The sequence below is a fragment of the Myotis myotis genome, unplaced genomic scaffold (genome assembly GCF_014108235.1).
Source record: "Myotis myotis isolate mMyoMyo1 unplaced genomic scaffold, mMyoMyo1.p scaffold_m19_p_15, whole genome shotgun sequence".
In the NCBI taxonomy this organism is placed as follows: domain Eukaryota; kingdom Metazoa; phylum Chordata; class Mammalia; order Chiroptera; family Vespertilionidae; genus Myotis; species Myotis myotis.
This window is the reverse complement of record NW_023416319.1, coordinates 280,001-348,577: the sequence shown is the minus strand read 5'-3', so window position 1 is coordinate 348,577 and position 68,577 is coordinate 280,001. Positions and strand designations below refer to the sequence as shown.

General features: G+C 61.6%; 2 protein-coding genes across 3 annotated transcripts in view; one reads left to right on the top strand and one right to left on the bottom strand.

Moving 5' to 3' along the window:
* Nucleotides 1-10,950: 10,950 nt before the first annotated feature.
* CPXM2 (carboxypeptidase X, M14 family member 2) lies at nucleotides 10,951-55,271 on the top strand. Its single transcript, XM_036335599.1, has 14 exons — nucleotides 10,951-11,406; nucleotides 20,359-20,457; nucleotides 21,239-21,348; nucleotides 25,436-25,575; nucleotides 35,383-35,467; nucleotides 36,580-36,730; nucleotides 39,381-39,469; nucleotides 42,525-42,648; nucleotides 44,470-44,666; nucleotides 45,990-46,169; nucleotides 48,041-48,338; nucleotides 50,196-50,335; nucleotides 51,423-51,522; nucleotides 54,035-55,271. The coding sequence occupies exons 1-14, from the start codon at nucleotides 11,100-11,102 to the stop codon at nucleotides 54,286-54,288; spliced, it is 2,274 nt and encodes a 757-aa protein (XP_036191492.1). The 5' UTR covers nucleotides 10,951-11,099; the 3' UTR covers nucleotides 54,289-55,271.
* Nucleotides 55,272-60,251: 4,980 nt separating this feature from the next.
* The window catches only part of GPR26 (G protein-coupled receptor 26), a 9,534-nt gene continuing 1,208 nt past the window's right edge, over nucleotides 60,252-68,577 (bottom strand). For both annotated transcript variants that reach the window (XM_036335597.1, XM_036335598.1), the window contains 2 exons: nucleotides 65,166-65,279; nucleotides 60,252-62,305 (listed from right to left, as the gene is read on the bottom strand). In XM_036335597.1, coding sequence (XP_036191490.1) covers nucleotides 62,074-62,305; nucleotides 65,166-65,279 — 346 coding nt within the window. In that variant the 3' untranslated portion in view covers nucleotides 60,252-62,073. The remainder of the gene's footprint in view (nucleotides 62,306-65,165; nucleotides 65,280-68,577) is intronic.

Below are 68,577 nucleotides of genomic sequence, written 5' to 3'. Positions count from 1 at the left end.
GGTTTCGGAGGCCACAGCCGGGACCTGAATGGCCTGCTCTTCCCTCTAACGGGGAGGAGCACATGAGCCAACAGAAATGGGGTGCAGGGAACTCAGAGTTGAAAGGTTTCTGGGTGTCAGGTCAGGAAGGCACCCCAGCATCCAGGTAAGGCCCCCCCCGCCCCCCGCCAGCGCAGGAGGGAAGCCCGGGCTCTGAGGCACCGGCTGCCAAGAGCCCCGCTGGCCAGTGGGGGAGTCGGGACCCACTCAGGTGCCTTTCTCCGCAGGCGAGCGCCCCCCACAGGCTGCGTTCTCAGGAGAGGGACGTCGGGGTCACCTGGATCCCCTCACGCTGCCAGGGAGGCTGCGGTCCAGGGGTGTCGCTGGTGCTCAGAATTGGGCACAGGTCCTCGCTTTGCCTCCTCCTCACAGAGGTGCCTTTGAGCCTCAGTTTCCCTTTGCCGACTGAGCTGGAGATGGCGCTCGATGCTGGTGGTCCCCGGTGAGTGAGGCGAAGGTCCAGGAGCAGGAGGCGGAGGCAGGGCGGGGAGTGGACTCCCAACCAGAGGCGGAGGGAAGAGCAGGCGGCCGGAGGCCAGGGCCCTGAGAACAGGCGGGGGGTGGGGGTGAGGGGGTGAGAGGCGGGTAAATGCCTGAGCAGAGAACGGGTGAAGAAATGTCAGGTTTCTCTGGTGGGAGTCCCTCTTCAGTCAAACCTTCATCCCTGTCCCAGGCTTTCGGCAGAGCCTCCGTTCTTTTTGGTGGCATCGTGCTTGGTGCTGGGCTGGGGCTCAGGTGCCTTCATTTACCTGGAAAACCTGGAACCTGCAGGCCCACCTCTTCTGGTGGCCGTCGCCCAGGCCTGGGCAGAGGCGGCGGGAGCACAGACCGGAGGAGAGCACGGGGCCGCACAGCTGGCGCCCAGATTGCGTGAGTTCCCTTGGATTTCTGGAGCACAAAACGGCGACATCATCCTTGGTTTCCTGCGTGGTCCCTGCAGTGGCTCGTTTGTCCGGAGGCAACCCCGCCCCTCGCAGGACCCGCACACCTGGGACTACTTACCCAGGGGCCCCGGTCCTGGGCGGGCGCTGGCAGTGTCAGCGTCAGTGGTCAGTGTGGGGCTGCCGCTGCCTCTGGCCGGCCCAGGGTGTCCCTCGGGAGACCGTCCGGCTTGTCCCTCCTTGTCATGTCCTCGCCGTTCACTCCCTGCCCAGGTCCTGGGGCGTCCCATGCTCGGTTCCAAGGTCACACCCAAGGTCACCGCCTGTGGTCAGGGTGTCCCCATGGAGAGGCCGGCCCCTCGGGAGCCTGGGCCATAAACGCCATCCGTGGGGGTGACAGCTCTGAGCTCGTGACAAGGTTCTGGGGGCTGCACGGGCCCCGCGCTTTCTGCAGCTGTGACAGGAGGTGAGGATCAGACATCCCACTGTGCCCTTCACAGGCGCGGGAAAGGCTGGGAGCCGTTCGGGAGGTGCTCAGTGACTGGGTCCGGCCGTGGAAGCCCCTCGGTTCTCCTGCTGCTGGTACCGCACCGGGAATCGAGAGCACATGCCACGCAGGCCTGTGTTGAATTTTCAAACCCAGCTCCCCAAGGGGAGGCCGAGTGCCCGTCACCCCATCTGTGGGCTCGTGACCTTGCGCGGGCGGCACTGGGGGCGCGGGGGGTGCGTTGTGAAGGCCATGGGAGGCCAGGCCCACTCAGAGGAGCCTGCGGCTGGGCGGGCTCCCGGGTCCTGTACTGCGTGGTCCTGTGGGGCAGGAAGTGCCTCCCGCAGCCGCCGGCTGGCCCCTGGCACGGGGACTGCGTGCCTTTGCGATGTTTCAGGCCCAAGATAAACTGCGCGGAGCCCCGGGCTGCCGGAGGTGGGGCCCAGTTTGTTTGTCTTCTGGCAGCTCCTCTGCCTGGAGCTCAGATGGAGCTGGAGCGAAGCCTGCCTGCTGGGGGGGTTGGGGGCAGGGCTTGGGGAGTCTGGGGTGCCTGTGGGTCCCCTCGTGGCCCTGGCGCTGGGTTTTCCCTGGGAAGTTCAGGGTGGTGAGCTGCAGGCTGGCCTTTGGGGCAGGCACGGTTTTTTGTTTTGTTGTTTTGTTTTATCATTGATTTCAGAGAAGAAGGGAGAGGGAGAGAGAGGTGGGAACATCGATGATGAGAGAGAATCATGGATCGCTGCCTCCTGCACACCCCACACCGGGGATCAAACCCGCCACCCAGCCTGTGCCCTGACCGGGAATTGAACCCTGACCTCCTGGTTCATAGGTCAAGGCTCAGCACACGGACCAGGCTGGGCAGGTGTGTTTTATTCATCTCGGTGAGAAGGGCATGGGGGCAGCTGTGCTGGCGAGAGGGGCTGAGCTCCCCACAGAGACAGTCACCGACGTGGGGGGCAGTGCGTCTGCCACGCAGGGGTCACGCCAGGGGCAAGGTGGGTGTTTGTCAGGTCGGCTTTGGCAGGGGCTCCAGGCAAACCAAGGAAGACCTGGCCGCAGGGGCAGAACCGGGCCGGGAATGTGTGTCCCTTTCTGGCGATTGCAGATGGGGTCTGTGTGCGTGTGTGAGCACTGGTGGGGGCAGGCTGTGCCTGTGTGTGTGCCTGTGTGTGTGTGTGTGTGTGTATGAGCACTGGGGGGGCAGGCTGTGCCTGTGTGTGTGTGTGTGTGTGTGTGTGTGTGTGTGTGTATGAGCACTGGGGGGGCAGGCTGTGCCTGTGTGTGTGCGTGTGCGTGTGTGTGTGTGTGTGTGAGCACTGGTGGGGGCAGGCTGTGCCTGTGTGTGTGTGTGAGCACTGGTGCGGGCAGGCTGTGCGTGTGTGCGCGCGTGTGTGTGCGCGCGCGCGTGTGTGTGTGTGTGTGTGTGTGTGCACGCTGGGCCAGGGAGGGCTGCTTGCCCCTCTGGGCTGCCGCCAAAACAGGAGTCTTGGGCAGCAGGCCGCCTGGAGGCAGGAGGTCTGAGATGGGGCTTGTGGGAGGCAGAGGGTGTTTCTGAGCAGGCGCAGAGGTTGGGGGGGAGGGAGAGCAATGCCCAGGACTGGCCAGAGCACCCCCTGCAAACTGGGACCCTCAGGAACCGCTGGTCCAGGGCAACGCAGCTGCTCCAGGTCCCAGCGTTCTCCCTCCGGACCTGCGCTCTGCTGGTCCCTGCTCAGATGCAGTGCTGCGCTGCGATGTGCCTTGTCAGGAGCTGGGGATGCTGACCCTGACGCCGCCCGGGGGGCTGGCCAGGCAGCTGGAATGGGATGTGACATCTGGAGGTGCAGCAGCCACATCGCAGCCACGAGGACTGAAGCCTCTTTGAAACCAGGAGGCGCAGCAGAAAGACAGGAAGAGGCTGGAGCCCCCGGTGACTTCTGAGCGGCTGCGTCAGCCCGTCCGCCGGGCTCAGATTCACTGCCGTGTGAGGGAACCCCTTCCCTTCCCCAATTCGTTGCTGTCCAGCTTTGGAGTCTCAGCCAAAGGCATCCGAAGTGACCGAGCCTGCGGGGAGGGACAGCACTACTCAGTCTCGTGTTCTCAGACCCCGCTCGGCCTAGCGCATGCCGGGAACGCAGTAAGGCCCACCTGGGGATGGGCACGCGGTCACCAGCTCTGCCAGCCTCTCACCATCCTCACTCCGGCTCCCGATGTCCGGGCAGGACATCTTGGGGAGCTTCTCGGAGCGGGGGCGGGCCTGGGGTACACCCTCTGGCCCCAACTCCCTGCTGTACCGCTAAAGCATTGCACGTGCACACAGGTTCCTGGGGTTTCACCGGGGATCAGTGAACACAGAGCATTTCTGTGCAGGTCTCGGGGCTTAATGTTGACTCCGTTGCCATTGCGATTTGTTCCGGTTTCATCTCTAAGTGCCACAAGTTTGTTCACCGCAGTTGCTCTCGCTTCCAGATGAGCTGTTGACACATACAAGGGTGGGCAAAAGTAGGTTTGCAGTTATTCACATAAATACTGTAATACAAATAAACAATACAATAATGAATCCATAAATAACAAGCACAGACTCTGTGCTCTGCACACTCACACCTGGAAGCCTGCTTGTGCCCACCCCGTATTTGATGAGCGAGTGAACGAGAGACTCACCGTCCAGAGGAGGAGCTGATGGGGAACCTGAAGGTGGAAGCGCCGTGCGGCAAGGGTGGTGGCTGGGGAGGCTCAGGGTTGTGGGAGCTGCAAGTTCTACTTGGAAACACGCGTGGGAAATTGGGGGCGCCGATCTCGTTGGATGTGTACAGCTTACAGATATTCTGGCGCACGCATACATCTCGAAGAGGTTGTGTGCGAATCAGTGCTGTGTGAACGGACGCATTTCATTGCGTTTATGCCACGATGTGGGATCATTGCTGAAGCCCCCGCCCCCCGCCTCTCTCTCTCTACACTAGAAGCAATCGAAAGCCGATGTTTTGCAGATTTAGCAAAGGCCGGCAAAGCTAGTCTTTGATTCACTGGAAAACAAAAGTAATCAGCGTGCGAGTCTTTCTAATAATTTCCACAGCTTAATGAGCTCTGGGAACTTGCCGAGGCTGGGCCAGCAGCCAAGTCTGGCGTCGCCGAAGCTTCTACTAGTAAGTGATGCAGTTCTTGCCCTGAATGGAGGAAAACAGCCAGTGGGGGGTACCCCGCGCCCCCGCCCCTGCTGAACCCGAGCCTGTGGGGCGGTGGAAAAGCCAGATCTGGGGATGCCCTTGGCTGTGGGCCGCCCCCCCCCACCCCCTGCGGGTGGTGGCCTCTTAAGGTCACTGCTGAGCTGCAGGCAGCAGGCATTCGGTCTCCTGTGTGAATGGGAACGTTAGCCAATTGCTGTGAGAACTGCAACTACTAACCCTTTAAAAAAATGTGTTAAGCCCGGCCACTGTGGCTCAGTGGTTGAGCATCAACCTATGAACCAGGAGGTCACGGTTTGATTCCCGGTCAGGGCACAGGCCCAGGTTGTGGGCTCAAAATCCCCAGTGTGGCAGCCGATCCATGATTCTCTCTCATCATTGATGTTTCTCTCTCTCTTCTTCTCTGAAATCAACAAAAATATATTTTTAAAAATGTGTCAAACTTAGAGAAAAGTTGAAAACTTATGTCCTTCACTGAGATTCAATTGAACATTTTGCCATGTTGGAATTCTCATGTGTGACTGTATGCATATCTATGTACTGTATACACACATGTATGCATCATTTGAAAAATAGTTCCAGCTAATATGCCATTTCTGGAAGCAATGCAACATTTTTATGATATTTTAAAAGTAAAAATTATTTTAACTATATAGTACCCCGCCACTGTTCACATTTCCTCTCTACAGTAGATGCTCAGTAAATATTTGAGAATAAGCAAATTTGTTTGAACCACCAACAGACACGCCTGGGAGTCCCTCAGCTGAACGCCGAATCCCCAAGGGAGGGGCGTGTGGTCGGCCCAGGTCTGTGAGGTGTGGCCGGGCCTGGGGCCTGGGACCTGGTGCAGGTCGCACAGGCCCTGAGCCGGCTCCCAGCTTCCAGAGTGTGGAGGGCGCCCCCTCCCGGGCTGGACCACAAGGTGGAAGGATGCCCACTGCAGCCTGTTACAGGGCCGGCTTGCAGGAGCTGCTGGTCACCATGGAAACAAAGCTTTGCTCACTTCTCTTTCCTGTCCTCACACCCACCCACCCTCGCCCCTCTGCTTTCCCGCCTCTATTTTTATTCTTCGTTTTCCATATCGCTGGCCCCGATTTCCTCCTCTGTTTGATTCTTAATCTGCGATGTGTGGCTTTGTTCTTCCCTTCTAATTCCCACTGTGGGGAGGAGGTGGCGAGCACCTGCATTTATTCAGACAGGCACAGGCCGCCCACGCCGGTAAACACGTTCTGAACGCAACAGCCCAGGGCTGTTTCCTCCCGGAGCTGCCCACACGGCTGTTCGGAGGCGGGGAAAGAGCGGACACGCGGACATGCGCGCTGGGCTCGGCCTCATCAGCCTGCTAGGAGTCCAGGATCTTCCTTAGATCATCCCGGGACCCACAGTTATTTTTTATTTTTTTAAAATATATTTTTATTGATGTCAGAGAGGAAGGGAGAGGAAGAGAGAGAGAAAAACATCCACGATGAGAGAGAATCATGGATCAGCTGCCTCCTGCACGCGCCCCACTGGGGTCACACCCGCAACCCGGGCCTGTGCCCCCCCCCACCCCCCGGAATGAACTGTGACCTCCGGGTTCCCAGGTCGCCGCTCAGCCGCTGGGCCAGGCTGCCCCCCACACCGGCCCTCCGCCCAGGCCCAGGCCCTACTAGTAAAAGAGGCAGCACTTGGTTGGCAGAGCCGCGCGTAACGCAGGCAGCCGGGGTCTGGCGGCTCCTGTCCCAACTCGGAGCTGTCGCCACGCGAGGCTCAACCCCCCACAGCGCGCCGTGCGTCTCACGGGGCCCGGTTCCTCCAGGGCCGCCTCTGCCCAACTCCTCGCTCCTTCAGCAGATCCAGGCCGGAGCCTGCAGCCCCGGGTAGGAACTGCCGATGCAGAGCGGTCACCGGGGAGCTGGGGACCCCCCTCCCTCACTGGGCTGCCTCCTGGAGCCGGCGTGTGGCTGTGGGGGTGACTATGGGGTGTGGCCTAGGGGCGTGGTTGTGGAGGGCGTGGCCACAGGGCATGGCTGCGGGTGTGATTGGGGGCGGGGCTGAAGAGGGCGGGGCTTAGGGGCATGGTTCCAGGTGTGATTGAGGGCGGGGCTTAGGGCATGACTGGGGCGTGGCTGCAGAGGAGAGACTCTGACCCCTTTGGCAGGCCCTGTGGACCCTGGAAGCTTCTGTTTGACTCCAGAGAGACACAATAATAGGTGAGGGCTTTTAAATTCACCCGGCGGCCTGGGCAGGCCCCAGGGCCTCTCCTGGAGGCGCCTTTATGTCCAGGTGGAGAGCGCGAGGCCCCCACAGCTGAGAAGGACCCAGGAACCGGGAGGTCACGGTGCGATGCCCAGTCGGGGCGCAGGCTCGGGTGGTGGGCTGGACCCCAGTGGGTGGCGTGCAGGAGGCAGCTGGTCCATGATGCTCTCTCATCACTGATGTTTCCATCTCTCTCTCTCTCTCTCTCTCTCTCTCTCTCTCTCTCTCCCCCCCCCCTCTCTCCCCCTCTCCCTCTCCCTCCCTTCCTCTCTGAAGTCAATAAAAATATATATTTTTTATAAAAGCTTGAAGCCATCACCACGGAGGCTGAGTCTCGGTGGGGGAGACGGTGGCGGGGAGCCTCGCGCCTCCTGGGTGGCAGGTCCCTGCACGGGGAGGCCCCAGGGTCCCCTCCCCTGTCACAGAGCCGGCGGGGACAGCGGGTGCCGCTCTCACCCCAACAGGCCGACTTGCTGAAAGCCCCCGGGGAGCTTTGACTTCAGACATGGACAACCCGGGCGGGGCCCCAGAGATGGCCGAGGGCCCTGAAAGCAAACCGCTCTGGAGGCTTCCGCCAGCCCCGCCATTCCTCCTCGGGGGACACAGCAGCCCTGGACAGAGGCTGAGAAGCGGGGGTGTCCTCTCGCTGGGTGCTCCCTCAGCCCCACCTCCACCCCGCCCGGCCCCTCCCTCCTCCTTCCTCCCCACCTCCTCTCGTTCCCCTCCCTTCTTTCTTCCTCTGCACAGGAGCCTCTCAGCTTGGCATTCCTCATGCTGGGCTTTCGAGGCAGACACTCACGCATCCTGTAGGGACCTGCAGGCGGCCGGGCAGCCACGGGCAGCGGTGGCTGCAAACCGGTGGCCCGGCCCATGGCAGGAGCCAGGGCTGTGACAGCAGGGGAGGCGGCAGGAGAGCGGGCAGCCGCCTTCCCGGTGTCTCCTGCTCCCTGGGGGCTGCCCTGGCCTTCAGTCGTCCAGCCCCTGCCTCTCTCTCCGTCTAGAACGGGCCTGGGAATGGCTTGCGTCCCAGATGAGAGGTTTCCTGCCGAGATTCCTTATCTCTGGAAGGTCCCCAGGCCTGCGGAGCCAATTTGGGGAGCATTCAGGGCCCGCGGGGCAGAACGCAGCAGATGCCCACTGTGATTGTGTGCGCTTGGCATTCCAGGGCAGGGGCTGGCAGCAGGATTTGTATGAAGCATTGCGGCTTCTGGGTTTAATTTAAACTGTATTCCGACATTGTGCACATGTGCCCAGAGGCTCTGAGGCTGTGAGGGAGGCTGGCATGGTTTAAGCAGGGCTGTGTGGGAGCAGGGACCTGACCTGGCAGACCCCCGGGGGCCTGGAGCTGCTGTAGGCAGGAGAAGGAGTCCTGAGCCCTGACATCTGGGGGGGGGGGGGGGGGGGGGGGGAGGTGTCCAGGTGTAAACCATCTCTTCCTTCTGAGCTAGGGAGGCATTGCTGTCCCATTTTATGGATGAGGAAACTGAGGCTCAACAGGGTCCCATGACGAGGTTAACACACGTTCTGCCCACGTGTCCCCTTCACGTTCCCGGTATGAAATACGGAGAAGGCATTGGCGTTGAAGCAGATGGAGGTGACCAGCAGGGGGCGCTCCCTGGAGTTGGTGAGGGTGTTCCTGTCCGTGGATTGTGGGTGAGCAGGAGGGAGGGGCCATGTGCAGGGGAGACTGTATTTCCATTCCTGGACACCACGGTGGAGTGAGGAGGAGGGGAGAGCGTGGAGTGAGGAGGAGGGGAGAGCGTGGGGAGGTGAGGCTGGGCGCGCGCAGACCCCGAGGTTGGATATGGTCCTCCAGGGGTGACGAGGACAGGGAAGCCAGTTTCCGGGCAGGTGGGTGGAGTGGGGTGCGGGGGGTGGTGGTGGGAGGAGGGAAGCGCTGAAATGAGGGGAGTTGCTGGCAGGAGGGGCTGTGCCAGTGCCATTGGCACAGACACGGGAGGTCGCCGAAGGCGGAGACGCAGTGAGCCGTTCTATCCCGTTTCAAATAGTGTGGTTCTCGGTTTAAGATCGAGAGGACATTAGCCGCTAAGAGCTCTTCCTCTTTTCTAGGTCCCGGCAAAAAGCTTGTGTCCGACGGGACTTTTGCTGCTTTTGTGTTCGGTAAGTTCCTGTAAACCATCAGGAACTTCTCCACGGAGGCCTGCTGCCTCCCACGGTCACTCGCTCGTGCCACGGCCTGTCCCGGCCTCTGGGGTCCGCGGGGGCCCCTGAGGGGTGCGGTCCTACCTGGGGCCTGTCCTGCGTGGGGCCTGGGGGTCTGATTTCTCAACAGTTTTCACAGCAGCATCTTCTCATTCACAAACGGAATATCTGGAGCCCAGGCCACTTTCTCAGGTCAACCTGAAGGTGACGTCACAGCAGGGAGGTGACAGTGAAGAGAGAGCTGAGTGGCCGGGGGAGGAGGGGCCTCGGGCCAGGGGGCCAGGATCTAGGAACGAGGCTTGTCTGCGGAGCACAGGGGCAGAGCACACCTGCTAAGATCACCCGCGAGGGGCTGGTTGTGCAGTCCCGCGATAGAGGGCATTACAGACCTTAAACCACCACCTCGCCGAGGGTGACGCGCGGAAAAACCCTCCAGCTTCGTAGTTGCCATAACAACTTCGTATCTCTTTCCATGAGCATCCGTCTCCAGGCTGTATTTTTAGCAACGACTGTGTCAGAGCGTGTACTTTTTTAAAATATAGCAGCTAATTTTTCAAATGACCAATCTTAAAAAATAGAACAATCCCGCCTTCATTCTCTCTGGGTGTAACAGTCTCAGGGGTAGTGAGGGAGATGAGCAGGTGGGGACGTTCGCTATGAAAACACTGTGAAAGGATTGGTCCTCACATCTGTTCCGACAGAATGTCCTCTGGATCCGTGTCAGGCAACGTCACATGGCTCTTCCCTGGGGGGCTCACAAGTACTGGGAAGCGATTGGCGCGGGAAGGTGGGTGAGGCTATCTGGCAAGCCCAGGTGTGGGCTGTGAAATAGCAATTAGCTTGGGGCACCCGGTGTCAGGAAGGAATGCGGTGGCTCACCTTCGCTACACAAACGCACGGCCCAGGAGGGCAAGCGTGGAGTGACGTTCCAGACGCCATGGGAAGGCCCGGGCGCCAGGAGGGGTGCTGAGCGGCCGCCACCGTTTCCAGATTTGCCTCCGCGGCGACACCCAGCTGGGCCGTTTGCTTGCTTAATTGATTAAAATTTTTATTTTATTTTATTGATTTTACAGGGAGAGGATGGAAGAGGGAGAAACATCAACATGGATCGGCTGCCTCCTGCACGCCCCACACTGGAAATCGATCCTGCGACCCAGGCCTGTGCCCTGAGCGGGAATCGAACCCTGACCTCCTGGTTCCTAGGTTGACACTTGACCACTGAGTGACACCGGCAGGGCAAGAAATGAGTTTTTAATGCCCGACTTCCCGCCTGAAGGGCCCACACAACGCTGTCCGAGGGCAGAGGCACCTTCTCAAAGGCGTGAGCGCCCCCCCACCCCCTGCCCTGCCTGGGTGGGGGTGTGGCCTGTGACCACCAGGCCACCGGGGACACTCCACGTTCTCACCTTCAGCCCCTCAGAGTCACCTCACGGGGGAGAGGGCCCCTCCAGGGTCGCTAGGCTCGGGCCCCAGGGACACTGTGCTCCTCTGACCCCTGGTGACCTGGGGCCTCAGGAATTCCGTCCCAGTTCCTGACCCAGGATCAGGGTCCGGGGCGGGGTCTGTCTGCCCAGCACGGCTGCCCAGCTCCACTTTGCTGAGGGGCCTGGTGAGGCCTCTCTGTGAAGGCGGGTCTCCAACCTGTAACACGAAGCCTCCACTCCTCCAGTCCTGAGCCGGGTGAGGCCGGCCCCAGCAGGGCACTTCCCTGGCGGGGGTCCGGGTGCCTGGAAGGGCGTGGGGGGGGGGACAGGGCGGGGGCGGGGGTGGTGGTGGTTTGGAGATAGTTACTGGGAGGGCGATCCTCCCTTACCTGCCTCCCAGGGCCAGCCCAGCGAGGTTGGAGGGGGAAGGGAGGGAGGAGGGAAGGGCGGGGCCGGCCCCCTGCGCTTGCCCGCCCCGCCTGGCGGGTCCTTGCCCGCCCCTTGCCCGGCCCAGCCCAGCCCAGCCCAGCCCAGCCCAGCCTGGCCCAGCGGGCCGGTCACACGCGCCACCGGCCGGCAGCTTCCCAGCCCCGGTGCGCCCCTGCCCTGCGCCCCTGCCCCGCGCCCCTGCCCCGCACCCCGCGCGCCTCCCACGCACGCCCTGCGCTCCCGGCCACCGAGCGCCTCCAGGTCGCGGGGCGCAGTGGGCATGGCCCGCTGGGGGCCCTCCGCGCTGGCGCTGGCCCTCGCGCTCCTGGAGGTGGCCCTGCCGGGGGCTGGGGCCCAGGGCGCGGCCCTCGAGGACCCCGGCTACGACGTGCAGGACACCTGGAGCCAGGAGCCCTACTATGCGCGCGGGGAGCCGGAGCCCGAGCCCTTCTCCCCGCGGCTGCCCGTGGGGACCCTGGAGGAGGCGCAGGAGCCGCACCCACCCGCGCCCAGGCCGCCCAAGAAGGCGACCAAGGCCAGGAAGGCGCCCAAGAGGGAGAAGCTGGCTCCTGAGACGCCTCCGCCGGGTAAGGAACGCGCTGCGCTGCACGGGGCGGCCGAGGGGGCGCCCATGGCCCTGCCTCCCGGTGGAGGGGGCCGCCCGAGTCTGCGGGACCGGATGGCTGGCTTCCCGGGTCTGCGTCTGGGATGAGAGGGCCCTCGAGCGCCTCCTCGCTGCCCCCCAGCCTCTGTGGAGCCTGCACTGCGCACCCCGAGGCCCCTCGCAGTTCCCGGGAGCTTAGACCTCACGGGCACCTGACTGGGCGAGGCAGGGCAGTTGGGCAGCTGCCCAGGGAGTGGGGTACCCCTTGCGCCAAATGTGAAGTGTCCTGCTGGACACTCTCCTCCGCCTCCTCTCAGCCTCCCCCCAGGGCGCTTTCATGAGGGTGAGTGTCTGATTTGGGGGTGTGAACGGCTGGTGGTTGGGCTCCATGGCCTCTGGAGCAGCCCATGGCCCCTCTCAGCTGCCTCCCCACCTCCTGTTCTGGGGGTCCCGGAGCCTCTGCGCAGCTGAGGATGGCAGAGGCCCTGCTGGGAGCGGGGGCAGCCGGTCCTGGTGCCTTCCCTGCACTCCTCCTTCCACCCTCTGGTACCCCCACTCTCCAGCCCCGTCTCTCACTCCTCGCGTGGGGGCTCTCTCAGTGGCTCCCAGGGTCTCGGGGCCAGTGGCACCGGCTCTGTCCTGTGTTTCCAGGCTGGGAGCGAGCGCCCAGGCCACATTCTCAGCTGGCAATGGCCCTCCCCAGTCCGGCGATGGGCAGGTGGCCCTCACAGCCCTGCTCGGAGGGGAGGAATCCCCGGTTGGGTTAGATGGTTCAGGAAGGTCTGCGGTGAGTCTGCGGAGGGGGAGGGGGCGGGGGGGATGGAGACTCAGCTCCTGCCCTGTGGACCCGTGTCCACAGCCCCTGTGCACGTGCTCCGGGCAGGGCTGCCCCTGAACTTCAGTTCCAGGCAACTCTGTGAGTCAGCGGGCAGCTCTGGGGTTGTGTCGCCCTGGACAGAGCCTCCCAGAATTCGCAGTACTCTCTGCAGAGTGATAGGCACTGAGCTGTGGACAGGTGGGTGGGACGGGAGTGGGAAGAGACTCTCATATCGGCAGGACACCTTCTGGGGCCCCTCGGAGCCGCAGGCGTAGGCGTCTCGGCGAGCCCTCCCGTGGCCCCGAGTGGGCGGCCATGTGCCTCTACAGGCGGGGACGCCGGGGCTCCGACAGGTCACCCGCTCGCGGTCAGTTGCTTGGAGATTTGTGTTTTCCAGCACAAGGCTTCTTTCTGTTCTCTCATCTGCATCCAATTTGCATGTGTTTATTTTACTTCAGGGGAAGACACGCATGCTGCCTGGTGTTTACTGGGGGTGGGGGTGGGGGTGGGAAGGCACCCCAGACGGAGAGTCCGAGGACAGCACGGGACACCCCGGTCTGGGCTGGGCCTCAGCTCCCTGTCCTCCCAGCCTCCTCATCCGCAAGAAGCAAGATGGGCCCCCACCTCACTGTACTCTGCTGATTGTTCTAGAAGCGTCTCCACACACCTCCCAGCGTGTGCTCACCTTCCTTTGTTCTGTGCTCAGCATGCGGTGCAGGTGTGCTCAGAGGCTGACCCCCAAACTGGAAGCAGGTCCTTGAAAACCCAGACTCGGCTCCGACTCTCAGCTCGGGCCTTGCTGGGGCGCTGCCTCCGGCTGCCATGTTTCTGATGGGCTGTGAGGGGCTGTGTAGAGCACCCCCAACTATGACAAGCAAAGTGTGACATTTATCGCCGACTGTCAACTCCTATCCTGTTGGGGGGTGCCTTTGGCCAGTACAGTCCTTCACCCTGGACCCCAAGTGGAGGAGACTGGGTTAAGAATGACCTTGAGCCTGGCCCGTCTGGCTCAGTGGTTGAGCATCGACCCATGAACCAGGAGGTCATGGTTTGATTTCCAGCCAGGGCACATGCCTGGGTTGCGGGCTCCATCCCCAGTAGGGGGCGTGTGGGAGGCAGCCCATCCATGGTTCTCTGTCCTCGTGGATGTTTCTGTCTCTCCTTCTCCCTTCCTCTCTGTTGAATCAGTAAAAGCATGTGAAGAAAAGAATGGCCTTGACCAGGGGAGTCAGTGACAGTTCTGTGCTGTTTGTTGACGGAAATCACTGTTTCCCACGGAGGTGGTGGCCGGAGGTCTGTGCTGCTCCTGATGGAACAGAAGCGCTCATGTCTGCATCGTGTCATTAGCAGGCACTTACTTACGGAGGGAGAAGCGACACGGGGCCCGGCTGGGGTGTCAGGTGAACTTCAGGACGCGGCTTCACTGAGGCGGCGCGAGAGGCCAGACCCCCTGAGTCAGAGGGCGAGGGCCGCTGTGACTGACGGAGACGCCGACCGAGTGCTCTGTCCTGCAGATGATCGAAGGCCCTCGTCTTGCGTGAGGGTGGGCTCGAGGGAAGGAGGCAGGCAGCTGTTCTGAGCGGCAGGGAGTTCTATCTTCACGTCACAGAAAGGCTGGCTCGGGAGCCGGGCCCGGGGGTGTGACCGTGTGTGAGTCTCGGCTCCGACCGGGGCTGCTCTCTCACCCCCACAGACAGGTGCAGTGGTCACGTGCCGCCGTCCTGGCCAGTGTGGACAGCCGAACCCTTAGGTGAACTGGGAGCATTGCAGTTTTGCATGAGTGGCTGATCGCCAGAGAGGCAGAGCTCTGCTGGACTGAGTAGCCCCGAATCTTTAAAAATTGTTAAGTTTTTATCTATGACAATAAAAGTGTAATATGCTAATTAGACTAGGTGTCCTTCCGGACATCCTTCTGGATGACCTTCCCGATAAGGCCGGGGCTGTGAGGAAAGCCTGGGTCCCAGGTGCCAGAGGAAAGCCGGTGCCGGCAGCCAGGGGAAGGAAGGCCTACTCTTGCACGAATTTTGTGCACTGGGCCTCTAGTTTTGAAATAATTACAGACTCACTGGAAATTGCAAAAACCAGTGCAGTGAGGTCCTGTGTCCCCGTCACCCGGCCTCCCCCAATGACAATGCCTTTGAGGACTACAGTGTGGGATTCCTCACCTTGGCAGGATCTCCATTTTGGGCCACGCGTGCATGTGTGTGTGTGTGTGTGTGTATGTATGTGTGAATGTGAGTGTGAGTGTGTGTGTGAGTGTGTGTGTGTATGTATGTGTGAATGTGAGTGTGAGTGTGTGTGTATGTGTGAGTGTGGGTGTATGTGTGTGTGTGTGTATGAATGTGTGAGTGAGTGTGAGTGTGTATGAGTTAGTGTGTTTGAGTGTATGAGTGTGTGTGTGAGTGTGAGTGTGTGAGTGTGTGTGCATGCGTGTGTGAGTGTGAATGTGTGTGCATGTGTGCGAGTGTGTGAGTGTGTGGTGTGTGTGTGAGAATGTGTGTGAGAGCGTGTGTGAGCATGCGTGTGTGTGTGTGTTTGTGTGTGGTGTGTGTGTTTGGGGGGCTGTCCTGTGCATGTAGGATGTCGAGCAGCATGCCTGTCCTTGACCTGCTAGATGCCAGTGGCACTTTCCTCCCCACGTCCTAACAGTGTCTCCAGACATCAACAAATGTCCCCGTGGGCTGAGAGTCACTGCTATATGCACCATCGCAACCAGGGAATTGACATGGGTTAATGCTATTGACTGGATTACACACCTCGTATTTCACTAGCTTGTAGGTATGCTCGTGTGTGTGTGTGTGTGCATGTGCGTGCGTGCACACACACGCATGTGTGAGTGAGTGTAGTTCTCTGCAATTGTCCTGCGCATGCAGGTGTGTGGAACCACCACCTTCGGGACCCAGGCCTGTGGGCCCTTTTCTGAGGTGCAGGGACTCAGTGTCATGGAGTCCCTGAGTCCTCCTGGCGAACGTCGGTGTAGCCCGGACCTGCAGGGCTTGTAGGAGACCCAGGGGTGGCGGTGTGTGCGGTGAGTCTGGTTCTGTGGTTGACCCGGGTTCTGCTCACAGCCTCTCCTTCCAAGCGCTGCCCACCTCCCGATGGACAGCCCTGACTGCCAGGACCTGGTCCTCATTGGGACCCGCCTCCTCGCCTCCCTCCAGTCCGTGCAGCAGCTGCTTCGAGCAGAACCCAGCAGCTCCAGGTGCCTGCGGCTAGTGGGGGTCCAGGCTCACCATTAGCCCAGGCACAGGGCAGGGCAGGGCCACGTGGGGGCCCCCCCGCAGTGTGGAGCGCGTACTTTGCATGTCACGTCCAAGTTGGTGACCTTGGTTTGCGGCCCAACTATTTATTTATTTATTTATTTATTTATTTATTTATTTATTTATATTTTTTGTTCATCCTCACCCGAAGATATTTCTCCATTGATTTTTAGGGCGAGTGGGAGGGAGAGGGAGAGACAGAGAGAAGCAGTGCTGCGAGAGAGACACATCGATTGGTTGCCTCCTGCACGACCAGGGCCGGGGAACCTGCAACCAAGGTATGAGCCCTTGACCGGGGTTGAACCCGGGACCCTTCAGCCCGCAGGCCGACACTCTCTACACTGAACCACACCCGCCAGGGCAGGAGATCTTATAGCACGGCGTTATGTGTTCACTTGAAGGGTTAAACCAAAGTGGTTTGACCTGATAAACTCCCCACAAAACTCTGAGGGAAAGGATATTTTATTTTTAAAAAAAAAAAGTTATTTCATACACATCAGCAAATAGCTTTCAAGACAGCACCTCTCTTTCCAGAATGTTCTCCAAAGTCAACGATGCCTGCTGGCAGCCCCCTGCCTGGCCGTGGCTCGGAGACCAGGGCTGGTGCCGGGGAACGAAGGGGGGCCTCCGTTTGGGGAGCTGGATGGAGGCTGTGGTTCTGAGAAACAGTCGCTGTGCACCCCATGTGCCTGGCGCCTGCACACGGCCAGGACTCACGGCGGGCGCTGCCTCCGGTGGCCGGTGCCCGCGCGGTGGCAGCCTGGGCTGGGAGCCTGCGCTTCTGAGGCGAGGTCTCCGCCGGGTGTTCCCAGGGGCCGCGGAGCCTCCCCCGCAGGCTTACAGTTTCCAGCAATGGCTCTGCCCTCTGAGACCTTCTCAGACCCTCTGGGGTCTGTGGTTGGCCACCCCAAGGGCTGATGGCCCCCCTGGCTGGCATCCAGCCCACTACTCACGTGGGCACGGGGGCTGGTGGGAGAGCTACATTACCTTCCATGTTAACTTAAGACGCTCATGTCACAGATCTTTAGGGAACAGTCAGTCCTTGCAGGGCATGTGCAGGCATTGGGCAGATTTTGTTTAGGATCCAGAGAGAGCTGGGATCAAAATTTTGCTCCACCACCTCGGGCACGTGTGGCCTCTCCAAGCCTCGGCTGCTCCCGGTGGCACGGGAATGGCGGTGAGCACACTTGCCGAGGTGGGGGGGGTCAGGCGGGCACCAGCGCCTCCCCGTCTTCGGAGGGGCCGTTCAGAGGCACATTCCGTTCAGCTCCCTAGAGTCCCCAGCCAGGCGGCGTCCCAGAGGCCGTGCTCAGCACACAGCCCGTGTTATTGGCGTTTCCTCCTCCACGTCTCTGCTCCTGCACGTCATGCAATCACCTCCCAGAGACACGCCAGCTCCGAGGCCTCGTCTCAGGCTGTTTCCAGGCCGAACCCAAACTGAGACAGGCAAGTGCCAACGGTGCCCGCACAGTGCTGGGCACACCCCCACCCGCTGCTGTTGGGTGGCGGCTCTTTCCTTTAAGAGCTCCTTACTTGGTTGCCAGTTAGAAAGGTGGCGACGGCTGCACAGAGGCCAGGGTGCCCTGGGTCCCTGATGGAGACCACGCCTTCTTCACAAAAGCTCGCCCGGAGGAGGGCAGAGACTGATGGGGAAGACACGGGATGAGGGTCGGGAGGGCTTTTGGTTGATTGATTGGTTGTTTGTTTGGTTGATTGGTTGGTTGATTCGTTGATTGTTTGGTTGGTTGATTGGTTGGTTGGTTGGTTGGTTGATTGGTTGATTAGTTGATTGGTTAATTGATTGGTTGGTTGGTTGGTTGGTTGGTTGGTTGGTTGATTGGCTGGTTGGTTGATTGGTTGATTGGTTGTTTGGTTGGTTGGCTGATTGGTTAACTTGGTTGGTTGGTTGATTGATTAGCTGGTTGATTGGTTGATTAATTGGTTGATTGGCTGGTTGGTTGATTGGCTGGTTGGTTGATTTTGTTGTAGCCCTCGTGAAAGGCTTAGAAAATTGCAGTGGTATCTCCATCTCCACCCCAGACTATCCAGGTAACTGAGTAACAGAAGCAAGTACCTCCTTCAACCACTCAGCCTTCTTTCAGGATTCACCTGATCCCCAGGGAGACCTGTTTCCCAGGGAGCTTAGTCTCAGAACTGGGTGAGGACACTGGCTGTTCCCTCCCCCTCCTGGCCCTTTTGCTAACACCCCCTGGAGTTTGCAGCCACCATCATTTAGGATTTTCACGGTCACCCTCCTGGCTCTCGCACGTGAGGTTCTCTGCAGACGTGCATGGGGGGCAGGGCTCTAGGAAGCTGTCATCATTGTCTGTCTGATGCCCGAGGCAGCATCTCTGGGACGCTCCTGAGAACCCCTTTGCCTGGGGAAGGCCTCCCTCCTGTGTGGGTTCCAGGAGCCGAGGGCCTGGGCTGAGCCCTTCGCCAGAGGGAGTGTGGACCCTGCTGGGCTGGAATTTCCTGGGGAAATGCAAAAATGCAGCGAAGGATTTTTCAGTTCCTGGGTTTGCTACTGTAGCTCCTTGAAGAGCAAGGGAAAAAGCCTTTCTTATGAGCCCAGAGTGTTCTATTCATCACCACAGACCAGAATAGACACGGCCGGGCTGGCAGCTCCATTTGCTACTTTTAAGGAATTCAGCTTTGTCACGCAGCCCAGATGGGGATGTTGATTTAATCTGGCTCCTTCTCTTTCCACTTTGCTCTCCTCTTTCATCTGGACGGGCCATGTTGCTGGGAAGGACCTGGAGTGGAGTCAGACCCCAGCTCTGCCCGGCTCTGGGGGTGCCCGGGGGTCTCCCCTCTGAGCCTCAGTGTCCCCACCTGTGACGTTACTTTCATGGTCAGCCCCGCCCTCAGGGGCACCTGCCAAGACGGGATGCTGTCATCTGTGCGAAAATGCCTCATGATTGTGAGTCACACGCCACATGCCGGGCTGTCGGTTTTTCAGCCACTGGAATGGTGCTCTGTGATGGGAGGGCTCCATCAGCATATTAATGATGAGCAGACGGAAGCTGTCTTTTTTTAAAAAAATATATTCTATTGATTTTTTACAGAGAGGAAGGGAGAGGGATAGAGAGCTAGAAACATCGACGAGAGAGAAACATCGATCAGCTGCCTCCTGCACACTCCCCACTGGGGATGTGCCCGCAACCCAGGTACATGCCCCTGACTGGAATCGAACCTGGGACCCTTCAGTCTGCAGGCCGACGCTTTATCCACTGAGCCAAACAGGTTAGGGCCGGAAGCTGTCTTTTAAAATATATTTTTATTGATGTCAGAGAGGAAGGGAGAAGGGGGGAGAGAGAGAGAGGATCATGGATCAGCTGCCTCCTGCCCCACATTGGGGATAGAGCCCACAACCCAGGCATGTGTCCTGACCGGGCATCCAACCGTGACCTCCTGGTTCATAGGTCGACGCTCCACCCCTGAGCCCCCGGAAGGTGTCTTGCTCAGTGGTGACCCAGGCAGGCTCTGCCCGGAGCCCTGGGTGCGGGTTACGCATTGCTGTTTCCTCCCTGTAATTGCCATCCAGTGACGGTGTGTGTGTGTGTGTGTGTGCGCCCTGTTTCCTGCCGAGGGGCGGGCCATGGAGAGGTGAAGGGGTCACTGAGGACTCAATTGCTCAGCGAGGTGGCAGCACCTGGAGCTTCGAGAGGGTGGCTGGGTCCTGCCTGTTGCCCCACAGGTGGGTCCTGGGCTCAGGCGCTCAGGGAGGTAGCACCCGTGCCAACATCGGCACCTTCCTTGGATCCCCCGAGCCAAGCAGCACGTTTCGGTCCAGGATGGGGACCCGGCGTGTGGGAGGCGAGGCTGAGGCTGTGGCCGGGACTGAGCTCTGGACCCCCTCCCCCCCCACAGCCCTGGAGGCCGCAGAGAGGAGGAGGGAACCCCACATTCTCCCCAGAACTCGCTGTCCCCTCCCTGTGCCCAGCCCAGGCCTTGGAGGGCGAGGGAGGGAGCCGCCCTGCTGTGGGGAATTCGCGCTCTGGGCCCAGAAGGCTCATTCCAGCTCCATGTGATCAGATGGGCACGGTGTCAGCATCTGGGGCCCGGGAGGGTCAAGGTGGGGAGGGGGTGGGGACAGAGGTAGGGATGGGGAGGGGACAGAGGTGGGGAGAGGGAGGGGGCAGAGGTGGGGAGAGGGAGGGGACAGAGGTAGGGATGGGGAGGGGACAGAGGTGGGGAGAGGGAGGGGACAGAGGTAGGGATGGGGAGGGGACAGAGGTGGGGAGAGGGAGGGGGCAGAGGTGGGGAGAGGGAGGGGACAGAGGTAGGGATGGGGAGGGGACAGAGGTGGGGAGAGGGAGGGGACAGAGGTAGGGATGGGGAGGGGACAGAGGTGGGGAGAGGGAGGGGGCAGAGGTGGGGAGAGGGAGGGGACAGAGGTGCGGAGAGGGAGGGGGCAGAGGTGGGGAGAGGGAGGGGACAGAGGTAGGGATGGGGAGGGGACAGAGGTGGGGAGGGGGTGGGGGCAGAGGTGGGGAGAGGGAGGGGACAGAGGTGGGGAGAGGGAGGGGACAGAGGTGGGGAGAGGGAGGGGACAGAGGTAGGGATGGGGAGGGGACAGAGGTGGGGAGGGGGAGGGGGCAGAGGTGGGGAGAGGGAGGGGACAGAGGTGGGGAGAGGGAGGGGGCAGAGGTGGAGAAGGGAAGGGGGCAGAGGTGGGGAGGGGGAGGGGGCAGAGGTGGGGACGGGGAAGGGGCAGAGGTAGGGAAGGGAAGGGGGCAGAGGTGGGGAGGGGGAGGGGGCAGAGGTGGGGACAGCTGCTCTGAAAAGAGGAGCCCTCGCCCCCCGGAGACCCTCACACACGTGGAAGCAGACATTTCTCTCTCTTTCTTTTTAGGTAAAAATAGCAACAGAAGAGGCGTGAGAACCCAGAGCCCCGAGAAGGCTGCCAGCAACGAGCAGGGCGTCCCCGTGGCCCCCGGGGATGTCAGGGCGGGTAAGTGAGGCCAGTGCCACCCTGGCCGGCTACTGCTGCCGCAGGCTCCGTGAGGGCCCCTGGTGTGGGGCTGCCTCCCAAGCCCCACGTGGGGAGGGGGCCTGCCCAGCCTCACACGCCTCCATGCTCCTCAGAGGGGGCGGGCAGGGCCCCACAGCCAGGGTCCCGTCACTGCTGAGTGTCCGGGCTCCTGGCTCCCAGCCGGTGGCGGCGTCTCAGGGTCTCTGTGATGGGGGTTAGAGGGCGCTGAGATAAGGCTGCGATCCCTGCTTTCCCAAGACCCCAAGGGAGCGCCCTCTGGGAGCCCGTGGCCTCTGAGCTGGGCAGGCAGCCACTACAAACACTGCCCCCCCAGGAAGCTGCCCCCACACTGGTCCGTCCAAGGGAACCCGGTCAGCACGGTGAAGGGAAGGACGCCCGTCAGGGCTGCTGGCTTTAGGCTCAGGCTGAGGTGTGTGCACTGGTCCCGGCGGCCCTGGAGGCGGAAGCCTCCCTGGTGGTGCCAGGTGGGGACCAGCGCACACACCCAACGCGAGCCCCGCGGGAACAGCCTCAGACCGAGGCGTGGGCAGCCACGGAGAAGGGTGTCCGAGCAGGTCGCCCAGAGTGGAGACGGGCGTGATGTTGGCTGTTGATTGCCAGGATTTACCCAGAGACGCTGGGCGTGCAGTGCCGGAGGGGGGTGCGGTGATGAGGGGAGTTCGGGGCGGGGGGGCTCAGAAACCCAGAAACTGGCCTCTGTCCAGTCTGTCCTGGTTGGTCACGAGCCTTGTCCTTCCAGGGTGCCCGCCCCTCGGCCTGGAAACCTTAAAAATCACCGACTTCCAGCTCCACGCGTCCACCGTGAAGCGCTATGGCCTGGGCGCGCACCGCGGGCGGCTCAACATCCAGGTACCGCCGGGGAGGGTCCCGATCGCCCGCGCCGGCTGGCTGAGCGGGGTCAGGCACCGGCACGACCTTTCACCTGCCCGCGGCCAGCCTGGCTGGTTTGGCTCAGCAGTTAGAGCGTCAGCCTGCGGACCCAAGGTCACAGGTTCGATTCCCGGCCAAGGGCACCCACCTCAGTTGCAGGTCCGTCCTGACCACTTGTCGGGGCACATGCAGGAGGCAACCAGTTGATGTGCCTCCCTCCCCTCATGGTCTCTCTCTCTCTCTCTCTCCTCCCTCATTCTCCCCTTCCCCTCTCTCTAAAATACCCGCGGGAGACATATCCTCGGGGACGGGGCTGTAAACGTAAGGTCACTGACCCCAACTCTCACAGGGGAGGCGTTGCTGGCCACAGCTGAGAGACAGCCCTGAGACCGATGGCGTCTTCTCCGGGGGCTGCTGAGTGCAGACAGGCCGCTCATCCCGGCGTCCTCGCTGCCCTGCCCTCGCCGGGCACACGGGAGGCGAAGGCGGAGGCCGGAGGAGGAACGGGTGGTCCGCAGGAAGCTCCCGGCTGTGCTTGCTTCCGGGCCACTTCTGCCCCCTCTTTGTCCTTCAGCCCAGGGAGGCCGCTGGGCGGAGAGCATGCTCCCGGGCCGCCAGGTCTGCAGACACGCGTACCCACCTCCCTGCCCCCCGCAGCGAGGATGGAGTCAGGTGGAGGGAAAGCTCTGGGTGCTGGTTGCCCTCACGGGGCCTTTTTCCCTCAGTGGCACGTCGCCTGCCCTGAGGCCTCGGACAGACCCTGGCCCTGCTCGCAGGTGTGCGGAGGCAGCTGGGTAGCCGGGCGGGCGGGCGGGCGGGCTGTCCCCGCCCTGGGCTCCCCGCCCCGTGGGTACGCGGTGTTAGCCCCAAGTAGTGCCAGCCGTGGGAGGGGCCGCAGTGCCCAGCCCCGGGGAAGAGATGCGGGCGGCTGGGCTCCTGCCTCCAGAATCAGACTCAGGAAGCCTGGGCTCCAGCGTCTTCCCACACGCCCGCCTGGAACGCGTTTAAAAATAACAGCTCGCCTCCCCTGTGTAGGCGGCAGGCGGCAGGCGGCAGGCGTGCAGGCGTGTAGGTGTGCAGGCAGCAGGTGTGCAGGCATGTAGTCGTGCAGGTGTGCAGGCGGCAGGCGTGCAGGCATGTAGGCGTGCAGGTGTGCAGGCGGCAGGCGTGCAGGCGTGTAGGCGGCAGGCGTGTAGGCATGCAGGTGGCAGGCGTGTAGGCGTGTAGGTGTGTAGGCATGCAGGCGGCAAGCATACAGGCATGTAGGAGTGTAGGTGTGCAGGCGTGTAGGCATGCAGGCATGTAGGTGTGTAGGTGTGCAGGCATGTAGGCGTGCAGGCGTGCGGGCGGGCGTGCCCATGGATGGGGCTTTGTGTGCGAGAAGCACTAAGGCGTCAGGATTGGAAACCGCATTGAAAGGCAGTCGGGCAGGGTGTGAGCGAGGTCCGCCCGCTGCCATATCTGCCCGGTGTCCCCTGCAGTGAGGTCAGAGCCTCGGAGACGCTGGGTGCCCGTGGCTGCAGACGTGCCCGCAGGAGGACGGGGAGTCGGTTACAGACGCTGACCCGAGGTTTACGCTGGTGTCAAAGTTCAGGTGCGTGGGGACATCCTGCCTGTCCCTCTGCCCCAGGCACCTGTCCGCTCGCCCAGACGTGGGGCCCACGTGGGTCCTGGCAGGCAGCGCGTGGGCGGCAGCACTTTCTCAGGCATCACCCACCCCCACCCCACCCCACCTGCTCCTCGCGGGTCCTTCGCACCCAGCGCCTTCTGCCCTGAGGCCTGCCTGCCCGTCAGACCGTCCGGCTGCGGGAAGGGGGGCGGGCACCCACCCTAGGTCTCAGGCCGCACAGAGCCCATGGGGCTCCCCGAGTGCGCGGCCTGCGCAGGAGGCAGATGGAGCATGGTGGGTGGTTCGTTTCCAAACCATGGGACGTCCTGCTCGCCCTGATAGAGAGGTTTTGCCTGCGTCTGGCCGGCGGCGTGCACGCGCCAAAAGGCTGGAATGTTGGATATTTGGGTTTTTATGGGAATCACAGGACCAAATATTTTAAGTCCTGGAAACTTGAAAATGAGCATTCCCGTAATGATTGTGCTGCTCTTAACCTCGAGACGCCCGGCCCTGCAGATTTGGCACAGGATCAGATAACATTTTTTAAATGTAATTTCCTCCCCTAAAACTCCCCAGCGTCTCCGTGCTGGTCTCATGTTCTCGGCTGTCGTTGCTGGAGTCTCCACGTGAGAGCTCGCTCAGAGGATGTCCTGTCCCGTTTCACGCAGCGGCTTCTCCCCCAGGCATGGCGGCTCCGTCCCCGAGGCGCCTCCCGGTCTCCTTACCCCTCGGGCGCCTCCCGGTCTCCTTACCCCTCGGTTCCTTTGCTGTGGGCCTGGCCGGCTGTGCTCTCAGCTGGGTGGGGGAGGGCCGGGCAGCTCACTGTTCAGCGGGCTGATGCCCCCCGAGCCCTGTTACCTGTCACGTCACCTGCCCGGCTCTGCGCACTGGGGCCTCTGTGGTTTGTGGTGTTTTCTTTTGTTTGTTTTGTTTTGTTTTCAGAGAAAAATTTAGGGCTTCTGTGGAGTGGGGGTGGTGACATTGGGAATCTTTTTCTTTTTTTAAAAATACATACATTTTGAATCCATTCCCTCTGTCCATTCCAGACTCACAGTCCCCGTCCAGGCACCTCACATCTAGTTTCAGAGCTTTTTTTTTTTTTTTTTTTTTTTTTTTTAAATCTATATATATAACAGGCTAATATGCTAAGTGTCCCTCCGACCATCCGACCGGTAGCTATGATGCGCACTGACCACCAGGGGGCAGACACTCAATGTAGGAGCTGCCATGATGCGCACTGGCCATTTATAAAGAAACGGCACCATGGACCTTCTCCAACAAAGCAACACTCGGCTTCCCCCGAGTGGGACACGGGTCCTGCCTCCACCTCAAAGCGACAGCCAGCAAACGGCTGCTGAGACCCAGGGTACAAAATACAGCCCACAACCCAGGCCAGCCCAGCCCGGAAATGATGGCTGTGGGTGCTGGGTAATGATGTCACATAGCAACGCCCGGCTTCCTCTCCCTAGCAACGAGCCTCCTTGCAGGTTCTTCAGCCCAGGAACCCGACTTGCTTTAAAGCCAGGTGCAGACATTTCACAGTTTAACCAAATGTCTGTGAAGCGTTTTCCCTGCCTCATCTCATTTGATCCTCACAGAAGTCCTGGAGTACGTAGATAGGAGACTCGGTGGAATCCTTTTTTTTTTTCATTAGCCGGAAAATGGAGATTTAGAAAGTTTAGAAACTTGTCCCAACTGAAAAGGAGTAAGAAATGGCGGACCTTGAAAGTGACTTCAGCCTTTCCCACTGCGCAGAATATAGTCAAACACGGCTGCAGTTAAATAGTTTACCCTTTGTTCTCCCTGCGTGATCTACAATAATAATCTGCGTCGTGTTGATTTTACTGCTGTGTTGCTGACAATTACCTGAAAGAGAAGTTGGGGTGCTTCACTGGGCTGGAAAAGTTTAGCTACATCAGAAAGCAGGTCTAATTAAGCAGGTTTGTTCTATGTCTATAAAAGGCTAAGCTGACTCGTGCATGCGTGATACATATAAAGCCCTTGCTGGTGCCAGTCGCACGTGTGTGTTTCCACCTGTCATTGTCGATGTGGATTTGGTTGACGCTCCTATTATAGAGAAAGGGCGAAGAGCGATATTAAAATATTTCTTCTAATTAAGTCCCTTTCTGTGCATGAATTCATGCACCGGGCCACTAGTTTTAAATATATTTTAATTGATTTCAGAGAGGAAGGGAGAGGGAGAGAGAGATAGAAGCATCCATGACGAGAGAGAATCACCTATGGGCTGCCTCCTGCACGCCCCCCACTGGGGAGGGAGCCCACAACCCGGGCCTGTGCCCTGACCGGGAATCGAACCGTGACCTCCTGGTTCATAGGTCGACGCTCAGCCCCTGAGCCACGCCGGCCGGGTTCCAGTTTTAATTTCCACAGAGACACCCTGCCGGGCCAGGAGCCGCCACCTGGGGCCTTTGTGAAGAGCACGTCTGCTTCTCTCAGGCAGGTGTCAGCGAGAACGACTTCTACGACGGGGCCTGGTGCGCGGGCAGGAACGACCTCCACCAGTGGATCGAGGTGGACGCCCGGCGGCTGACCCGGTTCACGGCCGTCATCACGCAGGGGCGGAACTCGCTGTGGCTGTGAGTGCGGCACTGTGCTGTGGGCCCCGCGCCTGGGCCTGAGGGTCCGGTGTGGACAGGGCAGGGACAGGGAGGCGGCTGGCGGTGGGTGGGCAGGTGACTGGCGGTGGGCAGGGAGGGCTCAGGCAAGGGGCATTAGAAGAGAGGGACCTTGGAGGGTGGGCAGGAGGCTGGGTGCTGTGGACTCAGGTCGCCCTGGGAAGGTGCATCTCTTAGAATGACCCCCCCCCCACACACACACACCCAGGAACGGGGAGTAGGAGACATGGGGTGGTATCCCAGTCCGATCTACGCACACGTGGGGTGGTATCCCAGTCCGGTCCGTGCAGACGTGGGGTGGTATCCCAGTCCGGTCCGCGCACACATGGGGTAGTATCCAGCTGTAAAGGAAGGGAGTTCTGACACTGGCTACAACGCAGAGGAACCGTGAGGGCATGGCGCTAAGTGCAATAGCCGTCACACAGGACAGACTGTCCGAGTCCACTCACAGGGGCTCTGAGAGAGTCAGATCCTAAAACAGGAAGCAGAGGGGCGGCTGCCAGGGGCCGGGGAGGGGATGGGGAGTTACTGTTTGAAGGGTATAGACTTTCACTTTGGGGTGATGGAATGTTCCGGATTTGGAGGGAGGGGGATGGTTGCACAACACTGTGAATATACTTATTACCACTGAGTTGTAACCTTAAAAATGGTTAAAATCAGCCCAGCCAGTGTGGCTCAGTGGTAGGGCATTGACCTATGACCAGGAGGTGAGGGTTCAATTCCCGGTCAGGGCACAGGCCCGGGTTGCAGGCTTGATCCCCAGGAGGGGGCGTGCAGGAGCAGCCGATCAATGATTCTCTCTCATCATGGATGTTTCCACCCTTCTCTCCCTCTCCTTCCTCTCTCAAATCAACACAAACATGTTTTTAAAAATGGTTACAATCATAGGTTTTATAGTATGTATACTTTATTATAATAAGTGGAAAATGTAAGTGCAAATACCTCCCTCCTCCCCCAAATAACCTCTCCACACCAACCCAGGGCTGGAGACGGATTCCGTATTTCCTGTCATATTTTGAGTGCGATTATGATGATGCTATTTTCAATTTTTTTTAAAAAAAAATATATTTTATTGATTTTTTACAGAGAGGAAGGGAGAGGGATAGAGAGTTAGAAACATCGATGAGAGAGAAACATCGATCAGCTGCCTCCTGCATACCCCCCGCTGGGGATGTGCCCACAACCAAGGTACATGCCCTTGACTGGAATCGAACCTGGGACCCTTCAGTCCGCAGGCCGACGCTCTATCCACTGAGCCAACCCGGCCAGGGTGATTATGCTGTTTGTAACTGAGCACACACCCGGGACATTTCCTGCTGCTCCTCCGGCTTCATAATGGTCATTTTTAACAGCCTCTCATTCCACAGCCAGGCCTCCATCCCACTCCACGTCCTACAGTCACAGGTCATTTTGCAAGAAGACTTTCTCCTCCTTTTTTGTTCCTTTGAGTTGTTTCCTTCACAGGCGTTTCCAGGGCTGGGATCACCCGCGCCTTCTGGCAGCACTGGCTCACGTATGTGCTGTCGTGTGGCACATTTTTATCGAGTTGTTTTGCGGTAGCTCTTACGCGTGTGCTTACACCTGCCAGTCTTCCCCCTGCTGTGCGCCTCTCTCTAATTGGTGGCTCGTTGCCATGACAATTGTTCTCACTGTTCAGATTCCAAAAGGCAAGAGTTTTGAAAAAAAGAAAAAGAAAGAAAAAAGTTGAATTGCTCCAGGAAAAGGGACAGTTGGACGGAGAGGCCGGCCGAGATGGTCCGCGGACGGTGGGGGGCTGTGCGTTAATGCTGGATATTGACCTGCCGGCCGGACGGGAGCGGCCGGTGGTCGGGCTGTGATTGGATTAGGGAGCGGCCGGCGGCGGGGCTGTTGCTGGATTAGACAGAAGGCAGCTCACTTTCCCTTCCAGCTGAAACTCAAGAGGGTTTGGCTGGACGAGAAATCGCAGCGGAACACTGTGTTTCTGGGCTCAGCTGAGGACAGGAGCCTCGGGGGAGGCGAGGGTAGGGTTGCTCTTAAGAGGCGGTTTGTTTTTTTAAACGTCTAAATGCATTTCAAGTCCAATTATTCTTCAAGGACAAGGCGCAGGGGGCTGGAGCGGTGCAGTCTGAGCTCCTGGAATTGGACCGTCTGCACTCAGGACGGAATAACCAACGGACGAGGGTACGTTCTGCTGTCTGAGCCTTTTCCCGGAGGCGTGAGTCATGCTGGAGGCCTAGGCAGCTAGTCCAGTGCGGCCCTAACACAGGGCAGCAGGAGCGGCCACCGCGTCCCGGCAGCAAAGAGGACAGCGTCGTCCCTCTGTCCCGCCCCCACGCTGTGCTCATGCTGTGCCCAGTCTGGTCTCTACGGTACTTTTTAAAAAATCGATTTCAGAAAGGAAGGGGGAGGGAGAGCGAGAGAAACATCGATGATGAGAGAGAATCACTGATCGGCTGGAGCCCACAACCCGGGCCTGTGCCCTGACCGGGAATCGAACCCTGGCCTCCTGGTTCACAGGTCGACCACTGAGCCACACTGGCCCGGCTTCTTTGGCCTTATTTAGAGAAGTGCTTTTCAAGCTTTATCTTTAGCCCCAGAGCCGTCCTTTCGATAAAGTCTTTCTTGGACACACTCAGAGCATACGGACGAGTGAGGCTGCTCTGTGTGAGTCCCGGATGTCCACAGGCCTGGATGTCCACACGCTGACGCGGGATTGAGGGGGAGGGGGCGCAGGAGAGCTGTCCCCAGGCCCGGATACCGGCGGGAAGCAGGTCTGAGGCTTAGCCACGGCCACGACCAGTTCCTAACCAAGAGGATGAAACACTCCAGGGTTCATGATTTTCAGGGAACTCTTGCTCTCTGACAGGAACAAAATGTAGCTGTTTTCATGATGTTGAATATTTATGTTTTTCACTGATAAATGTCCCTCCCCACTGATTGCAGTTTAGCGAAACGTGAGTGTACTAATCAGAGCCGTCTTCCATTCCCTGCTTTTGAAGGTTTGTCAGGTGGATGAGTGTGGGAAGGATCTGTTACAATGTGATGAAGGAGAAGTGAGTTACTTCGCCTGAGCTGAACGGATGCTCCCCCCCCCCCCCCCATGACTTGGACAAAGTACCGGCAGTTTAAAATGCCCGAGTATTTCCAGCTTTAGTTGCTCTGTAAACAAACGATCGTCATCATCTCCTGAGAGTCTGCACACGTGGCCTCAATGCGAGGGGGCAGGCTGACTGGGCCGTTTGCCCGCTGAGGGCTGGGGAGGTCGACGGGTTGGCTGGATGTTTAGCAAGCATTTGGGCCCGGGTGGTGTGGCTCAGTGGGTTGGGCATCGGCCCACGCACCCAGAGGTCACCAGTTCGATTCCCGGTCAGGGCACAGGCTCCAGGTTGAGGCTGGGTCACCGGTCGTGGGGGTGCGGGAGGCAGCCAATCCATGTTTTGCTCTCACATCAACGTTTCTCTCTCCCTCTCCCTCTCTCTCTAAAATCAATTATAAAAAGCAAACCCCGCAGCCCAGGTTCTAATGCAGGGGTGGGCAAACTTTTTGACTCGAGGGCCACAATGGGTTCTTAAACTGGACCGGAGGGCCGGAACAAAAGCATGGGTGGAGTGTTTGTGTGAACTAATATAAATTCAAAGTAAACATCATTACATAAAAGGGTACGGTCTTTTTTTTTTTTTTTTAGTTTTATTCATTTCAAACGGGCCGGATCCGGCCCGCGGGCCGTAGTTTGCCCACGGCTGTTCTAGAACCTTATACATATCGTCTTCTACTTTGCCTTTAGAAGGGAAAGGCAGTTGGCTAATTTGCAAGTGATGAGTGAGGCTGTGCCAGAAGCTGGGAGCTTGGAGGGAGCAGGGAGGGAGCAGGGAGGGAGCCGGGAGCCAGCCCGGCCGTGGAGGAGCGTGGTCCCATTTGATCTTAGTGGGATCTTAGCAGAGGCTCCGAGTGCGGCTTCCCCTCGGGAGCTCTGAGGGCGGCGGAAGGGAGCGGATGAGGCACAGAGCCTGGAGGAAGACAAGGCCAGAGCCAGGCCTGTTTCCCGGTCCTTTCGGAAGGCGGCTGTGCTCCCAGGAGGGGCCGTGCCCAGGAGGCAGGTCCCTGGGGGCACGGGTGGCGGTGGGGCATGGGGCTGACACGGGAGGGGCTCGCGTGGCAGGAGGAGGCTTCCTCATCCCCTGAGATGCTAAAGGCAGGGACTAATTCTGGGGATTCCGAGCCCTCACACCAGGGGCGGTGTTCCTGGTGGAGGAGGCGGCGGGTCCTGAGCCGGGCAGGTTGGGGGGGAGGGGGGGCGGTTGGACACAAAGTGGCTCAGCCCTGATGCAGGGAAGGCTCCCGGACTCTGAGCCAAGGGCTGGAGTGGCCCCACCGGCACTGTTGGCGCTCGTCCACCAGGGGGCGGTAGAGAGGCTGGCAGTGCCCTGGAGGCATCCGGGGACCAGGGCTGGTGGGACCAGGGCTGGTGGGGAGGAGTCAGAGCCAGAGGCTGGTCCCCTGGGACTGAAGGACAGGGTCAGGGATGCTACCTGGAGATGAGGCTGCGGAAGTGATGGAGGTGGGTGGGGAGGACGTGGCCATCGAGGACTCTGTGGGCAGCAGAGGGGCTGCCTGGTGTCGGAGGCCATGGGCAGGGTCAGAGGGCAGCAGACGCCTGGGAATGTGGAGGCTGCAGGGCTGGCCGCTCAGCGCTGTGCCTGCCGGGAGAATCCCAGGACACGCTGGTCCCTGGCTCCGGCGGGGGGGGGGGGGGGCGGGGGGGGGGCGCAGCCCGGAGACGGTGGGTCTGCGTGAGGAGGGAGTGGCGGAGAGAAGGGGCAGCGCCAAGTCCAGCAGCAGCAGGGGATGCGGGTCCAGAGGCCGGGGGTGGAGATGGCGCCTTCCCTTCCGGCTGGAGTCCCGCCCGGTGGCCGGGCGTCTGGGTCCCCAGGGAGAAGGGTCCCAGGGCTCCTCTCTCTTCAGCTCCCCCTGGTTTCCCTCCCAGGGGACGGATCCGGGCCTTTCTCATCCCTCGGTGGGGTCTGGGCCCCGCACAGCAGGGCCGGCCGGGACAGGAGCCGGGAGGAGGCCAGGCCGCCCCTGGAAGCGGGGCTCATGGGAGGCAGCTGCGGGGGAGGCGTGTTTTCATGCTGCGGCTCCTGTTTTTGACGAAATGAATGTCGGCGCCTCTCGGGGCTGGAGAGCCCGAGTTTCCAAACTCCTCTCGAGCCCCGCTGAAAGCTGTCAGTTTGGAGCTGCAGGTTTGGCACCAAAGGGAGCGGTTGTAATGAAAACATCTCCAAGTTCAAGTCGAAGGCCAGCGAGCAATCACTGCTCCGTGTCCTGTTGCCTGTCAACGATGCAGGGAAAGTGATTTAAAGGTACAGACGCTCTCGGCTCCAGCCTCACGGCTCGCCTTGGCGTCGGGGCGCCCGTGACTAAGGAGAGGGCTCTCGGGGGAAATTCTCTAAGGCAGCGGTTCTCCACCTTCTGGCCCTTTACATACAGCTCCTCACGTTGTGACCCAACCATAGAATTATCTTCGTTGCTACTTCATCACTGTGATGCTGCTACTGTGATGAATCGTCATGTAAATATCAGATATGCAGGATGGTCTTAGACGACCCCTGTGAAAGGGTCGTTCGACTGCCAAAGGGGCCGCGACCCACAGGTTGAGAACCGCTGCTCTAAGGGCAGCAGCTCGAGAATTCCCTCCTGGGTGGCGCTTCCTGCTGTGTGCAGGGCCCTGGACTCCTGGTCTGACTCCCCAGGAAACATACTGGACACACGGCCTTTCTTTCACCTGGTGGAGGGGCTCCCTCGGACTGGGCCCCCACCCTGGCCTAGCTCCCCTATGCTCCCACTCCTTGACCCACAGGTCCTGTGTGGACTGGCTCCCTCTGCTCTCTGACCTCATGCCCTTTGCCCTCCTGGCCCAGGAGCCTCCTCTTTATTCTGCAGATAAGCAAGCCCCTCCTGCCCCAGGCCCTTTGCACCTGCCATTCTGTCAGCCTCAGGCTCCTGGAATGCAGAGGCTTCCTTCCAAACCCACTCCCAGCGGCTCCCTGTCCTCCCGGGCTTCAGCGGAGGCCCTGTGTGTCTGTGTGTCTTTCTGTACTTGCCCTGATGGATGTCACCCTCCGGGAGCAGCAGGGCCTGGCTCGTGTTTGCCGCTGGGTCGCCAGCACCGGAGGAGTGCCCTGCGCAGGGAAGGCCTCCAGCTCCGTCGCTGCTGACTCTGCCCTCTCCAGGGGCCGGACCTCAGCCCCGCCAGCCAGGGCCTCCCGAGCGAGACTGGATTCCGACCTTCCTGGCCGCACGCCTCCGTTTCTTCACCTGAAAAATGGGGATGATAGTGCCTGTCGCTGGGATCACTGTGGGGTTCAATGAGTTACTGCCACGTCAGGCCGTTAAGAGAGCCCTTGGCACACGGTGAGCCCCTGAAGGAGCCGGCCGCGGCCACTGTTTTGTTAGGATTCCTTCCCTTTTGTGGGGGCTGCTCACAGGCCAGCCCCCCATTTCCTCTCCAGCCAGTGCTCTTGGCGTGTCCATACCGCGCTCCCTGCTCTCCGAGGCCCTGCTCCCGCCGCTGGTAGGGCTTTAGCCGGGAGGCTGCGGAGGGGCTGGTCCCGGGGTCCTGGGCCCAGAGGCTCACAGGAAGCCCGGGCGCCAGACACAGCACGTGCTGGGTGAGCCAGCATCCCGCCACACCCCGCCCCCTCCCCCAGCCCCAGCCCCAGCCACCTGCAGGGGACCTCCAGCCCCCAGGGGGCCCCCGGAGAGCATGAGGGCGGAATCGGTCACATTGCAGCTGGGGAAACAGGCATGGAGAGCGCCCCGACGCTTCCTCTGAGGTCCTCCTTTGCCTCGAACCCTGAACCCCGGGAGTGGGCTCGTGTGCCCTGCGTCGGAGCACATGCTGGGCGGGGGCCAAGGTCACGGCAGGGCCGCCCCGGGCCGCCCTCCCCATCGGACACAGTGGGTGCGGTAGCCGGGCCCAAGGGAGTGCGGAGCCCGTCGCGCCCTCCCAACCTGGAGGAGACGGCTGTTGGGGCCGAAGGAGGCCTTTCACGTCGGATGCAGCAGAGTCGTCCTCACACCAGCCGTCAGGAGACAGGGCTTTCCCCGTTTCCGTGGAAGGAAGGGCGTGTGGCCGGCAGAACAGTGGCCCCAGTGTCAGCGTCCTGGCTCCAGAGCCTGCGAGCAGGTGTCGCGTGGCAAAGGGGACTCCTCCCGCTGCACGGCCCCGGTGAATAGTTAATCTGCATTATTAACCGGTTAATAGTTAATCCACATTATTAACTGTAATAAATGTGGATTTTGTAATAAAAGAAAACACGATAATTTCAAGAGAAACATCAGAAGTGCTTTGTTCAAAGTAATGTCTGTCGCTAGCTACACATTTCCCCATCTTTCAGGTGATTTGTGGAGACCGTCCCAATAGAACTTTTCTTGTTTTGAGGCAAACCATCCGGACACCCAATTTCCCACGTCTTCGTATGTTCTGAAGCGCTGCTCAGAAAGTGCGTGTGCCGTCGATCGGAACAAGTGGCCACCTGAAGGGGCAATACAACGAAACAGCACACACATCACATCGCATATATATCAACGTGTGTAACTCCATCGATTGAAAAGATGCGCATTACTCACCGGTGCCCCGGTGTATGCATTTCCCCCTAAGGCAGTGCTACCTTCTCTGCTTGCTGGCTGCTCTCTGGTTGCCGGTCCACGGCTCTTGTTCGTTCCGTGGGAGGTGTCCTGTGCTTGCGGCAGGCCTACCGATGGTTTAAACAGTGTGTGTGCGTGTGTGTGTGTGTGTGTGCGTGTGTGTGTGTGTGTGTGTGTGTGTGTGTGTGTGTGTGCAGTGCAGCTGGGACCTAGTTATACCACAAGCGTTTAGTCTGTCGCTGTGTTGATGGAGGACGTTTCTGGGTTTTATTCAAACCACGTTTACATCGGTCTAAACTATCGCAATGTGTTCCAGATGTTTCCTTTGCAGCCCACCTCCTCTCGTCCTCATCTGGAGGCCGGCTGGCTGGGGGGAAGTGGGGTGTCTCCTCCACGGGCGGGGCTGTGTTTGGTTGGGTTGGGTTTCGCGTGGAGCGGGGAGCCGGCTGGAGTCCGAGCCCCTCCGTCTTCTGCATCAGCAAGTCGCTGACACAGAAGCTCTGGGGCCGCCTTGCTCCGGCTGAAAGCTCCAGTCACAGGGAATTAAACGTCAAGGTGGTTTGTGATGTGGAAACTTCTCTCCGAGGGAAGTGGAAAAAGCCACAAAGGGCTGGAAATTTCAAACCTTCCCAAGGACGAGGAGACGGGGGAAGGCGGACGTGAGATCTGGGGTCTGTGAAGCCGGCTTCTGACAGGATGTCAGGGAAGCATCCCGGGGGCGTGGCTTTCCTGTGAGATGGAGCTGCGTTCACCCACCCGCCCGGCCCGCGCCTTCCGGCCACACGTGGGTCTCTGTCCTCACGGAGCGTCCAGGTCACACCCCTGTTTCTCACTAACCTGGGACCTGCGTGAAGAGCTTGTGTGCGAGGCTCCTTTGCGTTCCCAGGGGCTGGCCGGACCCGGGTGGGGCGGCGGCCTCAGGCTTAGGAGCAGCACGGAGCACATGCTATGGGGCAGCTGGGGTTTTTGTGGGGAGAACTTCAGGCCAATCCCATCCTCCCTCGGGGGGGGACCGATGGCAGGTATCCCCTCATCACCCCAGTGACCCACCGCCTTCATTGGAACTGAGATTTAATTAACTGACACTTCCTTTTTTTTAAGAGTGATGTTTCATTTATTTTTTAAAAAATATTTGATTGATCCCAGAGAGGAAGGGAGAGGGAGGGAGGGAGGGACAGAGAGAGAGAGAGAGAGAGAGAGAGAACCACCAATGATGAGAGAGACTCATGGATCGGCTGCCCGTGCACTCCCTCTACTGGGGACTGAGCTCAAACCCAGGCATTTGGCCCAACTGGGAATGAACCTTGACTTCCTGGTTCGTAGGTCGACGTTCAGCCACTGAGCCACGCTGGCTGGGCCAGGGCTTTGCTTCCTGTGGCCGCACCAGGTCATCGCCATCGCGAAGGCGCAGAGCGTTAAGCTTGAACGTCAGCACAGGCCTATCTGATGAGGTGCGAGGTCTGAGTGATGGAGAGGCTGTCAGGGACGGGAGAGGAGGAGGAGCCCAGGGGGACACACGGAGCGGGACGTGCCAAGGCCCCGAGGCACCGAGAGTGTGATCAGGATCAGGACCCGAGAGGAGGATCACACAAAACGGCCCCAGGGGCCTGGAGGCCATGGTGAGGGGCGTGCAGGAGGCAGCCCATCCATGACTCTCCCTCGTCATGGATGTGACCGTGGTAGTGAGCGGGGGTGGCGAAGCATCTCATTAGAAGAGTTGTCCATGAAAAACTGCTGTATGTTTCCATTCAAGAAAGCTCAGTGCTTCTGTGATCCCCATGTTCTATGAGTAACTGTGGCCTCGATGGTCAGTGCCCTGGCCCAGGTCCCGGGGAGGGCACGCCTGCTCTGCTCCCCGCTGCCCTTCTGCGTGGAAGAGGAGAGCATTTGACAGTGCGTGGCTCCGTGGCTGAGCGTCGACCTGTGAACCAAGAGGTCAATTCCCGGTCAGGGCACATGCCTGGGTTGTGGGCTCCATCTCCAGTGGGGGGCGTGCAGGAGGCAGCCAATCCATAATTCTCTGTCATCATGGATGTTTCTATCTCTCTCCCTCTCCTTCCTCTCTGAGATCAATAAAAAAATATTTTTAAAATAAATAAGTAAAGTGTTGGGTCCCCATGACATTTTATTTCCTCCCAGGAGTGACTGGGTGACCTCCTACAAGGTCATGGTGAGCAACGACAGCCACGCGTGGGTCACGGTGAAGAACGGGTCCGGAGACATGGTGAGTCTCCTCCTGGGGCCCTCGGTGCCGCTGGGGGCCCTGCAAGGCGGGCGGGTGTGCCCCATGTGTGCCCCATGTGTGCCCCGTGTGTGCCCTGGATGTGTCCTGTGTGTGCCCTGTGTGTGCCCCGGGTGTGCCTCATGTGTGCCCCGTGTGTGCCCTGGGTGTGCCCTGGTGTGTCCTGTGTGCCCCATTTGTGCCCTGGGTGTGCCCCGTGTGTACCCCGTGTTTGCCCTGTGTGTACCCTGTGTGTGCCCCGTGTGTGCCCCATGTGTGCCTCGTGTGTGCCCTGGGTATGCCCTGTGTGTACCCTGGGTGTGCCCTGTGTGTGCCCCGGGTGTGCCCCGGAAGTTTGCTGATTTTCTGCCAACTCGGTACCCACAGCTCTGATGGGTGACGCCCCCTTCCGTGCCCGGAAGCGCAGCACCAGTGTCCCTCGTCCAGGGCTCATGTAGGGCTCAGTCTTCCAGTCACAGTCAGCCCTGGAAGTGGGGGCCCTTGGCCACGTCCCCCAGCTGTTCATTCAGTTGTGACCGATCCCTGACTTGCTTGAATGGCCACAATCTTTCGGCCCAGGATCGGCTCCAGGGCGGCCAGTCTGACCACGTCCCCCTTCTTCCTCGGGTCCGCTAGCTCCTGACTGGCGTCCAGTGTCCGCACGACCTGAGCGTGGCCTCCCTTTCCCTTCTTACCCCCCACGCACTCGCGTGTTCCCGAGAGCCAGCGGCCCTCCCTCTGCGCCCGTCTCGGCCCCGCGCCATCACTGCTGCTTCTCTAGAGCCCGCCCTTCCCTGCAGCCCTGCACACTCTGCCTTCGGGCCATTCGGGGCCATTCGCACGCACTGCACCCTGAGCCGCACGGGTCCTGTCCTCTGGGAGCCCAGCTCTGAGGCTGTCCCCCTGCCGTGGCCCTAGTGGTTTCGGCGGGGACATCTCAGTCCCCCACCCCCGCCCAAAAAGGGGCTTCCTGCGGGCAGGGCCCAGCTGATCGGCTCTCCCCACCTCGACGCCAGCACGCGTGTGGAGCTCTCAGGGAGGCCTGGGTGAGCGAGTGCGTCTGTTACCCCGGACCCGCCAGCGCTGAAAGGCTCTCCCTCCCCGTGTGTGAGCAGGTGTTTGAGGGGAACAGTGAGAAGGAGGTCCCCGTCCTCAACGAGCTGCCGGTGCCCATGGTGGCCCGCTACCTCCGCGTCAACCCGCAGTCCTGGTTCCAGGACGGGAGCATCTGCCTGCGGCTGGAGGTCCTCGGCTGCCCGCTGCCCGGTGAGCGTGTCCCCCGCGCCCCTGAGGTGCCCCAAAAGGGGAGTCAAATAGACCAGGCCCGGCCGGTGTGGCTCAGGGGTTGAGCATCGACCTATGAACCGGTTCGATTCCCAGTCAGAACACAGGCCCGGGATGCGGGCTCCATCCCCAGTGTGGGGCGTGCAGGAGGCAGCCGATCTGTGATTCTCTCTCATCGTTGATGTTTCTCTCTCTCCCTCTCCCTCTCCCTTCCTCTCTGACATCAATAAAAACATATTTAAAAAGAAACATATCTACTGCAAAACGTTTAGAAAACACGAGTAAGCCAAAAGCAAATAAACAAAGAACTCCCATAATCCCCTCAGCAGCACCAGGACCACCCTGGCCGCGCAGTGCCAGTGGCCGTGGCCCGCCTGCAGGGGTTTTAGGTCGAGGCTTAGTTCAGGGTTGAAAACGCATCCACTCGCCACCCCCAAGCGAGCGGTAACGCCGTGCAGTGTCCTGAGTGCTCCCGCCACGGCAGGGGAGCCGGAGGGAGCTCACTGTAAACCTGACCGTGTACCCAGCGCCTTTCTGCTGACGCAGCTTCCCTTGGATGCGCGTGTCTTTGGGTAAATGTCTATCCCTTTAGGTTGTAACCCTTTGCCCTGTTTTCACAAGATGGGGTGTCTGGCTGGGACCTCAGGGTGGTGGGCAGCTGGGGGCTTAGTTCCCACAAACCACCTGGATCCGGGCTGGTGTTGGCTGTGGACGGCTGATCTGGCCCGGCCCCTGTCTGGCTTTCAGAGCTTATGCGTTTGTGCCCACATGGAGCCTGTAGGCGGCCTGTTCATCCTGACCAGGCGTCTCCAGGAAACTGGACCCCTCCCCCCCCCTCCCCCCCCCCCAAGCATCCTTTCAGCCCCTCAATAGTCCTATAGGAATCTGCACCTTCCCGCCCACCCAGAGCCAGGCCTCAGGGAGCAAGCCGCACTGCTCCGGGCTCTCTCTGATACACACCTGCCCAGGGAGGCTCCCCCGTTCCCGTGCCCTGTGGGGTCAGGCCTTGCTGCCTCTGGGTTGTGAGCTCAATCCCCAGAAGGGGGCGTGCAAGAGGCAGCCAATCCGTGATTCTCTCTCACATCACTGTTCCCTCTCCCCGCCTCTCTCCACTCCTCCTCACTCCTCCGCCCTCTCCTTTCTGCTAAGTGCTGTGTGGTTTTGTGATTACGGAAGCAATACAGGCTTCTACAGTCAGAGGCAGGAAAGAACCAGAAAGTCCGTTTATATGGAGGGGGTCGATTCAAGAGCAGACAGGTCCTCTGCAGACCCCGGAATCCCAGGCCCCAGAGGCGACCACTGTCAACACCTCCTGACTCTGCTATTGGGGCACTTCCAGCCCAGCACCAGTTCCCCAGCTCCCACTCGAGTAGCGGGTGAGGGGGCCCTTCATCGTGTGACCGGAAGTCCAGGGAAACTGGGCTCCAGCGTTGGTTTACGCGTTCGCTCCTGGTGTTTTGGGGTTCTCTCTGGCCTGTGCCCTGGAGAGATTCTCACTCACTCCTCCGCTGTGACGTGGAAGTCCTTCCCTCCAATCTGCAGCAGTAACAGTGGCCCGGGGTGTGATGCTCTTATTGGCTCAGACCTGTCACGTGGGCCCCAGGAGCTGGGAGTGTGAGGCCTGTTTCTGAGAATGGAGGGGGGGTGGGTCCCCAAATGGCACAGGGTTTCTGTTAGGAGGGATGGCAGTGGACTGAAAGCTGGGTAAGCAACTGAGAGTGTCCACCACACTTGCAAAGATTCCCATTTCTGCAGGCAGCGTGGCATTCATTCATCGACTCATTCATTCATTCATTCATTCATCCCTCGACTCATTCACCCATTCATCTATCCACCCATCCACCCATCCATCCATCCACCCATCATCCATCCCTCCCTCCATCTATCCATCCATCTATCCACTCATCCATCCATCCACCCATCATCCACCCATCCATCCATCCACCCATCCATCCACCCACCCATCCATCCATCCACTCATCCATCCATCCACCCATCCATCCATCCACTCATCCATCCATCCACCCATCCATCCATCCACCCATCCATCCATCCACTCATCCATCCATCCACCCATCCATCCATCCACTCATCCATCCATCCACCCATCCATCCATCCACCCATCCATCCATCCACCCATCCATCCATCCATCCATCCATCCATCCATCCATCCATCCATCCATCCATCCATCCACTCATCCACCCACCCACCCACCCATCCATCTATCCATCCATCCATCCATCCATCCACCCAACCATCCATCCATCCAGTGCTGACAGGGTGCGAGGCACACAGGTCACGCCAACTCAGACCACAGAAAACCGCGGGGGGAGGGGCCAATACGTTTCTGTTTTCGGGTGAAGAAACCAAAGCAGAGACCCCCGTGCGGTGTCCAGGTCACACAGCCCATAAGTGGAAGAGCAGAGATCTGAGCCCAGGCGTCCTGGCTCCAGGCCCACACTCGCCATCACTGGGTAATTCTGACTCATAAGAAGCTTCTAGAAAGGTTCTCTCCCCTCTGTGGGATGGTGGAGATGGGCTGTGCCCTGCCCTTGAGTCAGGCGTCCAGCAGAGCCCCCACAGGTACCAGGAGACACCTAAGAACTCAGAGCCGTGTTCCTCTTTTTAGACCCAAACAACTATTACCACCGGCGCAACGAGATGACCACCACGGACGACCTGGACTTCAGGCACCACAGCTACAAGGAGATGCGCCAGGTGAGAGCCGGCGGGTCAGCGCGAGAGGGACGCGCCCGGGAAGAAGCACACGGGTTCTCCCCTTCGGAGACGCGGGTGACGAGCTAGGGACAGAGCCGGAATGAGCACCCGGGTTGGCGGGGCCACGGATGCTGTGGTTTCAGGTGGAGAAGGTGAGGAGGCATCAGGGGCTGCTCGCCAGCAGGTGGCGGGAATGGAATCCCACCCGGACGCTCCTGACTTGATTCTCTAGTTTCTTAGGCGTCTGTGTGCGAGGGATTCGCGGCTGTAAGGGTGTCGGTGGTGTGCAGAGTCCCAGGAGAAACAGGATCTAGGCCAGCGATGGTGAACCTTTTGAGCTCGGCGTGTCAGCATTTGGGAAACCCTAACTTAACTCTGGTGCCATGTCACATAGAGAATTTTTTTGATATTTGCAACCATAGTGAAACAAAGACTTATATTTTTGATATTTACTTTATATATTTAAATGCCATTTAACAAGGAAAAATCAACCAAAAAAAATGAGTTCGCGTGTCACCTCTGGCACGCGTGTCATAGTTTCGCCATCACTGCTCTAGTCACCGAGAATAGTGGTGGCAGGAAGCCCTCACCTCGGACCCGCGTTACTGATGGGGAAACTGAGTCACCGAACGTGCAGAACCCCACCCGTTGCTATTCAGAGACTCTGAGCCTCCCTCTTGGCTGTGTGGTAGAATCGCCTGGGGCGTTTGGAAAACTCTCTATACTTGACCCGCCTCGGACCAACGACAGCAGCAGGGCCCGGATGGAAACCTTCCATCTCTCCTTTGGATCGTAACGGACAGCCCGACCTCAGCACGCCTGACCGAGCCCCTCGAGCTCTGGGTGCTTTTGTGCTGTTCAGAGGAAAAGGAAGCCCTGGCTGGTGTGGCTCAGTGGATAGAGGGTCGGCCTGCAGACTGAAGGGTCCCAGGTTCGATTCCCCGGTCAGGGCACATGCCCGGGTGGTGGGCTCAATCCCCAGTAGGGGGCATGGAGGAGGCAGCTGATCAGTGATTCTCTCTCATCATTGATGTTTCTCTCTCTCTCCCTCTTCTTTCCTCTCTGAAATCAATAAAATATTTTTAAAAAAAAAAAAAAAAGAGGAAAGGGAATCCCAGAGAGGCCCCCTGCCCCCAACATAGTTACAGAGACCAAGGGGTTTTGGGGTGTTGACCGCCTTGGCATCCTGGGCAGTGAGGGGAGGAGGGGCCGATCTTTGGGGGGCAGGCTGCAGGGCAGCTCCTGCTGTCGGGGTTCGTCCCCCCACGGTGCTGGGCAGTGTGGGCAGGTGCCGCTAGTGAGAAATCCTTAGATATCAAAGGTGTTAAGGATTCCTAATGGTACAGACTAGATAAGTGTGTCCATGGGAGGTCGGTGTGAGACAGAGACATCAGAGAAGGGCCTCACGAGTACACTTAGAGGACAAGGAGCCACGAGGCCAAGCTCCCGTGGCTCAGAGCGGGACTCCGGGGCGGGGAGGAGGGACCGCGCCCGGCCAGGCTCAGGGACCGTCTGGAGGAGGAGCGGTGAGGCTGAGCCCGAGGGCTGGGGGCTCCCCGAGGCATCAGCAGGCCGGTGTCTGCGTGGCCTCTCGCGGGGACACTCACAGCTCCCGCTCCTGTCAGCGCAGACTCGGGGCGGACGTGCCGGAGAGACCGTCGCCGCCGCCCGTCTCAGAAACCACTGTAATGAGTTTGGACTCGAGGCCGTGAGTCACCCGCTCTGCACTGCGGGGTCACAGGCCCTGCCGCCGCCGGTTCCCGGAGCCCTCGTGTGCCAGCTCCCTGACTCCCTGCGCCCAGGGCCTCTCTGAGCCCCGGAGTCAGACACCAACTCGGCGCAATTACTGTCAAAAGCAATGCATGGAACGTGTTTCAGACGAGCTCCCTGCGCCGCGGCGGCAGCTGGTGTCTTTACATGGTCGCCCCACTTGCAGAAGTGGCCTCCTCTCCCACGAGAAGAGATGGGGACGCCTGGCTGCGGGGCGCAGGGGCTGAGCGCCGGCCTAGGAACCAGGAGGTCAGGGTTCGATTCCTGGTCAGGGCACAGGCCCGGGTTGCGGGCTCGATCCCCAGTGTGGGGCGTGCAGGAGGCAGCTGATCCATGATTCCCTCTCATCGTTCATGTCTCTCTCCCTCTCCCTTCCGCTCTGAGATCAATAAAAATATATGAAAACAAAACAAACAAAAAGGAGGAGCCACAGGAGGGAGAGGAGAGAGAGCAGAAGGCCCGCCGCCGGGAGGGACAGTGCTGAGGGCGCCGGTCCCAGGGGCAGGAGAGGGACTTCGGGAGGCGCTTCCCGCCCGGCCCGGTGGGTGGATGGGGAGGGCCCGAGGACGGTGCACAGACACTGGTCTCCGAGGGAGTTCGTGGCTCCCGAGAGCCGAAGGCCTCCACCGCACGGGTCCCGCTTTAGAATCGCTCAGTCCCGTGTTACATGTGTGTGACGTCTCCTGCGTGTGGGACCATGAGGGCCGAGACTCTCATTCTGTCACAACTTCCTCATGGCGCGGACTAGATAACTGTGCATGTGAGGCCGTCCCAGGGGAGAGACCTGGGGGGAGGGGAGGGAGGGGGGCCGCCTGGTCGGCCTGGGGGGGTGGGCGTCGGTGGAGATGGGGCGCCGTCCTCCGGCCCGTCGGGCCTGGGCAGCAGAGGCGGGCGAGGTTGCTCTGGGCAGGGAGGCGGCTCGAGCAGAGGCGTGGAGGTCGGGCCAAGGGCATGGTTCTGGAACGGTTGGCCGGCGCTGGGAGGGAGGCTGGCCTGGGTGCCCGGGAGGCGGCTGTGCGGAGTCTGAGCGTCAGGGGAGATTCTGCACCCGGAGCTGGGAGGTCAGGGTGGGGTGGCGTGGAGAGCAGCTGGCGGTGCTGGGGGCCGGCAGAGGGGCCCAGGAGGACATTCAGGCGCGAGGACCGCACGGGGTGTGGCGAGGGCGCCGTGGGGGCCGTGGGCGCCCTGCGGGCTGTGGGAGGGGGCAGGGGGCTGGCTGCTGGGAGGCCCCGCCCCTCCGTGCACAGCTGTCCCGGCTCAGGCCCTGGTCCGTCCTGTTTTCCAGTTGATGAAGGTGGTGAGTGAGATGTGCCCCAACATCACCAGGATCTACAACATCGGCAAGAGCCAGCAGGGCCTGAAGCTGTACGCCGTGGAGATCTCCGACCGGCCCGGGGAGCACGAAGTCGGTGAGGCCCCCCCGGGGCGCACGTGGCCGGTGGGGTCAGCCCTGGCGCAGGGCAGAGCCGGCCGCCCCTTCCCACTCGGTCCGCACCTGGGTCTCCGAGCCGCCCCTCCTCTGACACGGCCGCCGGCTGATTGATCCTGGAAATACCCTTTCCTGACAGGGGGGTGCGGGGGCGCCGTGTGAGCCCTGCCCCCAGCTCTGAGCCGGCCCACTGGCCGGGGAGGAAACGCCGGGTGCTTCGGACAAAGCCCTTTTCCACCAGAAACCCTGCACCCCTGCTCAGTAACGGCTCCGTCAGAGGAGGCCCCTGCACCCCTGCTCAGTAACGGCTCCGTCAGAGGAGGCCCCTGCACCCCTGCTCAGTAACGGCTCCGTCAGAGGAGGCCCCTGCACCCCTGCTCAGTAACGGCTCCGTCAGAGGAGGTCCCTGCACCCCTGCTCAGTAACGGCTCCGTCAGAGGAGGCCCCTGCACCCCTGCTCAGTAACGGCTCCGTCAGAGGAGGTCCCTGCACCCCTGCTCAGTAACGGCTCCGTCAGAGGAGGCCCCTGCACCCCTGCTCAGTAACGGCTCCGTCAGAGGAGGTCCCTGCACCCCTGCTCAGTAACGGCTCCGTCAGAGGAGGTCCCTGCACCCCTGCTCAGTAACGGCTCCGTCAGAGGAGGCCCCTGCACCCCTGCTCAGTAACGGCTCCATCAGAGGAGGCCCCTGCACCCCTGCTCAGTAACGGCTCCGTCAGAGGAGGCCCCTGCACCCCTGCTCAGTAACGGCTCCGTCAGAGGAGGTCCCTGCACCCCTGCTCAGTAACGGCTCCGTCAGAGGAGGTCCCTGCACCCCTGCTCAGTAACGGCTCCGTCAGAGGAGGCCCCTGCACCCCTGCTCAGTAACGGCTCCGTCAGAGGAGGTCCCTGCACCCCTGCTCAGTAACGGCTCCATCAGAGGAGGCCCCTGCACCCCTGCTCAGTAACGGCTCCGTCAGAGGAGGCCCCTGCACCCCTGCTCAGTAACGGCTCCGTCAGAGGAGGCCCCTGCACCCCTGCTCAGTAACGGCTCCGTCAGAGGAGGTCCCTGCACCCCTGCTCAGTAACGGCTCCGTCAGAGGAGGCCCCTGCACCCCTGCTCAGTAACGGCTCCGTCAGAGGAGGCCCCTGCACCCCTGCTCAGTAACGGCTCCGTCAGAGGAGGCCCCTGCACCCCTGCTCAGTAACGGCTCCGTCAGAGGAGGCCCCTGCACCCCTGCTCAGTAACGGCTCCGTCAGAGGAGGCCCCTGCACCCCTGCTCAGTAACGGCTCCGTCAGAGGAGGTCCCTGCACCCCTGCTCAGTAACGGCTCCGTCAGAGGAGGCCCCTGCACCCCTGCTCAGTAACGGCTCCGTCAGAGGAGGTCCCTGCACCCCTGCTCAGTAACGGCTCCGTCAGAGGAAGCCCCTAGTTTTTTGGGGTTTTTTGTTGTTGTTTTTTTAGAGAGAGAAGAAGGGAGAGGGAGAGAGAGAAACATCATCGATCGGCTGCCTCCTGCACGCCCCCTACTGGGGATCGAGCCTGCAACCTGGACCTGTAACCTGGGCCTGTGCCCGGACCGGGAATCGAACCCTGACCTCTCGGTTCCTGGTTTGATTAATGATCGTGCAGGAGGCAGCCGATCCATGATTCTCTGATCATTGATGTTTCTGTCCCTCCCTCCCCTTCTGTATGAAATCAATAAAAATATATTTAGAAGGAAAAAAAAGGCCAGCAGGCTGAGGTGGCCAGTGGCTGCCAGGCAGAGGGTTCCGAGCGGCTTGGCCGCAGCAGCTGACGTGCCTGTGTCCCCCCTGGTCCAGGGGAGCCCGAGTTCCACTACATGGCGGGCGCCCACGGCAACGAGGTGCTGGGCCGCGAGCTGCTGCTGCTGCTGGTGCAGTTCCTGTGCCAGGAGTACCTGGCGGGCAACACGCGCATCGTCCGCCTGGTGGAGGAGACCCGCATCCACATCGTCCCCTCCCTCAACCCCGACGGCTACGAGAAGGCCTCCGAGGGGGTAAGGGCCGCGCCGCTCCCGCCCGACCGCTGGCCCTGGCTGCACAGTGCCCTTGGCCCCGAGTTCAAGTCCACCCATGGGCCCCGGCCGGGCAGCCCAGTCATCCGGACCCGCCGAGGCCACAGGCCCCCTCCCCGGTCAGGGCGCTCACAAGAATCAAGCGATGAGCGCATAGATGAGTGGAACAGCAAATTGCTGCTTCTCTCTCTCTCCCTCCCTCCCTCCCTCCTGCCTCCCTCTCCCTTTCTCCCTCTTTAAGAAAAACCCCAACAAAATCAACAAATAGAAACCCCCACCAGTAGCTTCCTTGTTGAGTCTCTGCTGAGGCTGGGACACCACAAGGTCATGAGAGACTGGAACAGAGAATTTCGGGGACCCCGGGCAGGGCCCATGCCAGCAGACAGGAGGAAGCACCCCTGCATATAGACACAGTGATGAGAGAGCAGCGGCTGGCGCCTCACACAAGCCCTAGCCCAGGCCCCGGCCGGGAGCATGGCTCGCGGTCCTCCCATCTTTCCTATCCTGAGAGATCGGCTATGTGTCATGTGCTCCGTGCGATGTAGAGCGGCACAGGGCACGGTTAGGTGTAGAGCATGCGTGCATTGGATTGTGCATCCAATAGAGTTGGTGTTTCCTGGGAATAAAGTGGAAACTATACCTAAAGCCATGGGACCTGCCAAATGCAGCATCACCACGTGGAAGTCTGTTGTGCTTATCGACACAGACAGGGATTTGCTGCGACAGTCGGTTGGGGATCTGTGGGCCGGACAGCGAGGCTGTTGCGTTTGCAATGACGGACTTCTATTTTCATTCATTCATTCCATTCATTCAATTTTACATTTTTAAATTTTAGAGAGAGAGAGAGAGGAACATTGATGTGAGAGAGAAATACCAATCGGTTGCCTCCCATACGCCCCAACCAGAGATCAAATTCACAGCCCAGGCGTGTGCCCTGACTAGGAATCGAACTCACAACAGTTTGGTGTGCGGGACAATGAGTGCTCCAAGCAGCTGAGCCCCCGGCCAGGGCAGGACGGGCTTTTGGGTTCATTAGCGCTCAGTCTCCTCTGCCCAGCACAGCAGCCCTCAGAGAGGCATAAGGGGGAGAAGGGCCGGGACTGTGCAGGAGTCGCCCTGTGGAGTGGCTGTGCTGTGCACCCACAGATACCAGCAGGGGTTCCGATGGTGGCCTGTGGGTGTGGTCTTCGGTCAGACGTGTGGAGAGGCTTAGAGACACCTGGGGGGGGGGGGGGCCGGGGGAGGCGTCCCGTGTCCATGCCGCCCACAGTCTGCGGGCCCCTCTCCTTCTGAATTGCCTCCCAGGGCTCGGAGCTGGGGGGCTGGTCCCTGGGGCGCTGGACCCACGACGGGATTGACATCAACAACAACTTCCCCGACTTAAACTCGCCGCTCTGGGAGGCTGAGGCCCGACAGAGCAGCCCAAGGCCTGTGCCCAACCACCACATCCCTGTCCCCGAGTGGTTCCTGTCGGAGAACGCCACGGTGAGCAGAACGCGGGTCTGCCAGGCGCAGGGGGGCCAGTAGCGGGGGGCATGGGGGCTGTGGGGGACCATAGGGGGCCAGTGGGGGGCCGTGGGGCTGTGGGGGGTATGGGGGATGCTGGGGCCACAGGGGGGTGCAGGGGGGCTGTGGGGGCCACAGGGGGCTAGTGGGGGTCTGCAAGGGGGCCACAGGGCCAGCGGGGACCAACGGGGGCCTTGGGGGGCCGTGGGGGCTGTGGGGGACCACAGGGGGCTAGTGGGGGGTTGTGGGGGACTGCTGGGGCCACAGGGGGGTGCGGGGGGCTGTGGGGCCACAGGGGGCAGCGGGGGGGGCTGTGGGGGGGCTGTGGGGGGCCGCGGGAACACCCAGCGCATGGGCAGAGAATGTGACATTTCAGAAGGAGACAGAGCCACATCTTCTCTTACACATTTTCTCCCAGAGTCGGAAGAGCTAGATAATAAAACACCTTCAAATGGGTATTCGAGGAGATTCTTTATAAAAATCCTTTAAATATATTTCTTTACAAGAACACAGAAAAAAACACAACAGGAAAAAGCACGCCACCGTTATTTGTTCTTTTCTGCGGCTGCCACTGAGCCGGCCCTCAGCTGTACAGACCCCTGGGGGGCGTGCGCATTAAAGCCGGCAGGACCATGGCCCGAAGGCACCACAGCGTCTCATGTGAACAGTTGTATCTGCAAGATGGGACTCCTGTTTCAGACAGGAAACCATTGCCATTATCGCTTACAAATAAAGGGTTCCTTAATGTTATAAAATGTCCAGCCATCTTCACATTTCACTATATTACTCTTTCTTTCATCTTGTTTAAATCAGGACCCAAATAAAGTGCATTCATTTAGGTTGTTTTATGACCTTTTAAGTCTCTATTTATTTTTTAAACATGTTTATTGATGTCAGAGCGGAAGGGAGAAGGAGAGAGACAGAAGCATCAATGATGAGAGAGAATGATGGATCGGCTGCCTCCTGCACACCCCACACTGGGGATCCAGCCCCCAGCCCGGGCCTGTGCCCTGACCAGGAATCGAACCCTGACCTCCTGGTTCATAGGTTGACACTCAACCACTGAGCCACATGGCCAGGCAGGTTTCTCTTTTTTAAATCCATTTTTTCTGTGAAGTCCAGTGCTTTCGGGACAGATTTAGAAATTCTAAGCTGGGCTCAGAGTCTCCATACAATGGCTGCTTTCCCGCCAAGTCCCTGTTGGGGTGACGGGGAGCAGGCCTCCTCCTCACGTGGTCCCCGGCGTCAGGGAGCGGGCCTCCTTCTCACATGGTCCCCGGCGTCGGGGAGCAGGCCTCCTCCTCACGTGGTCCCCGGCGTCAGGGAGCGGGCCTCCTTCTCACATGGTCCCCGGCGTCGGGGAGCAGGCCTCCTTCTCACATGGTCCCCGGCGTCGGGGAGCAGGCCTCCTCCTCACGTGGTCCCCGGCGTCGGGGAGCAGGCCTCCTCCTCACGTGGTCCCCGGCGTCGGGGAGCGGGCCTCCTCCTCACGTGGTCCCCGGCGTCGGGGAGCGGGCCTCCTCCTCACGTGGTCCCCGGCGTCGGGGAGCAGGCCTCCTCCTCACGTGGTCCCCGGCGTCGGGGAGCGGGCCTCCTCCTCACGTGGTCCCCGGCGTCGGGGAGCGGGCCTCCTCCTCACGTGGTCCCCGGCGTCGGGGAGCAGGCCTCCTCCTCACGTGGTCCCCGGCGTCGGGGAGCGGGCCTCCTTCTCACATGGTCCCCGGCGTCGGGGAGCAGGCCTCCTCCTCACGTGGTCCCCGGCGTCGGGGAGCAGGCCTCCTCCTCACGTGGTCCCCGGCGTCGGGGAGCAGGCCTCCTCCTCACGTGGTCCCCGGTGTGGGTGCTCGCAGGTGGCGGCGGAGACCAGGGCGGTCATCGCCTGGATGGAGAAGGTCCCCTTCGTGCTGGGCGGCAACCTGCAGGGCGGCGAGCTGGTGGTGGCCTACCCCTACGACATGGCCCGGTCCCCCTGGAAGACGCAGGAGCGCACGCCCACGCCCGACGACCACGTGTTCCGCTGGCTGGCCTACGCCTACGCCTCCACCCACCGCCTCATGACCGACGCCCGCCGGCGCGTGTGCCACACCGAGGACTTCCAGAAGGAGGACGGCACCGTCAACGGGGCCTCCTGGCACACCGTGGCCGGAAGTGAGTCCTCCCGTCCTGTCCGCAGTGTCGCTGCCCTGACACCGCAGCTCCCGGAGGTCCAGGTCCCAGCTCTGCAGCGGCCCAGTCTCGGAGGGGCGGGCTCGCTCCCATTTCACAGGTTCTCCACCTCAAATCCACCCTTTTGCAAAGCACGAACGTGACGTGCCAAAGGGCGACGTGGAGAAGCTGATGAGAGAGCTGGGGCTCGGACTCGGGAAGGGGCGGAGCTGGGCTGTTGGACTCCGTGGTCTGCTCTCAGCCACTGAGTGTCTCCATTGTGTGGGGTCAGAGATGGTGGGGGGAGACTTGGGGAAATATTGGCCCCAAGAGCAAACCCAGCCCGGCCGGCGTGGCTCAGTGACTCATGAACCGAGGTCAGGGTTCAATTCCCGGCCAGGGCACAGGCCAGGGCTACAGGCTTGATCCCCAGTGGGGGGCGTGCGGGAGGCAGCGATCCATGGCTCTCTCTCATCATTGATGTTTCTCTCTCCCTCCCTCTCCCTTCCTCTCTGCAATCATTAACGTAAGAAACATGCCCCTGATTTATCTTCACAGGAAAGAACCAGCATGTGGCCAGGCCATTACTGAATCCCCGCAGCACACAGGGTTGGGGTGGAGAGGGTGTGAGCTGTCCAGGTGGCCGACAGCACATGTCCTAGGACAGCGGTTCTCAACCTTCCTAACGCCGCGGCCCTTTAATGCAGTTCCCATGTTGTGGTGACCCCCAGCCATAAAATTATTTTCGTTGCTACTTCATCACTGTCATGTTGCTACTGTGATGAATCGTCATGTAAATATCTGATATGCAGGATGGTCTTAGGCGACCCCTGTGAAAGGGTCATTCGACCCCCAAAGGGGTTGCGACCCACAGGTTGAGAACTGCTCTCCTAGGAGGATTCCCCTAGACCAGTGGTCGGAAAACTCATTAGTCAACAGAGCCGAATATCAATAGTACAACGATTGAAACTTCTTTGAAAGCCAAATTTTTTAAACTTAAACTATATAGGTAGGTACATTGTTATTAACTTAATTAGGGTACTCCTAAGGCTTAGGAAGAGCCACACTCAAGGGGCCAAAGAGCCGCATGTGGCTCGCGAGCCGCAGTTTGCTGACCACGGCCTTAGACAAAGGGAGGTGCCGCATTCCTTCCGTGAGGTCAGCAGTAGCGCTCAGAGCAGCCGCCTGCCACACGCCCTCAGCGGCTGCGGCGGCTGATTTTTTCCATCAGTTACGTTTCCCGTTATTTCAGGGACTTGGCGGCAGAGCCTTGCGGGGGTCGAGCCTCTGTCATCACCCCCGCCAGGCAGTGTGACTGACAGGCCTGTGGAGTCATTTCTCGGTGGGTTAATGAGATGCGCTTTCTAAGATCCCTGCCTCCCCCTCCGCCTCCTCGCCTCTTCCTGCTCAGGGCCCTGGCTCCTTAGCAGTGCTGAGCAGAGAGCGGCCCCCATCTCCAAATGCACCGCCTGTGCCTCCCCCACGGCGGTGTCGGCCCGCTCTGCTCCGAGCCCTCCCACCGTGAAGGCAGCTCCGGGTCCATGTGGAAGTTCGTGACTGTAGTGGGGTTCCAGGCCCAGAGCTGCGTGTCGCTGTCCCCGCCAGGACTGATGGCGCGGGAAGGGCTGTCGGGGTCACACCACAGTATCCTGCGCGCTCAGGGGCCGGTCTCCCCACAAGCCCTTCCGCGGCGCCCTCCCCTCCCTCCGCCCAGCCCCTCCCCGCACTCGCTCTAACGAATGTTCTGTCTCCAGTAGCTGCCCGACGCCCAGTCCACGTGCCGGCCCTCAGGCACGTCCTCCTGTGCCCGGCGCCCCGCGGTGCCTGGCTCAGCTTCCTGTCGTGCGGTTGGCTTGGCAGGTCTCAACGACTTCAGCTACCTCCACACGAACTGCTTCGAGCTGTCCATCTACGTGGGCTGTGACAAGTTCCCGCACGAGAGCGAGCTGCCCGAGGAGTGGGAGAACAACCGGGAGTCCCTGATCGTGTTCATGGAGCAGGTACGGCGTGGGCCCGCGCTGCCGCGGGGTGGCTAAGGAACGAGGCTGACAGTGAGACCGAATTAGTGCTTTGGACCCTGGCCGTGGTCCCGGGTCGCTGTGGTCTCAGGTCTCCGTGGTCCCAGGTTGCCATGGTCCCGGGTCTCCATGGTCCCAGGTCGCCGTGGTCCCGGGTCGCTGTGGTCCTGGATGGCTGTGGTCCCTGGTTATCATGGTCCCGGGTCTCCATGGTCCCAGGTCACTGTGGTCCCAGGTCACTGTGGTCCTGGGTCTCCATGGTCCTGGGTCGCTGTGGTCCTGTGTCTCCATGGTCCCGGGTCTCCATGGTCCCAGGTTGCCGTGGTCCCGGGTCGCCATGGTCCTGGGTCTCCATGGTCCTGGGTCGCTGTGGTCCTGGGTCTCCGTGGTCCCGGGTCGCTGTGGTCCTGGGTCTCCATGGTCCCGGGTCGCTGTGGTCCCGGTTGGACACTCCAGTGCGGAAGGAGCCGTCTGCTCTTCCTTCCTCTCTATATGCTAAGTCTACAGGGCTCAGGAAAGTTAAACTATGTGCATATCGAAATCCCAGCTTTAGTGGATTTTTAAAAGATGAATGTTTTTATTGATTATAGAGAGAGGGGAAGGGAGAGGGAGAGAGATGGAAACATCAATTGGCTGCGTCCTGCACATCCCCTGCTGGGGATCGAGCCTGAAACTCGGCATGTGCCCTGACCGGGAATCGAACCGGCAACCTTTGGTCCATGTGCCCACGCTCAGCCACTGAGCCACACTGCCCGGGCTAGCGGGCTTCTTTTTATGACCCCCTCAGACCCTCACACGTTTAAACGTCTGACAGATTTCACTCCAATGGGAGACTCTGAGAGCCTGCAGCGAGCTCGCTGCCTCGCAAGCTCCACATCGCAAGCCCTGTAATCAAAGACGCTTACACTCCAGGCCCACACGGCGCCAGGGAGCTCTCGAGCTGGGCGTGGCAGTGTGAGGGCTCCTGGTGGCCCGGGCGGCCTGAGGGTCATCGTGCTCACTGTGCCATGGTGGTGGTGGGGGGTGCGTGTCGGTGAGCTCACCGCGTCTTGTCGTGTTTGCCGAGCAGGTGCACCGCGGCATCAAAGGCCTGGTGACGGATTCCCACGGAAAAGGCATCCCGGACGCCATCATCTCCGTCGAAGGCATCAACCATGACGTCCGAACAGGTAAGCGCCTGCCTGTGTGGAATCCCCCTCACGGCGGGAAACGTGCATTTCCTGGGAGGTTTGAGGGGTGAATGGACATTACAGGGTGTCCCCAGGAGTGCACAGTGGACGGTGAGCCAGGGAAGGCCCCTTCCTGGCCCGTGCTGCTCCCTCTGGAGAGAAGGAGGGGGGCTTTCCCCCCCAGATTGTCCTCATGCATAACCTGACCCTGTGCTCCCGACAGGTCATCCCATTGATCTGGGAGGAAACTGAGGCTGGGACGTGAGGCGGGGTGAGGCTGGCATCAGACCTGGCCACGTGCCCTTCAGTCCAGGCTGCCTGCCCACGCATGTGCCTGGCACCGAGGCCAATGGCTATGGAAATGGGCGTGGTGTGTCTGCAATGCCACAGAGCCGTTGTCTGCTGTGTAACACCCTGAGTCATGTGCTTCCTGTGCGGTTTCCTATTTCTTTACTCAACAGTGTTTCCATGCCGGGTAGCACGGCACTAGGTACAGAGCAACCCCCTTAGGCATCCAGCACTCATCCATCATCTATCTATCCATCATCCATCATCCATTATCCATCAGCCATCATCCATCAGCCATCATCCATCATCCATCCATCCATCCATCCATTCATCCATTATCCATCCACCCATTAATTTATTCATCCATTTACTCATCCATCCATTCATCCATCCATCCATCCATCCATCCCATCATCCATCCATCCATTCATTTATTCATCTATCCATCCATCCATCCATCCATTCATTTATTCATCTATCCATCCATTATCCATCCATCCATTCATTTATTCATCTATTCATTCATTCATTCATTCATTCATTCATTCATTCATTCATTCATCCATCCATCCATCCATCCATCCACTCTCAACAAATGGGCATGGGAACTCACAAGGAGATGGCAGTCTTTATGAATGGAAGAGGCTGTTTGATTGGCTCCGCACAGGACTGTATTTTAAGCATTGCCAATGAGCCCCTTTAAAAGAGTGATTCATAAAAAAGCCTGGAACATTCTGGGACTATTAGTGCCGTGTGCGCACTGCGAGGAGACATGAGGGTTTTAAATGGAGCGGGAGATAACAGGGCCCCGGGGCCCCGAGCCTGCAGAGAGCTCGCCGCCTCACGAGCTCCGAGCTGCAAGCCCTGTAATCAGGGAGACAGCTTTGATGATCCGCCGGGCTCCCCTCCCTCCGCCTTTGTTTCCCCCGTAAGTGATTTCCCAGCGCGTCCTCACGTGGCGAAGCCCATACTTCACACGCGATGCTTCCCCGCGTTGGTTTCAGCGCCTCTGGGTACCCCGCGTCAGCTCCGAATTCGCTTGATTTCTGTCTGAAGCTTATGGGGTCTGACAGGTTTTATTTCAGGAGGGATTTTGTGTAAAATAAACAGCGGGATTAGATGACAGCAGCATGAGATGGATTCTACCGGGAAGGCAGCCAGAAAGAGCGCCTCCTCGTTACATGTACCTACTAGCCCGGGGGCCAGGGACCAGGCTGCGATGCCACGGGACTGCCCTCTGCCCGGTGGGCCCTGACCTGCTCACAGTGGACACTCGCTAGGGCCTGGTGGGCCCTCTGTCCACGTGTCCACCTCTGTCCACCCGTGTCCGGGCGCAGGGTCCGGTAGGAGGACACAGCCTGGGAAGGGCTGGCTCGGTCCGCTCTGGGAGCTCCATGGGGGCACCGTGCTGGGAGGTGCAGGCTGACTGGTCGCAGGACCAAGGCTTCTCGAGATGGCATTGCGTGCCCTGGCCGGTGTGGCTCAGTAGATGGAGCATCGGCCTGTGGACTAAAGGGTCCTGGGTTCGAGTCCAGTCAAGGGCACATGCCTGGGTTGCAGGCTTGATCCCCAGTAGGGGGCGTGCAGGAGGCAGCCGACCAATGATTCTCTCTCATCATTGATGTTTCTATCTCTCCCTCCCTCTCTCTTCCTCCGTGAAATCAATAAAAATACATTTAAAAAATAAAAATAAAAACATTAAAAAAAATATATTTTATTGATTTTTTACAGAGAGGAAGGGAGAGGGATAGAGAGTCAGAAACACCGATGAGAAAGAAACATCAATCAGCTGCCTCCTGTGCACCCCCTACTGGGGATGTGCCCGCAACCAAGGTACATGCCCTTGACCGGAATTGAACCTGGGACCCTTCAGTCCGCAGGCCGACACTCTATCCACTGAGCCAAACATATTTTTTTAAAAAGATGGCATTTTGTGGTGAGAGGCGAGGGGCAGGGCCAGACCATTCGGAAGCTCACGTGCAGAATGAATGGCGCATCGACCCCGGGGAAGCGGTTAGAGGTGACTTCTCCATCTCCGCCCACGTGTACGGACACTGTGGGGAGCCCATCCCAGACCCTGCCTGTCAGAAAGGGACTTCCAAAGAGGACGAGTGCATCTGCAGGAACTGGGGCTCCCCACAGCCGCCCCGAGTCTCTCTGGACTCACGGGGCTGGGGGTCCGCGTTAGACAAGAGCTGCCCGAACCCCCGCTTTCTCTCCCCAGCCAGCGATGGCGATTACTGGCGCCTCCTGAACCCCGGCGAGTATGTGGTCACGGCCAAGGCGGATGGCTTCAGCGCGTCCACCAAGAGCTGCATGGTTGGCTACGACATGGGCGCCACGCGGTGCGACTTCAGGCTCGGCAGGACCAACCTGGCCCGGATCCGGGAGATCATGGAGACGTTCGGGCGGCAGCCTGGCAGCCTGCGCGCCCGGCAGCCCCGGCTCCGGGGGCGCAAGAGGCGGCAGCGCGGGTGACCTCCCGGCACTGAGCCAAGGCCCAGACCCCGCCGAGGACACCCTGGGGCCGTGGGGCCGTAGAGGACCCATTGCCTGTAGGCTCTGTCGTTCCCGGAGGCTGGGAGAACCCACGCGTGCCCGGCAAGCCTGGTCCCGGGGCAGGCCCGCGGGTCGGGGTCTCCTTTCCTTCGTTCCCACGTATCCAAATAGCTTGGAAAGCCCAGCGGAGAAAGGCTGGCGGGTGCGGGCTCGGCCAGCCAGGCAGGATCAGGGAGCGCGGGGCTGACCTGCCCGGGGCTCCTGGCTGCGTGGTGGGCCCAGCGCTTCCCCTGCTCGCGTGACAGGAGCCCCTCGTGTGTGCCATGTGCCCGGCTGAAACCGCTGCCCCGGGCCTGCTGTCCCCGGTGTCACCCTTCCCGCTGCTCAGGGCATGCTAGCAGAGGCCGCCCTCTCGGCCGGGCATTCCCGCTGCTGCCCAGCAAGCCCATGTCTGTCGACAACAGCGACATCACCAAGCGAGCGGCAGGCGGCGGCCTCTGCGTCAGTTTCCCTTCTCTCTCATCAGCGGGAGAAAGGCTGGAATAATTCCAGGGGAAGCCTGGGCAGCAGGCGTGCTCGGGGGCTGGTTGCATGCAGACGGGGCTTACAGAGAACCCCCAAATTCCCCCCTGGTGCGGCAGCCTGAGGGGCTCCCTGCTGGTGACAGGAGGAGGTGCTTCCCATGAAACCACATCTCGTCAGGCTCCTCTGTGAGCCGCTGGGACTTGGAAAGAGATGCCGGCTGACCTGCGACCTCCCTCTGCCCCAGGCCCCCTCCTCCGTGGAGGTGCGCCCCTAAACTGCCCCACACGCAGGGGTCACGGTGGACACTCCCTCAGGATTGTCCGCGGAGCCTCATTCAGGGCGTATTGGAATGACCACGCGAGAAAACGCGTCTCGTTGTTATTACTGTTGCTGCCTCGCTGACCCGGGAGAGTCAGGAAATAAAGAAAGCAAATGGGGAGAGGCCTCCGTGTCGTTTCCTGGGGAGCCTCGCGGCCACGCCGAACGGCCACGCCCAGCGGTACTGGCTGGAGCGCCAGGTTCCCCGCAGCCTGACTGCACTGAGCTGGGCCACCCGGCTCTGCGAGCTCTTCGTCCTGCGGCCTGTCCCCTGCCACACACACAGCCCCACAGCCACGGCCACACACACACACACAGCCCCACGGCCACACACAGCCCCACGGCCACACACACACACACACACACACACAGCCCCACAGCCACGGCCACACACACACACACACACAGCCCCACGGCCACACACAAACACACACACAGCCCCACGGCCACACACAAACACACACACAGCCCCACGGACACACACACACACACACACAGCCCCACGGCCACACACACACACACACACACACACACACACACACACACAGCCCCACGGCCATGGCCAAGGTCACACACACACACACACAGCCCCACGGCCACACACACACACACACACACACACAGCCCCACAGCCACGGCCACACACACACACACACACAGCCCCATGGCCACACACAAACACACACACAGCCCCACGGCCACACACAAACACACACACAGCCCCACGGACACACACACACACACACAGCCCCACGGCCACACACACACACACACACACACACACACACAGCCCCACGGCCATGGCCAAGGCCACACACACACACACACAGCCCCACGGCCACACACAGCCCCACGGCCACACACACACACACACACACACACACAGCCCCACGGCCATGGCCAAGGCCACACACACACGCACACACAGCCCCACGGCCATGGCCAAGGCCACACACACACGCACACACAGCCCCACGGCCACACACACACACAGCACCATGGCCATGGCACCAGGAGTCCAGGGGAATTAGGAAAAAGAAGTTGGAGGTGGAGGGCGAGTATTCGGTGCCGTTGCGGGTGGACAGACGAGCAAGGCAGGCCTTTAGGTCAGTGAGTCCAGGCTGGCCACCGGGCTCTCTCTCGCAGGCCGACTCGGGCTCATCGGGGGTAGTTGCTTGGAGCTCTGTGTTAAGAAGGGTTCTGAGGCAGGGTCCTGGCTGTTGGGGGGGAGAATGCTGTGTGTGCTGCGGGGATGGGCGGGAAGGGCTGACAGCTGGTTGCCTCGAGTTTTCTATCCTTGAATTAGTTTGGTCCCCGGGATGTGGCGATGGGGGCCCACGGAGGGGCACAGTGTCCAAAGTCAGGGTTGTGCCACTGGTAGGGCGGTCATCCCTCCCTGGTGACCGTGGGCGGGGGGAGGACGGGAGGACAGGGGACTGCCAGCTGCATTGGGAAGGTGAACCAGAGTTCGCAGCAGGCCAGAGAGTGGGAGCCATGGCACGGAGACACAGGCGTGTCTGAGGAGCTGTGGGAGGACCCCCCCACCTCCTGCCCCCGGTTAGACAGGGAGAAAGGGAGGCAGGGAAGGCGGGGAGGACAGAGAGGGCAGCATGGTGCCGGGCAGTGCTGGCCTGGGGTTCGAACCGTTCACTGTGGGCCTGCAGGCCGGGGAACACGCAATGTTGCAGGGATACACGGAGCGAGCCCACTCTCGCTGGGAAGGGACGGGGCCAGGTCAGCGAGTCTAAAAACACGGACGCTGAGAGCCTTCCTGCTCACAAGCAGCGTGGGAGGTGTTTATGCTGTAAAAGGAGGACAAACGGGCTTTTTAAAAAGCCGGAAGCTGTAGGCAGTCTCCAGGGTTTTGGTGCAAACCCATCTGGCAGGTCTGGTGCCTTCGCACACACTTTCCTGGCATTCGCTCGCCCAGCGCGGGGCCCCCAGGGCCTCAGCGGAGCTGGGGGTGGGGCGTGGGGGGGGGCAGTGATCCCACCCTCCTGGTGGGAAGGGAGGCTGGGCTGGCGCCGACTTGACTGCGTGCTTTTCCGATTATGGAGACGCAGGGATCTGGGGGGATCGTGTTTAGTGAAAGGATTTAGGCCGAGAGACGTGTGGGGTGAGCATGTGGAGCAGGAGGATGGCCACATGGGATGCGTTGTCGACCTGAGGCCTTGGTGTGGGGTCCCTGAACTCAAGTCTGAGACAGGACCTCAGTGCAGGGGGCTTATTGGGGGGGGGGGGGTGATCCCAGGAAGAAGAGGAAGGCAGCGGCCTGGATGCTGTGGTGAAGTCACTGCGGTCAGGTCGCTGAGTTGGGCCGTGGCAGGTCAGGCCCGGGGAACTCTGGGAAGAGTGGATGCTCGTGCTGTGGTCCTCGTGGGGGACAGGAGGCGGAGCTGGGGTGAGGCCTGGGGGGCTCTGGGGGTCAGGGCAGGGATGAGTGTGGGGAGCAGGCAGCAGGGAGCCGGGAGGGGCACTTCCAGCAGGAAGGGGGGCTTAGGCACTGGGGCAGGAGGGGCGGCTAGGGCGCTGGCACTGGTCCCCGAAATGCACCTGCGACCCCAGGAGAGCCTGGCTGAGAGGTGGGTCCCAGAAGGGGCAGGGCCCCCACTCCCCTGAACAAAAGCCTTTCTGCTGGGCTGTCTCTTCAGAGGTCTTGGGGTGTGAACTCCCGCCATCTGTGCAGCCACAGTGACAGGCACAGGGGCCCGGAGCCGCCCGGCTCATGAGATTGGGGGCCACACACATCAGTGGGGAGCCCTCCCGACTCCCCGTCCAGCTCCGATCCATCCAGCGAGGGCAGCGCCAGGCCTAGCAGCAGGGACTGTGCAATGGGAAGGGCGGGCTGGGCTGGCCCCCGGGGCATTGGCCGGGGGCAGGGAGGGCTCCACCTTCTGCAGGAACTGAAACCGGCCAGCAGAGGGCGACAGCCTCTGCCGCCCCCCCAAGGCAGACAGCTGGGTTGGGGGACCACACCTGGTTCCCCATCTGCAGGGGGAGGGGGAGGGGAGGCTGAGGGAAGGCTCTGGGGCCTGGTGGGCATCCCACTGCCCTGGGAGGCCTGCGCTGCCTGCCACTCTGCAGACGGTCCCTCCGGTGCCCGCACTGCGCAGGCCGAGCCCTCCAGGAGCCGGACGCCAGCACAGACTCGGTGCTCATGGCGTTTCTGGGGAGTGGGGGGGATGCAGACAGAGTGCCCACCTGGTGTCTGTACCCCACTGTCTAAGGGGTCAACCCACCGGCCCCTCCCAGACTGGTTTGAGGTCCCTGAGGCTGCAGGAAGGACCTGGGGGACCAGTGACAGGCTGGGTCCCGGGCTCAGCAGGTCCCTGGAGCTGCGGGGGGGGCGCGCGAAGGGTGCTGGGCACCGAGTGGGGGCTCCAGGGGGTGAGAGATGCTGCCACGAGGGGGGCGGCATCAGGGCCTTGGACCAGGCGGCACTGGACGGAGCCACGTGAACAAGGGGGCGGGGCCACGTGATCACCTGGAAGTGGGCACGTGACAAGGGGGTGGGCACACGCGATCACCGGAAGTGAGGCGGCATCAGGGCCTTGGACCAGGCGGCACCGGACGGAGCCGTGTCTCCGGGGGCGAGTGCAGGAAGCCCGCCGTTTGCAGACCCCGAGCCAGTTTCTTTTCGAGGTGAAACACAGTGTGCCTGGGGAGGCAGGCGGCGGAAGCCAGACACGGGGAGAATGGCGCTACACGCTGAGCCACAGACGCAGGGGAGGCGGCGTTCTCCACGCAAGGCCCTCGCCCCCAGGCAGCCGGGCTCTGCCAAGGTCATCAGCTGGGAGGGACCGCGGGACAGAGTGAGCAGCCACCCAGAGCCACTGGTGCAAGGACAGGACCCCTGTCCCCTGGGGGTGGAGAGGGGAGGGGGGGGGAGGGTGAAACCCATCAGAGCAAATGGCCAGAGGGGGAGGGGCCGCTTACCCAGCGGTCACAGGTGAGGGAGACACAGGCTGCCGGCAGCCCCGGGTTCCCTTTTTAGCTCTGCCCTTTGACTGCTGTGTGCCCTGGAGGAAGTCGCTCGCCCTCTCTGTGCTGTAGTAGCCCCAGCTGTGAACTGCTTGGCACGTGGGGTGGGAATGAGAGCCTCTCTGTTCCAGGCCTATTTCCCAGCTTCTTGCTGTGTTTTCACCCCGTCTGGCCGCCCCTGGCGTCGGGGCCCTCGGCCTCCAGCCGTGCACCTGGCGGGAGTCAGGGAGCAGGTCCTGGCCCGTGAGCAGGTGCTGGTCTGCACGTTTCCAGGGGCTTTGCCTGAGGAAACGGGACGTTGAGGGGGGTCTCACCCCAAGGGAGACAGCTCACCGGGCCCACGGCACCGGTCTCATTCTAGACCCGCGGCCGCCAGCCTTTCCACCTCACCGACCACCAGACGGTGACCGCGGGTCTACACGCTGTGGGCTGAGCACACGCCTCCCGCTGGGCCATGCTAGCCCGCTGCTGGTGCTGGCCATCGCTAGCACGGCTGTCTCCTCCCTCCTCCTGGGGTGTGTGTGTGTGTTTATAGAGGAAGGAAGGGAGAGGGAGAGAGAATCATCAATCAGCTGCCTCCTGCACGCCCCCTACTGAGGATCAGCCTACAACCCAGGCCTGTGCCCTGACTGGGAATTGAACCGTGACCTCCTGGTTCCTGGGTCGACGCTCAACCACTGAGCCACACCAGCCGGGCTCCTTGGTCTGAGTGCCTGTGTCTAAATAGTGACGAAAACGCCCAGTCGGTGAACTGAGCTGGGCCTGGTCTGTTTTGTGCCCACGCAGCTGGTTTTTATTGGGTTTGGGGCAGTTTTGTGAAAATTACAAAATGCATCTTTCGAGACCTGTAGCGCCGGGTGAGGCCCTGTTTCCTGGCTGCCCCAGGCCGCCGTCCGTGGAGGAGGAGCCGGCAGGGGGGGCGGCACCTGCGGGTCTGGCTTCGATCAGAAACACATTTTCCTGCTTGAACGTGACTGTCTTCTGACCTCACCCTCCGGGTCACGCGTCGCCGTCGGCCCAATCCTGGGAGCACCCCGTATCGTCCGGCTCCGCGCTGCTCTCAGCCTCTAGGCATGCCTGGTGCCGCGACCTTGGACAGGGAGCAGCTGCCGGTCGCTAGGAAACCGCCACAGAAACCCACGGCGGCGGCAATTCAAACTCGGGGCGGCCACGTGCGCACAGACGGAGCCGAGCGCTCTGCTTCGGTGGCGCTCGGAGCCCTGCCCGGGCGGTGGCATGTGGCGTGTGGCATGCGGCGTGTGATGTGTAGCGTGTAGCGTGTGGCATGTGGCATGTAGTGTGTAGCGTGTGGCGTCCAGTCAGCGCCAGCTCTCTGTGGAGAACAGACCTCACCTGCAGCAGCTGCAGATTTCCCTGGAATAAACATTCCCCTCGAGGCTGATTCCCAGCGAACAAGGTCACGTCCCCGAACACGGCTGGGAGAAACCGGCCTGCCCCCTCCTCCGGGCAGGGGTGCGCATACCTCCACCTGTGCCTGGGAGGGGCTGGAAGCCGCACCGGCCGCTACTCCAGTCTCCATGGAAACCCTGGATGGAGTGAGAGGAGACGAGGCGGCTCCATTCCTCGTGAGTGCAAAGCTAAGTTTAATGAGGCAGCTTTTCAAATAGACACACCGCACTCCCCTTCCTCTCATGCTGGGGCCCAGGCCGGCCACCGACGGCTCCTCCCTGCTGGGTCCCTGCTGGACGGCGGCCTCCCCGCCGTGAGGCTGCGCCTCTCCCGGCCTCCCCCCTGCAGGGCTCACGCAGAGGACAGCCGGGTGGCGGCTCCCAGCGGCAGGCCCTCATCTGAGACAGTGAACACGACGCAGGGCAGAGAGCACGGTCCGCTCACCCTGGCTTTTACGGCATCCACGGGGCTGCGAGGGGCTGGCATAGGTACCAAGGCTAGGATTTTAATAGACTTCACCCTCCCGCCCACAGCCCGGGGCACGGGCTTGCCCCCCCGACAGCCCCCACCTTCTGCCGACGGACTCGGGAAGTGAGCGCAATGGAAGCCCACGCCTTCACATTAGGCTAGCTAGATAGAACCTGGCGTGGTCAGTTCTTGCCCGTCGATCTCAGAGGACGTGCCGGACGCGAGGTGCCAGACGCGGTAAAACGCGCCTGCAAGTTCAGGCCGCAGGTGGGTGGGGACCAGCCAGCCCCCTTCCTGCCGCCTCTCCTTGGCGCCGACACCCCAGCATGTAAGTCACAAGCAGGTACCTTCAGGGTCAGACCCCAAAGAACAGTGTCCGTGTCTTTCCTGCCCCGTTTAAACCACCTTCGAACCTGGGTTGTCTGCACACGCACGTGTTTGCTGTGGGTGGGGGCGGGGCAGATGGAGAGACAAACATTGAATCCAGTGTGTGTGTTTCTATGGTTGGTCCATAGCCATTGACTGGGGAGCCAGTAGGTGTTCAAACCTCCCCTCCCCCGCCCCCTGGGGCACAGGACCAGGGCGTCCCAGCCCAGCACAAGGTAGTTAGACACGCCGAGTAATATTTGGGTTAAAGCAGCCACCACTGTCGCGTGGAGAAGAGCAGCCACGGCCATGGCCGTCTGCACTCCCCGCAGGACCCGTGTCCCGTGGCGGCCACCACTCCCGGCAGCAAGGAGCCCCGTGTCCAGGGCTCAGGGGGCAGGCGGACCCCATGCTGCCCCACCTGCCCCCGCACCGTGTCCTTGGTCATGACTGTGAGCTCTGGGAGCCTCTGGCCCGTCGAGGAGCTCAGAGCAGCTCATCCCAGGGTCTCCTTCGGTGACTAACAGGGCCTGCTCAGCGGCCCCCCCCCCCCCCCCCGGCGGAGCAGGAAGCCGCCTCCAGGAGCCGGACCGGGATTGCTGGGCTGCCAGGCGGTGGCGGGAGGCCCTGGGTCTGCCCGGAGCCCCGCCTCCCTGCTGCCCACCACCGTCTCCCGTGTCCAGCAGCAGGCGCCCCTCACTCGGCGACGGGCAGGGTGTTCTGGCTGTGGGAGCCGCCGGCCAGGCCCGAGGAGCGCAGGGAGCGCCGGTGGAAGAGCCGGGTCAGGATCTCCTTGCAGCTCTGGCGGTACTGGTGGCGCAGCAGCGAGTACACGAAGGGGTCGGACGCGGCCTTGCTGTAGGCCAAGCACTTGGACAGCACCCCCCAGTGCGAGGCGATGGGCACCGTGGCGGACAGCTCCACCAGCCTGCGGAGAGAGGGCGCGGGAAGGTCACAGGTCACAGCCGGCACGGCCCCCTGTCCAGGCCCCCGGAGCCCCACCCAGCTTCCCAGACGAGCCTCAGGTTCCCCGGGCGCCTCCCGGGAGCAATGACAGTGCCAGGACCTTCAGCGGTGACATCCTGGCCGGCGACGGTTTCACTCCAGGTGCTGCCCCAACTGCGCCCCCCACGCGCGACTTCACGGAGCCCCAGGCGACCGACAGTCTCCATGTCACATGTGAGGAGGTAGGCGCCCAAGGAGGTTAAGTCCTTGGCCTCAGGTCACCGACCGGCCAGTTGTCGCGTTGGGACTGGACCCCGGGTTGTGCGACCCTGGAGCCCAAGATCACCTAGGAAATGGCTGAAAGCGAATCGTGTCCCGGCCATTGGCTCCCAGTCTGCTGCCGGCCTGCGTGTGACCCCGGCTAGTGGCCGGCCTGCGTGTGACCCCAGCTAGCCGCCGGCCTGCGTGTGACCCCGGCTAGCGGCCAGCCTGTGTGTGACCCCGGCTAGCGGCCAGCCTGCGTGTGACCCCGGCTAGCCGCCGGCCTGTGTGTGACCCCGGCTAGTGGCCGGCCTGCGTGTGACCCTGGGCTAGTGTCCCTCCCTCAGGCCTGGAGGTTTCCTCTGAGAATGACAAGACCCCCCCTGCGAGCAGAAAGACTGACTTTGCTTGCAGCCCAGCCCGCCTCCCAGGAGGCTGCGGTGACGATGGCTGAGGGTGACTGCGAACCGTCCGCAGCTCGAAGGGCTTCTCGCATCAGGGGAGGCTGCTGGCCGGGAGGGCCTCTGCCCAGGTGGGTTCGGTCCCCTGGAGGGGCCCTGGTCCCTGAGGGCCGAGGACAGAGGCAGCTTATGTCATGGGCACCGTCTGAGGGTCCTCTGGGACCCAGCCAGCAACCCCCAGGGGAGCGGACGCCGAGCGGTGAGACAGCGCACGCCTGCCATGTGCACGAGACGTCCCCACGCGATGCCGCACACCTCTCGCGCCCGGCGCCCTTGGCCCGCGTGGCCGGCTGACCTGCTTTCCGCAGGTCCTGCCCTGGACGCCCGCCCACCGTCACAGCCCAGCGCTGCCCGCCCTGCTCCGGCGCCCCAGGTCCCGTCAGCCCGGGGGCTGGGAGCAGGGGTGTCCACGCGGCTGCGATCCCATCTAACTCCAGAGCTGGGCGCCTGGGTGTGGTCACATGACCCGTCAGCTGACCTGGGGGGGCGGGCGCTCAGCCGGGTCCCTCTGGGAAAGGGGCGCGGTCAGCACCAGCCAGGCCGCCAGGTGGGGGCCAGCGGGGACGCCAGGCGAGCCCCCCTCTTCCGGAGGAAGGACGACGCGCCGCCTCCTTCCCCGGGGCCGGCTGTCTGTCCCGCAGAGGCTGGGCGCAGGGAGCGGGTCAGCCTGCAGGGCGTCTCCGCAGGTCCCCGCGGCCCCACGCGCTGGGGATGCCGCCCGACTGCGCGGCTCAAATGCTGTCGGCGGACGCCCACCTCCCCCGGGTCCTCCAGCCGCTGCTCCCACACCCTCGGGGAGACCCTCTCGCCTCTGACCCTCGGTAAGTGCGGCTGCTGGCCCTCTCCCTCCAGGAGGCGGGACTAAGCGTGCGCAGGCACCCATGGGACCTCCCGGGAGCCCTGCAGGCGGCCAGTGGGCGACAGGTGCAGCGATAACGGGCTCATGTTCTGCCCCCGGCGCGGTGCAGGGGCTGAGCGGCCACCTCGGAACCAGGAGGTCAGGGTTCCATTCCCGGTCGGGGCACAGGCCCGGGTTGTGGGCTCGATTCTCAGTGGGGGGCGTGCAGGAGGCAGCCGATCAGTGATCCTCTCTCATCACTGATGTTTCTCTCTCTCTCCCTCTCCCTTCCTCTCTGAAATCAATACAAATATTTTTTAAAGAAAAAGATTCTTAAGGAAAGAGAGAGCCTGTTCTCCTGTAACAGGGGCAACGGGAGGAGGCTCGGGAGCCCTGCGAGGGCTTGAGGGGTTCCTGACCCACCCGGGGTGACGCCCCCACCGAGGAGGCTGCCGGGCAGAGGGGGGTCCACGGCGGACAAAGAGGGGAGCCTTCCCAGCTGGTCTGCTCGTCCCATCAGCTCCAAGGGGTGGCAGGCGTCACAGCTGAGCCCGCCCTCCTGAAGCCCATTCCACCAGCTCCGAGCCCCCCGCCCCCAGCGGTCCCAACCGCCACCCCCATGAGGCGCGGGCGGGCCGCCTGGGGAGAGTCCGTGCGCTGGGGGCGGCCAGCCTTTACCCAGGTGACCCCCCAGCACTGCTCTCAGCCTTTGCAGAGGAGGCGGCTGTCTGCCCGGTGGGCGTGGGCACAGCGCCGCCTCGGGGAGAGCGGACCTCACGCTCTCGGAGGGGCTGGTGCAGGCTGTGCGAGGCCACCCCGCCTGAAGCGGCTGAGTCCGGGCGGAGGGCAGGTGCCCACCTGGCTGGGCGTGGCGTGTGCTCCCTGCCCCCCTGCAGGTGGCCCGTGGCCCCTGCTACTGACGGGGCTGGGCGCCGGCGCTGGGCTCCCTGTGCTCAGGGGCCTCCCCCTCTCTCCCCCTTTCCTCCTGGTGAGCCTCCTGCGGTTGGTGGGCACCCGGCCCCTTCTCCTCTCTTCCCCCTTCCCTCTCGGGGGGCTCCTGCGGGCGGCCCGGGATGAAGGGTTAGAGGGAGGAGGTGGGAATCGAGCAGGAGAGACGTCACAGCCCTTTCAGCCCTGAGTTTAGGGGCAGAGAACAGGCGTGCACCCTCCCTCTCGTCGGGCCTCTCAGGTTCACGCTCACCCCGACGCTGTCTGGCGATGACAGGGCCCCGCTGTGCTCTCCGAAGCCCCGCGCCCCTCCCGCCCCTGCGCGCCCGGCTCACCTGGTGAGGACGTAGGGCGCGAAGCACAGGAGGAAGGTCCCGATGAAGGTGCTGATCTTCCTGGTGGCCCGCTGGCGCCGCCTCCGCTGCTCCTCCAGGCAGCGCTCGCGCACGCTGCACGGGAGAGGGGACAGGGCGGCTCAGGGCGGTCTCGGGGTCACCATCCCCAGCACAGGCAGCGGCCGCGAGGGCAGGCGCCCGGCTGTGCAGCCGGGAGACCCGAGGCCGAGGCCTGGCTGGGCTGTGACATCCCCTCGGGGCCATCAGCCGTGAGAGGGGACAGTCACCTAACGAGACGCACAGAGGCTGCCGTGAGGACAGAACGCACAGAGCACACGGATGCCCGGCATGTGTTTGGTGCAGCCCTGGCTGGTGTGGCTCAGTGGACAGAGCGTCGGCCTGCGGACTGAAGCATCCCGGGTTCGATTCCCGGTCAGGGCACACGATCCCCAGTGTGGGGCGTGCAGGAGGCAGCCGATCCGTGATTCTCTCTCATCACTGATGTTTCTACCTCTCCCTCTTTGTTCGTCTCTGACATCAATAAAAAATATTTTTAAACATGGGTTCGACGCCTGAAGCAGTTAGCACCGCGCCGGATGCCGGGGCAGGTGCAAACGACAACTCGTTATTACCGCTCGCCCCTCGCCGGACCGGCGGCGCACAGCCCGAGGGCACATCCCGACGCACGCTCTCTGCTCCCTAGGCGCCCGGCACCGTCCTGCCCAGTGCGTGGCCCCGGGGGAGCTGCCTGCCAGCGCGTCACCCGCCTGTGTCACGTGAGGACCCTGAGCTCCGCGAGGCCGGTGAAGCCGCTCAGCTGGGAAGTGGAGGCAGGACTCGAACCTGCGGCCGCGTGACTCACGGCTGGCCCTGCACCCGGCAACCCGGACGCTGTGCCGTGAGCGGGGCCTCCTGTCCTCCGTGCCCTCCGCCCGCGCCTTCCACCCGGAGCCGCAGCCCTGCCCGGAGCTACAGGCAGGACGGGGCAGCCCTGCTTTGTGGCTGCAGAAGAGACGCCCTGCGGGGCCACGAGCCACACGTGTCCTCGTCTCAGCGTGCGTGCAGGGGCCTGTGCACATGCGGTCCACACGTGAGCACCTGGGATTGATGGGACATGCGTGTACGTGGGTTCCTGTGCCCTGCCTCACGTGCTGCTGGTCACGCACATGCACGTCTGTATGTGGTTCTGTGGGGAGAGGATGATGAGCCTTCGTGTAATTGGTCACATCTAACGAGGGGGCGGTTCCCCGGGGACGTGAGCACGCGCCACGCCTGCGACAGGGAGGCTCGCACGTTCCTGACGGCTCCGGGGCAGGACCGTCTCAGCACTGAGGGGGTCTCTGCTTGGACACCTCAGGTCTGACTCCCTTAATGAGGAGCTTGCTTTGGGGGGGGGGGGTCACCCTTGGGGAGCTCCCCTGACCTAGCCTCCCCCATCGGTGCTCCCCGCCTGCCTCGCTCTCATGCCTTCCAGAAGCCACAGCCCCCATTGAGGGTCCCGGCCACAGAGCCCCTACCCAGGACAATGGGATACACACTAGCAGAGTCCACGGACACCTGCCAGCACTTCTTCTCCCCTCCCTCCCTTCCCTCCCCTCCCTTCCCTCCCCTCCCTCCTCCCCCTCCTCCTCCTTCCCTCCCCTCCCTTCCTCCCCTCCCTCCTCCCCCTCCTCCTCCCTTCCCTCCCTCCCCTCCCTTCCCTCCTCCCCCTCCTCCTCCATTCCCTCCCTCCCTTCCTCCTCCCCCTCCTCCTCCCTCCTCTCCCTCCCTCCTCCTCCTCCTCCCTCCTCTCCCTCCCCTCTTCCCTCCTCCTCCCTCCCCTCCTCCCTCCCTCCCCTCCCTCCTCCCCCTCCTCCTCCCTCCTCCTCCCATCCTCCTCCCGTCCTCCTCCCTCCCTCCTCCCTCCTCTCCCTCCCTCTCCCCTCCTCCTCCCTCCTCCCCTCCTCCTCCTCCTCCCTCCTCCTCCCTCCTCCCTCCTCCTCCCTCCTCCTCCCCTCCTCCTCCCTCCCTCCCTCCTCCCTCCCCTCCCTCCCTCCTCCTCCCTCCTCCTCCCTCCATCTCCTCCTCCCCTCCCTCCCTCCTCCGCCCTCCTCCTCCCTCCCACTCCTCCCTCCTCCTCCCTCCTCCTCCCTCCTCCTCCCTCCTCCTCCTCCCTCCTCCCTCCCCTCTCCCTCCTCCTCCTCCCTCCTCTCCTCTCCCCTCCCTCCCCTCCTCCTCCCTCCTCCTCCCTCCTCCACTCCCTCCCCTCCCTCCTCCTCCCTCCTCCTCCCTCCCCCCCCCCTCCCTCCTCCCCTCCCTCCTCCTCCCTCCCCTCCATCCCCTCCCTCCCCCTCCTCGCCCTCCTCCGCCCTCCTCTCCCCCTCCTCCCTCCTCCCGCCGCCCTCCTCCTCCTCCCTCCTCTCCCTCCTCCTCCCTCCCCTCCCTCACCCGTCCCTCGTCCCGCCTCCTCCCCTCCTCTCCCTCCCCTCCTCTCCCCTACTCCTCCCTCCTCCTCCTCCTCCTCCCTCCTCGTCCCTCCCTCTCCCTCCTCCTCCCTCCGCTCCCTCCTCCTCCCCTCTCCTCCCACCTCCATCCTCATCCAAACGCCCTCCGCCTCCTCTCCCTCCTCCTCTCCCGCCTCTCCCTTCCTCCCCCCTCCTACGCCCTCCTCCCCTCCCACCCTCCCTCCTCATCCCACCTCCCTCCTCCTCCTCTCCCTCCTCCTCTCCCTCCTCCTCCCTCCCCTCCCTCCCCTCCCCCCCTCCCTCTTCTTCCCTCCTCCTGGCCCCTCTTCCTCTCCCCTTCCTCCTCTGTAAGCAAAGCCTAGGTGAGCTCAGGCTGCCTTAGTCAAGTGTCCCCCCCTTCTCTCTAGGAGAGTCTCAGGGAAGAGCAGGAGTTCCCAGGGGGACCTGCACCTGCACCCCGAGCTGCCTTCCTGAAAGACCTCTGCGGGTGAGGGTGGGGTGAGGGTGCGGGTGGGGGGAACCCAGGGCTGACACTCGCCCTGCAGGGCCATCAGCTCCGAGTCCAGAGGCACAGGCAGCACTGGCAGGAGGGGCCGGACGAGGTTCCTCCCGGAATCCGGCACCTTTCAGGTGCTCCCTTAAGGACCGGCAGGGGTGCGGCCGGACCCTCTCTCCCTCCCTCCCCCCCACCTCTCCCCGCCCCCCCCCCCCCAGGACGCCCAGCGCAGGCCCCAGAGAAAGGACGGTCCGGAAGAGCAGCTGGTTCTGGTGTGAGGACCCTTCAGGAGCCCCCCCCCCCCCCCGAACGTCCAGGCGACCCAGTCGGGGCCCCAGAGCCTCTAAGGGCCGCATGTGCTGTGCAAAGTGCAAACCGCACACAAACCAGCTAAGTGCCCACTGGTTCCCCTGATGCTGCGAGGGCCTGCGTCCTGCCCACTCCCGGGGCCGCTGTGCGCGCCTGAGACCTG

Coding starts and splice junctions, on each gene's coding strand:
- CPXM2 (XM_036335599.1), top strand. CDS start 11,100: ATGGCCCGCTGGGGGCCCTCCGCGCTGGCGCTGGCCCTCGCGCTCCTG. Junction 20,458..21,238: donor CCCCGGGGATGTCAGGGCGG/GTAAGTGAGGCC, acceptor TTGTCCTTCCAG/GGTGCCCGCCCCTCGGCCTG. Junction 46,170..48,040: donor TCCTGTCGGAGAACGCCACG/GTGAGCAGAACG, acceptor GGGTGCTCGCAG/GTGGCGGCGGAGACCAGGGC.